The sequence below is a fragment of the Alnus glutinosa genome, chromosome 6 (genome assembly GCF_958979055.1).
Source record: "Alnus glutinosa chromosome 6, dhAlnGlut1.1, whole genome shotgun sequence".
In the NCBI taxonomy this organism is placed as follows: domain Eukaryota; kingdom Viridiplantae; phylum Streptophyta; class Magnoliopsida; order Fagales; family Betulaceae; genus Alnus; species Alnus glutinosa.
Genome location: NC_084891.1, coordinates 552,381 through 610,874, shown reverse-complemented (window position 1 = coordinate 610,874; position 58,494 = coordinate 552,381). Strand labels below are relative to the sequence as shown.

Here is a 58,494-nt window from a genome sequence, read left to right as displayed (position 1 = left end):
AAAAAAGAAGAAGAAAGAAAGAAAAAAGAAAAAGAAAGAGAGTAAACCAAAACATTTTAAAAAGACCATTAATACTTACTTAATTTTAAACATTACGTGGATCTCACTCCAATGTGTATGGGGTTGTACACTAATAAATTAGTAATACTTTTAGCATTTCCCTATAAATAAAACTGGAGTACCAAATTTTTTGTTTACTCTCACGTCAAAATTGTACTTTATTTTTATAAGTAAACATCATAATTGTACTTGTTTGAAAATTGACACCTTGAATTCGTAATTAAGCCTACAATTTTGTTTTGGTGGAGCTAAAAACTAAAAGTTCAAACCACTATTTAAAAGGTTTAAGTTTTTTTAGAACTAATCAAATTATCTCGTTGCGTGTTTACAAAATCATTCATGTAACAAGTAATTTCACATAACCTGTTACATGAATGATTTTGCAAACACGCAACAAGATAATTTGATAGGTTAAGGAACCTAGATTTTTTCAAACACAAAATTTGAGATTAATTTTTTTTCATTTATTAATAAATTCATCTCTTTAAATAGAGGAACATAACTTATGTAGAGTTCAATTTCACAGCTCGGAAAACAACTCCTATCATGACTCGACTAACTGGAGATAAACATCCATTGGAACTAAACGTCTATGAGCAATAACATATAGAGTAATGATTCTTGCACAACTCTAACTAATTGGATTTGTTTTCCAACATGTCGGCCATAAATATTCAATAATTAATCTTAAAAAAAAAAATTGTTAGAGTTGTGTAAAAGTTGTGCAAGAAACATTACTCTAACATATATATGAAGGGAAAATGTTAGATTTACAACAATAATACAACAACTGTACAACAATTCCTCACATGAGGGTGGGTCCCACATACTGGAGCCCACCCTCATGTGAAGGGTTGTTGTACAGTTGTTATATTGGTGTTGTACAAGAATCAAATCCCTATATGGAGATAGGAAAAATGATTCGTACACTCATTTCTCACAACAGCCCCACAACAAGCTGATGTGGCTGGTAATATTTTATTATTTTTTTGTTTTCTTTTCTTTTCTTTTTGTAAAAAAAATAATAAAATATGAGAAATGATCCCTATACTCATTTCTCACAACAGCCCCACAACAAGCTGACGTGGCTGGTAATATTTTATTATTTTTTTGTTTTGTTTTCATTTCTTTTTGTAAAAAAATAATAAAATATTACCAGCCACGTCAGCTTGTTGTGGGGTTGTTGTGAGAAATGAGTATAAGAATCATTTCTCATAAAATATTACCAGCCACGTCAGCTTGTTGTGGGACTGTTGTGAGAAATGAATGTATGGATCATTTCTCATGGAAATAGAGATATATTAGTTGCACAACAATTTTACATAACAATGCTGATGTGTCCAGCATTTTCATTTAAAAAAAAAAAAATTGCTTGACACATTAGCATTGTTTGTGCAATTGTTGTGTAAGAGTTGTGCAAATGACATATCTCATGGAGATAACTCCTATATAGAACAATAGAAACCTACTACTAAATAACTTATGCACCATAGTGCTACAAATAACTAAAAGACTCTTGACTTAGAATGATAACTATAATTATCCTTATTTAATTAAATTAAGATTACTCTAAGATAAGTTACAACCAAGATAACTTCAAGAGTTTCATTAAAATTGTTTTCCGTGCTGTTGAACGTAGGTTATGTTCCTCTCTTTAAAGAGATGAGTTTATTAATAAAGGAAAAGAGAAATAATCTAAAACCTTATGTTTGAAAATGTCTAAATTCCCTCAAATCATTGCGAAACAAGTGTTTGTTTATGGCCTAATGGCATTTCTGTTTTCAAGAATAGAGCTTTGAGGTTCAACCCATAATAGATGTTGGACTTAGGAGCATTTTATGAGATACTGTGAACATGAGTACTTCCATTATTGAAAAATAAAAAATAAAAAAAAATGTGGCATAATAATACATCATACATTAAGCAACATCATATCAATCTTTCTTTGTCAATTACTGATACTTAGAATCTAAGATAGCCACTTAAAACATGTCATCGTATAAGAGAAGTCCATCTTCAAGAGGACATGTGTAGTAGTGGAATTCTATATATTTATCCTTGTTGGAGAAATAATTAACACCAAAGACATGTAGGCCTAAGGTAGTATCGGGGGCCGAGCCCATCGGGTTGGCCCGGCCAGATCAGACCTAAGTACAAGACCAGTCATTATCTCCAAAAAGAAGGATATTCAAAATATATCAAGATAGACTTCTATCCCATCAAATATGGGATAAGGTACCTAATAGAATGACATTAGCTAAAGAGAGTGTCATATCCAGTTTGGACTCTACTACCCAATTTGAATTCTATGAAGATAAGACTCAAGACTATGTGATCTAGGACTCAGACTCCTAATTAGAAAGATAAGATTCAAGACTATGTGATCTAGGACTCAGACTCCTAATTAGATTATGTTCCAAGCACTCTAGCAGTTTTATAACTGTAAACTGTGAGCCTATAAATAAGACTACTACGCCAGGTATTAAAGAGGGGTACATTCTCTGAGCTTTTGAGATTACAAATATTTTCCAAAAAATTAGTTTGAACTGACTTAGGCATCGGAGTGGGGGTCCGGTCGGCACCCCATAGTCCGACGAGCCGTTTATTATTTTGCAGATTACAAGGAGAGCGAGGATTAAGGAAGGCAACGAATCACAAGGCAACACGTCACCGTACCGAAAACTGTACCAACAATCCTCTTCTTTAATCTTTAATTTAACTGTAGGAGTCTAATTGGTATTTAAGCTAATTGTAGTATAATTATGCTATGTGCTTTTATGTTATGTCGTTGTCAATTTATTTAGTAGGATTACTTTTGTGTTGTGTTACGTATTGGTTTTGTAGTTGGGTAGTATAAAATATAAATAGGGTCGCAGTAATATTATTTTGCATTGAAAATTATTAAGAAATACTTTGTGGGTTGTCTCAAGCCCCAATTAGAGTTTTGTGGTCTCTCATGTGCTAATATTTCTAACATATTTCTATTTCCGTTAATAAAAATAAATTATAAATGTGATAAATAAATGTAAGGAATAGAGTAGTCATATTTACATATCATATCATGCATATCATGCATTTAGAATCAAATACAAGTGTATGAATGATTACACTTTGCCTATAAACAAAAGAAAGAAAGAAAAGGAGACAGCGAAAGTGATGGTTTGCCAAAAGAAAATAATAATATGATTGATTACTTGTTTACAAGGATTAAGGAAAAGTATTCCAAAGCCAAGAAAATTATTTTGGGTATGAATTCAAGGAAATTAAAGCTTTATTCCGACTTGGCTTCATATATGGCAACCAAATTATTATTTTGTAAGATGAGTTTTCTTTCAACCATCCACATAATAGAAATAATCAGTGTCCTCGTTTCAAACTGGTAAAAGTTTGTAATGACCTCTAAATTGAAGTATGAATCATTCTCCGAACAACATAATTTTCTTCTGAATCAAAATCGTCTACACAATAATTGCCTAAATTTAAGAAAATTCGAACAGGTAATTGTAAAAAACCAATTATAGAACCCACCAAACCGAATAAGTCATAGATCAACCCAATTTTTTATTTAGTCAAGTTCTATAAGTGATCTTTCACAATTCCTTATCCAAATTTAAGAAAATTTGAACAAATAATTGTAAACGATCTTCATCGTTTTATTCTCCCCTCCACTTTTAGTTTGAACTACACATAAATTATGGAACCGAAATTCCGTTCAAAAGACTTCCCTATAGCATGTGGAGCCACCCAAGTCCTACATTCGAATAGGTGCCCAAACAGCTTGAGCATGTAAGACTTGAACTGACCAAGAACCTATCCGTACACATAATGCCCAAACAATCTCTCACATGAAACTGCCCAGCTCATTGTCCCATATCTAAATCCTAAATTATGGGATAGGTGTTGGGCAGACAATGATTATGTTTCTCATTAGATGACGCCATCAAAGTTTCTCAGAAACTCGTATATTACCAACTCAAGACTCAACTATCCCACAATGCCACCTTCATCTCACTTACTCCTAAATCCATCAACATTCATATAAGGCGTAAAAATTTATAAGAACTTCATAAACTTGATTTCAAATAACCACGTGTATAGAGACACCTCACATGAAGAAAACAGACCATTGAAGACAACCAAGTAGCCAGAGTCCGCATATAAGATACTATTTTATGTGACAACACATCCACAACGTGCATAAATATTGAACCAAAACAAATCAGCAATATAATAAACGGAATTCAACCAACAATATACCCGAGGTTATGATTTTCATTCCGCATAAGAACACAATACCCAACTAGGTGTTTGGTCTAGTATAGTTGATCATTACCCCGTTATAGTGGGTTATAGTGGATAGAGAATTTTACTGCCCGAATTGCAAGCAATCCAAGCACAAAATTACTGGGGAGCCAAATACCGTTATAATACCGTTGCCATCAGCATAATAAGACAAATCGTGCCCAAAATTAGGGAAAGAGTACAATATTACCATTGCAGCTGTACAATAGCTGCATACATTAGTAAATTCACAATTCGAACTACTCATTGGCACCCCTAAACTAAAGGACATGAATTCTGGTTGAAACTCCCAACCAACCCCACCACCACAACCTTTCCTCCCGTGATTATTATTATTTAAAAAAAAAAAAAAAAAAAAAAAAAGCAGAAAACACTAGCTTGAGAGCTGAAGAAAATCTTCACTGATAAGGGTCTGCAGAGCTTGCAACAGCAAAAACACCTTTCAGAACTTTATATCATCTCACAAAAGTAAACCCTGACCAATTTAGTCACAATCAAAGTAAGCACAGTGGTAATAGTTACAAAAACCTGGAGGACACTACTTGACTCTGTACAATCTCAAAAAATGAGTCTACAACTAGGGGCGAAGGTTGCATGCCAGCCCAAAATAGACCAGCAGCCCTTTGGGCAATAATGGGTTCAAGCACGTCCAGATGGTGCAAAAATAACCATGTGCAAGTCAAAAACTCTTTAATGGCAGTGAAATGTTTAGTGAACTTGTAAACTAAGGCCAGATAAATAAATACCACACTACCCACACATTGCAAGAATCAAGCAACAAGTAGTGCAAGCTAACAGATTCTCAGACATGCATGATTGTATCGACACATACACAAGAACAATCAAAATTCCCATTGTTGTTTCAGAAATTCTTCATAAAGAAAAATTTGAGGTCCCAAGGGTCTAAACTAGAACCTAGCTCAATGCCGAACCTATAGATCTGAAGGAAAAGTGGAGTTATAAAGAACTTACTATAATTTCTCACACAAGGAATCAGAAAATGCAGGTCCTCCACCAAATTTAAACAAATTATTGATGAATTGACATTTTTTTTTTTTCATCATCATCATTTAGGAAAAACAACAATTTCAAGGTAGCAAGCAAACATTCTCTGGACTTCCTCTTAGATGCAAAGCCATAAAGCTGATGATAGAACTAGAATAGACATTTTTGGTCCCCACTCAAGTCAGCTACTCAGAAGTAACCATCATAGGATAGAAAAGTTGAGCTAACGCCTCATGGAGCTGAGGTCCCAAGTTCATGGCTGAACACGAGAACAGCCCCACAGATTGGGGCATCTGAATGTGGCTGGGGGAATTGTTTCACAGGGATACCCTCATTAACAATATCCCTTCTCCCCACTCCCCCACCCAGGGATGGGGGAGTGAAAAAGAAAAGAAAACGCTAATCAATAGTAAAAGGAGAAACTGCAATAATTGGTTTTGGTTATCATGAAGATACATGACAGACAAGGCAAAAAGCAAAAGGGGATCTATTGAAACAAAAGGCAATAACAAATCATGCTCAAATTAAAAAGTATGTCAACAAAGAACCAAAAAACATCATGCACTGCTCAGAAAGCTGTTCAAGTAGAAATTTGGCGTTAAAAAAGGGCGCAGTCCAGATATAACAAGTAAAATATACAGATAAATTCCAGGTTGTTCAGACAAGTGATATTTAAATGGGAAAAAAAAAAGCATAATACCTAACTGTTTTCATTATCCAATTTTTAGAACAAAAAGGAAACAGGTCTATTTTATTTGTTCTTAATATTTGAGAATTCCCTTACATGCAAATAAATAAGCCTTTCAGAGCATGCCAACAACATAGAATAATTCTCTTTTGGTAAAGTGATAGGCATTGCAAGAAGCCAACAATACAGTACGTGAAATTCATAGACATTTTACAACTAATTATTATTCTCTTTTAGTTCTCTCCTGCCAGGAGTTGTCTAATTATGAGCAAACCCAAAACCAAATAAAAAAGGAACTTTAGAAGTATGAAAAATAACTATCAGTTAACCAAAAATTACTTCTTATAAATCACTCACTCTTTATGTGCGCTACTCATCTTCTTAATATGGGACCGGGGTGTTGCACAAAATTTTGAGTTTATTCAATAAGAGGAAAAATATCAGAATTATCCGAACATGCAAAGCTCATTATATAGGAGAAAATATGTTAGGAAAGCTGACCACACACAAACTACTTCTATTACAAACTTAGTCTTCTATACAAATGGCCAAATGCACCATGCAGTGTTTCAAATATGCAAGGCATTGCCAGTAAATGCATATATGTGACAACAAAAGCAATCAAAGCACTTGCATTTATTATTTAAAAGGGTATGCGTGTGTAATATGAAGACCCAAAAATTTAAACACAGAAGGATTACAGACGACTAAACATGATAGAACCACTCAGAAGAGTTTAGTTAATAAAATGTTCCTTCTGACGCAATCACATATAGGCTACCGACTCTTGAGTTACTAAGTACTTCGCTATCATCATGCCATCTATTAAAAAAGAAAAATTAGTAATTTTAAATCACACATCCTAAAAATCCACTGGCAATAGCTATATCCTAGTAAGAAGAGTACCTTGCTATTTTCATGTCAAACCCAAACTAAATCCACAAACATGTAAATCCCTAAAGTACCTACAGTTGTTCCTGTTTCCGTGCAGCATGCACTCACAAACAGCTGCATGACACTGGCAGCTGACTGCTAATCACAAAGTGGGAGATACATATAACATGATCCCACATTTTCTTCCATAAATCACCAAATAATGAGCACAAAAGAGATGCTTGAAAATTATTTTATCTTTCTTTTTACCATGCTAGACAGAATTGTCCATATTTGATTATGGTAGTTATTTTACCGATAAATATTGGCCAATGTCACTTCTTCCTAATCAAAGTAAACCCCAACCATGAAAAACTTAGGAGCCAATATGTGGGGGGAAATCCTACAACCCCACTTCCTTGCTCATACTCCAATTAAAATGGTCAGCAGACTCAGCTCACAGAAATCAAAGCCTCATCCATCCTATTCACAGACTTGACCGACATTCATCTTTGCCTCAAGTCATTTCTGTCTAATGACATCAAAAAAAATCATTAAAAAAGCCTTTGCTAACCGTTACATGTCTGAATTCTTGTACCTGCCACATAAGAACTGAAAGAAGACATCAAAAGGGATTGGGTACACAGAAACACAATGAATATAATGAAAAGTCATAAGCAAGATATTCTTCCACCTGCCTTAAAATAGAAAGGCATAGTTACCTTCTGCACAGAATGAAACAAGGCGTCCAAGAGACAGCTTCAACACCAAGGCATTGGGATAATTTAAAACCCTTAAAATAAAAATGGGAATTATACTCAAAACTAAAAACAAGTTAGGAGAAGCAATCAACAAAAGTTAGGAACCCAAAAAGTCAAATGAAATGTAACATAAGATGTCAGTAACGTATACTGAAAAAAGTTCAGATAACTGATAGAAAGAAAACATTAGGAAACAGACATTCTGTAGAAGGCAAGAAGCAGCCACCAAAAAAAAAAAAAACTCCTACAAGAGCAGCCATGGATTAATAATAATAATAACGATGTACTTTAAAGTGGCTTCTCCAATACAAGACTCTACGATCAGAACTTCTCCTCCAAGTCTCTGCAAATGTCATAACAGTACAGCAAGGTTAAAGATGTGAGTCCCAACTTCCAACAAAATCATGGCAAGAGGTAAGAAATCAGGTTCACAAGATCTCCATGAAACATCAGCCTGTCAAAATTTTACATCATAGCAATGAAGAAGAGTTAAGAACTGCAAAAACAATATAACAAACAAATTATGCAGTGGTAAGGTGCATGCAGTTTACTCGAGTCATACAAATCAAATCTATTAAAAGTAGGAAATTAGAAAGAAAGCGTCTCTTACCCAGAACAACATGTGGAAACTCTAACTGTAGTTCTAGATATGTGATCACATCCATCAGTGCAAGATAATGCTTACAGATTGGTTCAAATAAAGATAAGAAAAGGCATTACCAACTGTAGTACCAAAAATATGCTCTCCAATTCTTTTGTTTTGTCAGCACTATTTAGATGTTATTGGGGAGAAGGGAAGGAAGGGAGGTACCAAACAAGGATGTTAAGATTTATTTACATCCTATTTGGATGGCATAATGTGACATGGTGATAACTCACATTAACCAAACAGGAAATAAAGATGAGATCAAAATAATCTGGAAGTATTTTTTTGATAAGTAAAATAATCCGGAATGTAGCCTCACCTTCCTTTAAAAGAAAAAAAAAAAATCATATAGAGAAAAGACCTAGAGAGAGCTATGGTCTAAACATATTCTGTTTCCAAGTATCATAGGCTGCATAACTACACCATTTTATAGATCAATATGCATATAGTTTCACTCTTGGAACTCTCTTAAGATGCTGCACAATCGTTACATGGTTTGTGTTACCTTTGACCAAAAACCAATAGTCAATCAGATGGGGAATTTACAACTAGAGACACACACAACTATAAACAACAACTGTAATTTTATTTTCCAATTAAATGTGACTTTAAGTCTTACGAAGATCCTCATTTTTCTTGTCAAGGTATATATGTTTAACAAGGTTTCGCAAGTGAAAAAAATTCCCCTTGCCACAACAAATAGTTATGTGCCTTTCATACCTAGCTCCGATATGACGATCACTGGATGCTGCAGAGACCACTTGTTAATTAAAATAAAATAAGGGAGCAGAAACTAAACACCACCAATTTCAAGTGACGAAACTAAAAGATCAAACTGTTAATGACCAAATCAGGTTCAAGTTTCATCAGATGGACAGAGCAGCTATCAAGTTTAACCAACATCAAAAATCAATCAAAATGACATTAAATATGACCAAATTGAAGCAAATGGATTTGGTCTGCATACCTTTAAAATTGTTGCTGAAAAGGGACCCTACTTATTTCATCTCTGACATGAACTTCTCATACTCAGCATCTGCACCATATGTTGCCTTCTCTGCAGAAGAAACAGGAGGGGGCAATGGCGGATTTGTAGCCCAAGGCATGTTCCCAATGCTCTGTGAATGGTCACCAGTTGAGCCAGGAACAGATGCAGGAGGAGGTGGTGGCGGAACTGCACTATAATAAGTTGAATAGCCATATGAAGTTGTGGGATATGTAGGTTGTGGCATTGGAGCTAAAGAATTCCCATATATATTGGGTGGTAGAGATTGAGTAGAAGTACTATTTTCCGATTGCACTCCTGGAGGGTAACTTTGTTGTGCTTCACTTGAAGTTGTCGGCTGAGACTGAGAACCAGGGGGAACTGGCTGCATAGGTGGAGGATACTGTACACCGTAAGGTGGCATAGGTTGACCCTGGACAGGAGGATACATGGTTGAACCAGGAGGGGCAGGTGCATAAGGAGCATAGGGAGGAGGAACAGGAGGTCCCCATGGAACTGGAGTGACCCCATAACTTGGGGGTGCATTCCCATAAGGACCACCTGCAGTGAATTGCTGAGATGGATAGGCACCAACAGGCTGGCTTGAAACAGGATATGTGGGCATTGCCGAGGCTGGTGGGCCAGGAGGCACAACAGGCTGAGGAGGCCTACCAGCAACTCTTACAGCAATAGTTCGCCCCTCTAGCCGATAACCATTCATGCTCGCAATAGCATTATTGGCCATTTGAATATCTGCATACTTGACAAAACCATAACCTTTGCTCATTCCAGTAACCCGGTCCTTGATAACCTTAGCCATCACAATATCACCAAAAGGGGAAAACAAACTGATCAAACCATCATCCTCAAGAGTAGGTGGCAAGTATCCAATATACAAGTTTGTATCATCAATTTCCTTAGCAGGTTTGAGTCCAGTTGCTCCTAACCCTGCTTGTGATGCACCAGCAGCATTCCCAGCATTACTAGCCCAAGGAGGATTGCTTCCTGAATTGCTCGATCCCGAACCAAGTGCCAATGTACTGTTTTGCTTAGTGGCTGACTCAGGCACCGTCCCTCCCAACTCTGCCAAAAAATTCTGATACTCATCATCCATCTTCTTCCCAGCAGTCCCTTTCACCGGACAATCAATAGTTGGGTGCCCACCATCACCACATATCTTACATAAGACATCGCTCTTAAAAGTGGAAGTACGTGAAGGGCAGGCATACTGGCGATGCCCTGGCTCACCACACAACCTGCAGTACTCTTCATCCCTTATGGTCCCATTCAAGGCCGCCAGTTCCCTAAGCTGCTGCCTCTTATGCTCATTCAACACCTCATCCACCGGCTGCAGCAGCTTCTCCACCATCCCAGCTGCAGCTTCAAGCGCATCCTGTGTCTCCGCCTCAACCAGCACGTGCAAATCCTCATTCTCAGAAGGATCTGGCATCTTCAAATCCCTCTTCTGTTGCAACCTACCCTCCTTCACCGACCCTTTCCCCCGAATCACAATCTTGGCACCGGTCTCCCTCTCCATCCTCTTCTGGGTATTTCCTCTCGGCCCAATAATCAAACCGATGAAATTATAACCTGGGTACTCTTTCATCGGTATGTAAAGCTTCTTCTGAAGCTTCGGCGGCCGATAATCTGCCGGTGGCTTGAAAGCCGGGTTACGCTTTATAATCTGAGAGATAATCTCAGTCCTCTCTTTGTTCAATCGCTCTCGCGCGCGATACTCCCTAGTGTTAATCCTAATGCCCATATTATCGTATATCGGCTCGGGTGAAGGGGACCGAGCCCCTTCCGCTCTATCGTCTAGAGGTAAACCGGACGATAACATCCGACTAATCTCTAAAAGCCTACTATTCAGAGCTTGGATTTCGGGATCGAATTCAATACCTCCGGTGAGTTCCTTCATGAAATCGGGGAGCTGAAGTGGCAGAGACGTTGGCAGCTTCGGCTCGTCATCGGCCCACCGCGACTTCCTCTTCCGCGCTCCGCTGCCCGAATCGTCACCGTTTTGAGTGTTGTTGGCGTTGTCTGTGTTGGAGTCCGGTTGGGGGTCCCATCGGCTGCGGCGGCGGCGGCGACCGCTGGTGGTCTCCTCCTCGCCGCCGGAGCCGTCCCTGTCAGTGGTGCCGCTGTGGGTATTGGTCAGTCCGTTCTCGGAGAGCAGGGGTTTCAGGATCTCTGGCTTGTCGCCAGTGGGGGGGTCAGAGGTGGGAAAAGAGGGCGGAAAATCGGTGGTTGGGATGTGATCTAGGGTTTCTGGTGGTGGAGCAGGAGGGGGAGAAGAGGGTTGTTGCGGAGGGTTGTCTAGGGCTTCGATTTGGGGATTAGGGTATGGTTGAAGAGCGTCCATGGATTTGGTTTGATTTTTGGAAAACAAGAAGGTGTGTGCTTGAGTTTTGGTTCTTCAGTTCTGCGGATTGAAGAAAAGGTTGTGAACCTCTGGATTTTATACCTGGCGGATTCAGTATTTTACCCGAATCGTGACTTTGAAAAAAGTAGATAATTCTTTTAGAAATAAGGAAACTTCACTGGCCCTCCGGATGTCCCTAAAACTAAGCTCAATTGATAGGAATTTGATTCATACATCGTGGTCCACCCTTACGTGAGGGGTTGTTGTGTTGGTGTTGTAAATTTAACATTTTTCCAATTGATAATGTTTTTTCCAAGAGTAATGATTCACTATCACTTAAATATACAACTTTTTACTCTCTTGCTTACGTGGCAAGGTGGTCTCTTACCTTAATTTATTTTTAAAAAATAAAAAAAATTCAAGAAGTAGTGGAGGACCACTTTGCCACATAGGCAAGGTAGTGAAAAATTGTATTTTTAGGTGGCAGTGAATCATTATTCTTATTAAAAATGGTTAAACATCTTTTTGTCTCATATGATTTAATAACTTTTTTTAAAAAAAATGACTATTTTTTGTTTCATATAGTTCGTTTCATATCGTAGATAATACTTCTTTTATATCTAAAGATTGAGATAATACATCTATCCAACTTCTGTCCAAAAATTGACGAAAGTCCACATCACATGCCTTCAAAAATTGACACGTGTCCTCATACATAATTAAAAAAAATAATAATAATAATAATAAAACTAAAAAAAAAAATTAAAAAAAATGGTGACCCGAGCCACCCCCAAAGAGCAAAAATGAGTGTGGTTGAAACCACCCCAAGAGCCTTGGGGCTGTAGGGGTGTAAATGAGCTGAGCTACTTGTGAGCTTACTCGAGATCGACTCGATTAAACTCGACTCGTGCTCGAATCAATTATTAAATGAGTTGTTCGTGAACATAAAACTATGCTCGATTAATAAACGATACAAATTCGTATAACCTCGGCTCGACTCATATATCTTTATATCTTTATATATAATGATCAGTATATATTAAGTAACAATAATTAATTGATTATATGTATATTGAATTGTAAAGGTGAATAATATCAATACTTAATTTGTTCATTTAAAAAAAAAAAAAAAGAAGTTAATTTGTTATTCATGTGATCTAATGTTAATTCAGATACTTAATCGTATTATTCATGTAATATAATAAGACTATGTGATCGTATAATAATATAACATTGTGTCATATAACATATAATTACTATGTCATATGAATATAATCATATGTTTTAGGGGTAATTACTTTTTCCCCTCATCAACTACCAGCAATTGTCAACATGCCCCCATAAACTGACACCTCGACCAAAAGAGAGCATCCAACTACCAACTTTACACACTTTGTCCCCTTCCGTCAAAGAATTCCATTAACTTGGACGGAATATTCAATTTTTGGGCGTTAATTTTGGTTTAAAGACCAAAATGCCCTCCAACAGTAATTAATAAAAAAATATTAAAATTAATATGTTTAAAAAAGTTGAGGGCATTTATGTCTTTTTATGAATTAAACTGACGGAATGGGGCAAAGTGTGTAAAGTTGATAGTTGGATGCTCTCTTTTAGTCGAGGTGTCTGTTCATGTGGACATGTTGACAATGGCTGGTAATTGATGGGGGAAAAAGGTAATTACCCATATGTTTTAAGATATTTAGAAATCATTAGATTACGTGATCCAAGATATAAGATCATATGAATTGTTAAATCATATAATATAAGTTTATTATTGATAAATAGTCATAAATTATGACTCATAATGATCATATTTATCATAGGTAATCTCATAAGTTATATGATATGATATGATTCATAATTTAAAAAATATTATATACACCCACACACACAAAAATTAAGCACAAGTATTAATTATAGCCACATAATGTCATATATAAGTATAAAGCTTCATATTAATACAATAATTAAGTATTTAGATACTTAGATACAGTGGTTAAGTATGATTAACGATTCTAAGAATCTAACAATTATTAATTATACTTAGATATCAAAATTAAGTATATAAATTACATACGTAAGTACCAATTCACATCAAATAGAAGAAAAAAAGAAAACAAGAAAAGAAAAGAAGTATTAATTCACATTAATTATATGATATAATCACAATTCCGACACGTAATCATATTATTCGTATACAATGATAGCGTGGTTCATATAATCAAAAAAAAAAAAAATCGTAATACATTAGACTAAAAAAAATATATTATCATTAGATATATAGAACCATATGATTATATAATAATTATAATTGTTAATGTTATTTAACTTAATATATGTTAGTTAATATTTATATTGACTATTATTACAATTTTCCATCTTTAGATACTTAAGAATCGTTAGATCATATTTTAAAATCAAAGATCAAATGATAATACATTTTTGTATCATATGATACAGTCATTAGATTTATATTAAGTATGTAAGTATCTAGATTATGAATTGTTGTATCATAATTCATAAATATATAATTAGAAAATAAGTTTGAGTTCACATAATGATATTATTATAAGTATGTGTCAGACAATTACAAATTAAGCTATGAATATTAAACAATTAAGTATGTGCTTAAAGCAACATAATCAAACACAATTCAGTTAATTGGATCACTTTAGAAGGAAAATAAATTTAGTTTATAATTAAAAGTCCAAATTCATAAAAAAAAACCAAATACAAATTTAATGTAATAATGATTTACGAGTCGCATACACTTTCACTTTCACTTCTCAAGCCTTCCTCATCTTTTTTTTTTTTTTTTTTTGAACAAAATAGCGCGCGCTATCATTAATACTGCAAACAGCCCATAGGCTTACAACTTGAAAGTAAGGGACATGACTCCCCAACTCTCTAAGCTAGAAGAATCTGGCTTAGTAAAACAGCTGCTTAACAGAAATATAAATTTTACAAGAAGAACACTTAAGCCTCTCTGACAATAACGTTCATTATCTAAAGAAATAGGACAGATCTAGCACTTTGCCAACAAATAATCCCATAAAATTTGAACCAAAATCACAAGCAGGCTGAGACCGGAGAAACAAAAGAGAAACACCAAAAACACAGAGGCTAAAAAACCCAAAACAAATTGCCGCCAGTGGGGGAGGAGCTGACATGCCGGACGGCGGCGCGTAAAGGACACGCGCTGTCACCGGGGCCACCCAGGCAGAGAACCGACGCCAAAAAACCCGATGCCGCCGAGCACGGCCAGAAAAAGGCGGAGCGTGGCTCTCAAGCGTACCACAAAGCAGAGAGCGTCCAGGCTCGTGGGCACCACGCGCCAATCACCGACAACCGTCACGACTGGAGCTTGCAGCGGCAGGGGCGGAAGACGCCGGGGAACATGGCTGGGGGGCGCGTGGTAGTCAAAAAACGACGGAGAAGTGTAGATCTGGCTTTCAAAATCAAAGGAAAAAAGTGAAGAAACCGGCCAAAAAACTCCCCGCCGACAACACAATCACACGCCACTCCTCCAAAGAAGACATCTTGAGATGAAAGTTCCTGCCAAAACAAAAGAAATAACAAAAAAACAAGCCACCATAGTCCAAAAAGGCTAGGGGAAATCAGCCACCACTGGATCTAACCGGGTGGAATAAAAGCTCCACAACCCTAGAGGTTAGGAGAAAAACTAAACCCCATTGGACCGACCCAGGGGAACCAGAGAGAAAACACCACTGGGAGGGGGAGGCGTGAGGCCACCCCCTCCCGGTGAAAACCATGCTCACAGGGGAGGGGCTCTAATGCCTCATTGTTTCTTCAATTTCTCAACTTTCCACAACCATAACCACTGCAACTGCAAACACCTCCCTCTTCTTTATTTTCTTGGTTTTACATACTCAAATCCCTCCTCATCTCCACCACAACAACAAGATCTCTTTCCAAACCCTTCCTCCAAACCCACTCATTCCTGTGTGCTGGGTGTCACTGGTTTTTCGTCTTCTTCATTGCCGATTGTCGAGTCTAAGTGTGAAGAAGAAGAAGGAGCAGCCATCATATACGCATAGCTTGGGGAAGAACCCATCATTTTGTTTTATTTAATTTAATTTTGTTTTTTCTTAAAAATCAGGGAAAAAAATTAGTCTATTTGAGCCGAGTACTCAGTAAGGCACTCGACTCGTCTAATAGGCAATCAGACTCACACAAGATTTACCCTCTTGGTGAGCTGAGCTCGAGTCCAAATTTTTAACTTGTCACGAACTCGATCCTAAGCTCGAGCCTGAGCTTGTGAAAAATGTAAACTAGTCGAGCCCGTACGGGCACTACTCGCTCAAGCTCGGCTCATTTACAATCCTACTTAGGGTGACTTGGCCACCTTCGTTTGGCTTGGGGATGTGTTCGGCCATCCCTAAGGGGCAAACCCTAACATGATTTTTTTTTTTTCTTTCTTTTTGGGCTTGTGGAGCCACCCTTCTTCTTCTTCTTCTCTTTTTTTTTTCAAAAAGTTTTTTTTTTTGAATTTTTTATTTTTATTATGCGTAGGGATACGTGTTAATTTTTTAAGGCATGTGACGTGGACTTTCATTAATTTTTGGAAGAAGCTACCGTCTCGGTCTTTAACTATAAACGATGTATCATCTATGATACGAAATGAACCACAATAAGCAAAAAATAAAACACGTTAAACCAGAGGAGAGTCAAACGTTTTTAACCCTTATTAAAAGATTGACAATGTTCCCTTAAGGCCAAAAAATATAAAAATGATATATGTATAATAAATTCATGAGTAAACGCTCGATTTGAAATCAATCCCTCATTTTTTAAAAAGCAACTTTCACTCCTTAATTTTTTTTGTGAACCTGAGAGAGATCTCTTTGAGAGTTTTCCATTCAATTTTGCGCTATCTGTTAGTGCAACATCAACATTTTTGTTACATAACCTTAAAATAATTTTTTTTTTTTATTGGAAAAAATTACACATACCCCTTCAAACTACTACCTCATTGTTAAAGTCTCCAAAAAACTGTCAATTGTATCAATGCCACCTCTAAACTACCAGAAAATGTCAATGTCTCTCATTGATAAAATTCTACAAATTATTTTTTTTTTAAAAAAAAAACATAAAAAAATCTAAAATAAAACAAAAGAAACTATAAATAATAATAAAAAAAGATCAAACCGGTTTTTCATATTTTTTCCTAATTTTAAAAGTTTGTTGTTGTTGTTGTTTTATTTTTATTATTATTATTTTTTTCAGTTTTTTTTTTTCTTAAAAAAAAGGGTTTTATTTTTTCAGATTTCCATTTCTTTCGCTTTTTATTTTTTTACTATTCCTTAAAAAAAAGTTTTATTTTTTATTTCAAATTTATAAGAACATTTTTGTCTTATTAAAAAAATTTATGGTCATTTTGTCTTGAAGACATTGGCATTTTTTTGTAGTTTATGAAAAACATTAACACAATTGATAATTTGAAGGACATGACAATATATAAATCGAATCTCACAATTTTCCTATTGTGACTACAACAAAATCTCACAATTGTAACTAGTCATGCTTAAGATCTATTACTCTTTATGTTCAGGCACTACGCTTATTCATTGGGATCAATTTAGAGACAAAAATTAAGAAAGGTAGCAAAACACACTATACCTTTTTCTCTCTCTTCACACAACAACAACTTCATTTAGGTCTCAACCCACACTATTACCTTAGAACTTTGTGCGGTACAAGGGAATCGGGTGATGCGGTGCTGGCGAGGCTCAAGCAGAGATTTTAGGTGGCAGCCGCGGTGTCGTTGGATGGTGGGCTAATGCTGGAGAAGGCCAATAAGGCTGTGGCAAGTGGATCAGTGTGTTATGAGTGGTGGTTGACAGCGATCCATGTATGGCGACGAACTAATGCTAACAATGCTGGAGCTTCTTTGTGGTGGTTCGATGGCGAACTTGATTGTGAGTGGCCGTGCCTAGGGGTTGTTGGTTTCTCGGTGGTGCAAGACTAGAGCTGAGCGTTGCAGATTGGTGAAGGTTTGGCCGTGGATGGCGGGGCACGGTGGTCAAACTATGTGTTCCATCCATTAGGCACGTACGGTAAAGGCCGGTCAAATTTTTCTAAAATTTCTTGGAAACTCTATTGTATTGAGTTTTTTAAACTAACGATATATCTAAAACTAATAAATCAAATGTTACCATATCATACAATTACTGATCAATCCATGCCATTTTTTTTTTGGTTGCTAAAAAAATTAGTCGAGGTCGGAGTTGAGACCCGATAAGAGGACTGATCAATCCATGTCCAATGGTGAAGTTTTCCACGGCTTTCCACTCACATTTGTATACTATACTCAACACATAAGTGTTGGACTTACCAATCACCATTTGGGATTTTGGGGGCAATTGGCAAAAGGGTTAAAGTAAGGATAATTTAGGATAAAGAAACTCAAATTGATACGCAATACAATTACAACTTCAATTTTTGAATTAACAAAAATCCTTGAATTGGTGCCGAATAATAAGGACATACATATATATATATATTGTCTCAACAACTTGGAGGGTTCTTTATAAGACATACAAGTTTTTCCATACGTAAAGCTGACTTCAATATCATCATAACTTGCCATTACCATACCTTCTTAATATATGCTTCTCCGGTTTTTCCACTGCAAAAATAAATAAATAAATAAAAATGTTTAGTGTCGCTGAAATAGTATTATTTTTGGGAAAAAAAATGACATTATTTATTTAATGTCGCTTAAATAATGTTGCTTTTGAAGCTTTGCTAAACATAAGGTAGAGACTCTGTATTAGAGTCGCTTTTGTTCAAGCGACACTAACAATGAACGACACAGGCTTGAACCCCTAAATTAAACGACCCTAATTTGAATATAAAAAAAACTAGGATCCGGCGCAGGAGAGTCTTGCACTCCCACCATAAGATCAGTAGCTTCCTCCCAACAATTCCGACCATAGAGCATCATATGATCAGCACCATTATTAAAAAAAAAAAAAAAAAAAAAAAAAAAAAAAAAAAAAAAAAAAAAAAAAAAAAAACCTTGGAAGATCAGTACCTTCACAAGGCTAGCAGTGTCTTTAATGTGTAACAAGCCAGTAAATATATAGGAAGAATTTTAACATTTAGTGTCGTTTAAAGTCTCGAATGAAACTAGATTCAATTTTTTTTAATGTCGTATACTCTTCAAACGACACTAATTTAGAATCAGTATTGTTTGAACAGTAAACGTCGTTAAATATGGTCATTTATGTTCAAACGACGCTATTTAACGCCGTTTTGTACAAGCAACATTAACATAAACATCACTAAACAAATATATATATATTTTGGTAGTGTCCCTCTATATCATAAGCACCAATAGCAACTAGTTAGTGAATAAAGTTGTCTACATCGATCTTTTATGCACATTAATTATGTAGGAGGATGTTAATTTTGAGAATTTGAGCATAACTTACTGTTTGAGCTCTCTGTATAGTTAACCTTAATTCTTCCAGCACGGGGATCAGCAATGATAGAGAAAGCATCTTTCGAAAGATTAATGGTTCCGCGGCATCCTGGTGGGCAATAATCAACGATTTTAACCTCGACGGCGGTGTGCTTGCAAGGTTGTGGTGCTTGGTTAGTCGCACCAATACATTGTACAAGGTAATATCTCCCACATGCTGACCTATTTTGCCATATACTATCACTTGCTGCTGCTATCAAATTACCATCATCCTCAAATCCATTACATGCAGAGGCTGGCATGAGATATTGAAAATTAATCTTCTGGGGTTTCATTTTTATATTAGGACTCAGATTTAACTAGTAGCTAAAATGCATTCTTTATATCCTAAAACCAAACATATCATTTTGGGAGTAGATTATTTATAACTACTGATTTTTCATCACTTTTGCAAACAGATACCCAAACTTTAAAAAGTATTAATTTAGGGCACCAATATTTCAATTTCTTTCAATTTTAACTATCCGTTAAAATTTTCTGTTAAATCATTTCAAAATTCTCAAAAAAGACCCTCCCTTTTTTTTAAAGGAGAAAAAAGAAAAAAAAAAATTGCTAGGTTTTAGGTATTGATCAGAATTTAACAGAATTTGCAAAAATATACATGCCTGAATTTTTGAAAATTTTATAAATTCTTTTTAAAAAATAAACATATGGGTATTTTGGAAATTTTGATAAGATTTAACGGAAAATCTTAACGGATGGCTGAAATTAAAAAAATAAAATTAAAAGATTGATATCCTAAATTGACACTTTTTAAAGTTTTTTCATTTTGTAAAAGTGATGAAAGATTATGTGTTATTAGTGGAGTTTTTTCTTCCCTCAAAACAAAAAAGAAAAAAAAAAAGTGGAGTTTTTTCTATCATTTTAGAATTATCAAACTTTCATAACAATCAAAATATAGAACGATATTTTTCAAAAAATAAAAATAAAAAAATAGAACAATACACAATATATATATATATATATATATATATATATATATATATATATATATATATATATATATATATATATATATATATATACTTACGAACATAAGGAGTTTCGTAGAAGGTGGCAGTCCCTTGAGCAGCATTCGAAACAGAGGCAAAACATATGATGGTGCCAACAATAAGTAGAACTTGATGAATATTTGCTCCCATTCTTTTTTCTCTTCGATCGAAACGCCTAAATATATTTATCTAGTTTCATAAATCCAAAGGTATAATCCAGCCATTTTATAGAGGCATGCATCCTAACAAGTCAAAGTGTAACCTTATTAATTAGGCCTTTTTCCTAATCATCTTTTTTTACTCACCGGCCAAATGTATATAATATATATGCAACCTTATTCTCACACCAAGGGATTTTCTAACATGATCATCTTAATTAATATATTATATATACTTCCTCAATTGAACACAATTATTGAACCGTTTCTAAGATAAAGACTACCATAATTTGATATTTTATTTAATATTATTGGAAATATATATATATATATATAAACAATATCTCAAGCTAGCCTCAAAATTAGTGACTTTCATTACATAGTACCATGGCGTTTGGGTGAGGTGAAGTGGCTTTTTTAAAAAATAATTCTGCATGTGTCTCTTTGGCATGGGCTATGAGGTGCATTATGAGCTTTACTTTTGTTTTAATTAGAAGGCAAAACTTCCCTTAATTGTCCTAAACTTTTATCATTTTTACAATATTCTTTTAATATTAAAGTTCAAAAAATTCTTAATTTAGTATACTGAATTTTTTTTTTTTTCTTTTCTTACAATCTCACCCATTCCGTTAAGATTTTAGGGTTAAATAAGATAATGAAAGGATAAAATGACCTTTATATTGCTCTAAACTTTATAAAATTATAAATATTTTTTTATTGAGGATATTTTAGAAATTTTACACATTTTTATTAAGATTTAACAAAAAATTCTAAACTGAGAGGTGGGATTACAAATTTTTAATATTCAATACACTAAATTAAGAATTTTTAAACTTAAAAAAATAGATAGTAAAAGAAATAAGAGTCGAAAGGTTAAAATGAAGTTTCTGTTGATTAGAAATATTCAAAATGATTTTTTCTTTCTTTCTTTCTAAGGAGGATAAAATAAATTATAATAAACATAAACAGTACATTAGGTTCAATAGGACGTCCAATCCAACCAGTAGAAGTAAAAAGAAAAAAGAAAATGTTGAAAATGGGTGGAAGCTCGTTCCAGAAGCTTCTGGGCTCAAGAACCCAGGTTTCTCCATCGTCGGAACCAGAACGTTTTGGGAGCTAGATTGTGAAAGTTTTTCTTACATTTCTTGAGCAGAGGCTACTTCCATCAGATCTGCTTCCTCTTCTGCTTATTTCTCCTGAGCCACTGCATCAGATCGGCTTCTGTTTTTCTTCCACTACATCCGGAAATGGGTACGACTGCTAAGTCTACAGACTCTCTTGCTTTCTTCTTCAATCAGTTGCGTATGGATCCTCGTTTTTCTCATGCAAGGCTTTCTTTCCATGCTCTAAATTATTATTATCGTCGTAGCTTTAGTGCTACTTCTGCTAACACTACCAATAGTGGTAGAGATATTGTGGAAAGCCCCAATCAGTTCTTGAAATCTATGAGAGATCGATGCAGATCTCGAAGCTTAAGCAATCTTGATGATGCCTTGGGCTTGTTTGATAAAATGCTTCACATACACCCTTTGCCTTCCCTCATGGATTTTACTCAATTGTTGACTGCAATTGCAAGAATGAAGCATCAACTGTTATTACTCTCATTAAAGAAATAGAAATGTCAGGCATTGCTCCCGATGTTCATCCTCTGAGCGTTTTGATTAATTGCTTCTGCCATTTAAGCCGGGTGGATTTCGGCTTCTCTATCTTAGCAAGAATTTTGAAATTTGGTTTTCAACCGAACTCTATAATTCTTAATACTCTTGTCAAGGATTCTGTCTTCAAGGTAGAATTGTTGAAGCTATGAAGTTTGCTAACAAAATGGAGAAGATAGGCTATAAACCTAATACAGTTACTTATGGAACAATCATAAACGGTATGTGTAAAATAGGTAAGACTAATGAAGCTATTGAGTTGTTAAGAAAGATGGATGAAAGAAATCTTGAACTTAATGTAGTACTGTATAGCACAATCATTGATAGTTTATGTAACGACAGATTAGTAATTGAGGCTTTGAATTTTTTGTCTGAAATGACAAGTAAAGGAATTCAGCCAAACGTTTTCACTTACAATTCTTTAATTCAGGGCCTATGCAATTTCGACATGTGGAAGGAGGCAACTAAACTATGGAATGAGATGGTAGAAAGGAAAATCATGCCAGATGTGCGTACATTCAACATATTGGTGGACACACTTGGCAAACAAGGGACGTTGGAAGAAGCAAAAGAAGTTTTTGATGTGATGATTCGGAGAGGCATAGAGCCTAACACAATCACTTACACTTATTTAATTGACGGTTATTGTTTGCAAAATAGAATGGATGAAGCTGTCAAAACATTTAATATGATGGTTGGAAAGGGTTTGCCTTATGTTGTTAGCTATAGCATACTGATCCATGGATATTGTAAAATTAGAAGAATTGATGAGGCAATGAGTCTCTTCTGTGAAATGACTAACAATGGCATGATTCCTGATGTTGTCACTTACACCACTCTTATAGGCGGGTTTTGCCGAGTTGGGAGACTTAAGAATGCACTAGAGCTACTCCATGAGATGCAAGTTTGTGGCCGACATCCCAATCCCCTAACTTATGCTACTTTGTTTGATGGCGTGTGTAAGAATCTACACTTTCCAAAGGCAATGGCATTGTTTCAAGAGATAGAAGACAAAAAATTAGACCTTGATATTGTAATTTACAACATCTTGATTGATGGTATGTGTAATGCTGGGAAACTAATGACTGCAAGAGAACTCTTTAATACTCTTCCTACCAAAGGTTTCCGAGCTAATGTTCGGACTTACACAATAATGATCAAAGGGCTTTGCAAAGAGGGACTACTAAAAGAAGCGAGGGTGTTATTTGAGCAAATGGAGGAAAATGGTTGTTTACCTAACCATTTCACATATAACACAATCATCCAAGGCTTCTTGCAACATAATGAGATATCAGGTGTAGTGAAATATATCAAGATGATGGTTGACAAAGGTTTCTCGGCAAATGCGACCACTGTGACCATTTTGATCAACTTGTTGTGTACTAATCAGATAGATAAAACATTACAAGATTTTTTTCAAAAATCTGTGTGAAAGCTTTCTAGTTCTTCAACATGCAGGACAAAATTTCATATTCCAACCTTTACGGTCCCAATTTGTAAGGTACAAAAATAGTTGCTGCAAGTCATTAAGGTCATATTTTCCTTCATGTCTTTTGGACTACTGTTGTGTATTGCTATTCTTATTTTGTTATCTTTTCTTACAATTATCTGTAAGCCTGTGTTGTAACTAAATTTATTTTATTAATGATTTATTTAACCATTTTATTGATATAGAGTTATTGCAGAATATTGGTCATTTGGAGTTTTGGGTTCTAGATGGTTGTATGCTTAGTGGCCCACCAAGTTAAACTTTTAAGTGTTTCATCAATTAAATTAATTTATGTATATTATCGAATATTGATATCAATATTATGATCGAAACAAATGTGTCACTTTTATGATATAATGTAGTAAACACCTTATGCGTATTTGTAGCTAAGAATGTTTATGCTTTTTGGGGTCGTATGGATATTGGAGTAGGAAACTAATTTGCAATAGTATCATTCAATTAGCTCTTCAACGTGAGGAAGTTGCTGATAATTATTTACATGCTTCTTTGTCTACTGGCTCATAGATAGTTCAATTTAAATTGCAATATAGTACAATAGTGACATCACATTTTAGTAATCAAGAAATCTATTGTTTTAAAGGAATTAATTATTGACCTAATTCGGTTGCACATTTATTCTGAAATTATAATAATACTGGCAACAAATCAAATCTTATTTTTATTTAGAGATAAAAAAAAAAAAATACCATTTCCATCTCTTTAAATACACTAGGTCTTTGTCTATTATTTCAAAATTCTTAAGCTATTTGTTTTTGCAAATCCTCTGAGATGCTTTATTCGATAAATATTTTTCCCTCAAGCAACTTATACTCGAACATCATTTTTCGATAATTGCTATAAACAAGTTCAATCCTTTTAAGATGAGGATATGTACCCAAAAAAAATAAGGAAAAATATCTGTGAAAAAAAAAAAGATTTTTTATTGGCGTACAAAAGGTGAAACCGTTTACATTAATTTGTGCTTCATTTTACCCATTTTGCCTCTTGACACATGAAATTAATACATCTCTAATGATACAGTCAATTCAAGGCATAATAAACTTTTTTTTTTTTTTTTTTTTTAACAAGAAGCATGTGCTCCTTTCATTTCTAAACAAGCCAAAAAGGCATTACAAAGACAGATAAGGGGTACAAGACACCCCTACATCCATAATCAGACTAAGTCTGACAAAGCAGCTGCCTAAGCAATACACAAAAATTATATGAACACCCATTGAAGCCTCTCTTTACAATTAAGCACACCCTAAAAAGATAAGAGGACTAATCTAGCCTCCACAGCCAACAAATAAGTTCAGTAAAAATTTGTATATTACAAAGACAAACTGTGATACACATAGAAACCAGAGAATATACACACAACAAAACAACAGAGAGCCAAACACTGTCCATCATCTGATGGAAGGCAAACCGGCACCGGAGACGGCGCCTGTATTCCATCCTCCGACCACCACAACCTATGACCTGAAAAACATGGCATGTTCCACATGCACCCCAGGAAGGAAAATCCCCCCCACGTGCAGACCGCACACCAACAAGAAAGAACGGCAAGCCCACCGGATTGCGACGGTCGGAACAAAAGAAGAGAGTGATCATAGCAGGGAGGCGCGTGTCTTCAAAAAAACAATGGAGAAAAGCAGATCTGACTCACGAGAATGGAATCTACTGTAGCTCTGCCAGAAGTCCACTGGAGACACAAAGAAGACGGTCAATCTTCCAAAAGACGACTAAAAACGTGAAGGCTACCTGTCATAAACAAAGAAGACAAGAAAAACCAACAAAGGAAACAACACAAACTCCTCAACCCCAACGGGTTAGGAGACAAAACCTCCACCGGAAAACATCCGGGAGGAAAACAGACTCCCCGCCCTAATGGCAGGGAGAAGCAAGCCTACCCTCCAATGGTAGAAACCATAGAGGGGCAAAAAACCTCCTAGAGAAATAGGAGGACTAGAGACCGAGGGGAGGAAGGTGAAAGCAAGCAAACTCTTAAGAAGAGGACTCTCTCTCACTAGAAAAACGGGACTCTCTCTCACTAAAAAAAGAAAAGTCGACGAAAAAGTTGTTTACTTGTTTCAGTTAAGGCATAATAAACTTGTTTCTCAGTTCTTTCCTATTTGTTCAACATGTTTCTCTGTCTATCTCTTGATTTTTTTTCTTCTGTATATTATTCTTAGAAGTTATTAGTTCATCAGGTGGCAAAGCGATTTGCATACTATTGTAATTCCTTTCTTATATACATGGTAAGAATGTTGAAACAGAAAAACTAAATACTTTATTACTAAGATATTTCACAGATATATTAGATTAAGAGATGAAAGACAATCACATTCTGTTGACAAACGATAGAAAAGAGGAATGTCCCATATTTTTTAAATCTCCATAAGTTTTGCACTTACGGCGGGTAAATCTCAAATGATTTTCTCAATTCTAAGTGAAATTGAGATATCTATTTTATGATTCAGGTTAAATTTTATAGATCTAATCGTGTATATATATATATATGTTGTTATAAGGTGTATTAACAACATAATTGCATCCTAACACTTTTTTTTTTTGGCTGTCGTTTCTGAATACACAGAGCAACGCCATTAGAGGGTGAGATTGTGGTCCAAACCATCCTCTCCTTCACCTTTCTTGGCATTCTCTTTGTTCGTGGGAGCCGGAAAGACAAGAGGAGGCCTTTTAAACTGAACCTCTTTGGTGAAATCCTCTTGCTCGAACTTAGGAACCCAGCAACTCGATTGATGCTGATGATCTCCACCACCCATCTTCTTCATCTTCTTGTTGCTCTTCTTCTTCTCCAACTCGTTCAGTCCCTTTCTTCTGTAATAATTACGCGCCTCCCTAAAGCTTCATATCAGAGCAAAAAACTTCTCCATCTTGACCTTTTCTTCTTGTTCATGGGTAACCAACTCCAAAAGAAAAAATATGTATTTTATAGAAGATTCAAATTACAATAAGTTATACTTGTAAAGTTTTTGTAGTAAACTTGAATTGTACTCAACAATTGACTCATTTGTTTCCAACCACAGTAGATCAAGAACTTTAGATAATCTTCGATCAAACTTCCTTTGCAACCCAGAACTCCAGTGGCAGAAGGTCTGCTTTGTTTGTGTAGTTTAACTAAGTTTGGGATATATTAGAGAATGAAGGCATAGGAACAAAAGATTTATCCAAGAACACAAAATAATGGTCTCAAGGTCTATTGAAAATCGTGGCTTATGATATTTATATGCACCCTAAAAAAATTGGGTTTAAGGTGTAAGGCGGTTGAAGAAAAACCGCATATGAGGCTACAGTGTTTGAACGGTTTAATGACGGGTTCGAACTCGTGCTAGGGTTTCACAGTTTTATCGCCAGAAGCGTTTGAATGGAGTTCGTATCAAGCTATCCGCTATGTCAAAGTGCAGCACTTCCATATGTAACTTTGTTGTTTTTGATTTTGATTTTTTATTTTTGGATAATTACAAAGTCGCATTTGAGGAATGAAGTGACCAAGATATTCGACTGAAATACTGGTCTAGAAGCCATTACTCTTTTTTTGTATATTTGAAAATTATTGGTTGTATTTGTTAATATGATTTTGGGTGTTTTTGGTTTTTGGTTTGACAACGTGCTCATATGTGATAAATGTGATAACCCTTTTTTTTGTGTTTTAAAAAATATCTTATTTATTTATTTATTTTTAATATAGATGGAGTATTCTATGTTTTAGTTGTTTGTTAATGTTTTTGTTTTGAGAAGATTAAACAAAAGATCGAAAACAAAATTTTTAACAAACAAAGCCTAAATTTTCAAATTTAATAGCAAGTAATCTAACATGGTTATTTGATATTATTACTCCGTTTGGTTCGACGTAAAATGGTTTCAGGGAAGTTATTTTTCTGGAAAATATTTTTCACCGAAAGCATTTTTCTGTGTTTGGCGCGTATAAAAAATCACAAATATTTTTCATATTTTCATTCAATCATTTTAACCTATAAAAATTAATTTTTATTCAAAACATATAAATATTAATATAAAAATCATCGATGATGAGATTCGGTTCCTGACCGACAAGATTCTGACCATTTTTACCTGATTCCGGCGAAAGTGGCTGGATTCCGGCAGTTTCGCCAGAATCCGGCACAAACGGCCGGATTCAGGCCATTTGGCCGGATCCCGGCAGGCTGGCCGGAATCCGATCGGATGGCCAGATTCCGACCAGATTGGTCGCTCTAACAATCTAAGCTCTCATTTGCACGTACGGGTTTTCAAAAGTCCTCTAACAAACCAATAATTTTAAATTATTTTTTTATTTTATTTTTAATATAGATGACTAAGATGAGCTATATTTACAAAGTGAATGCAATGCTTGTGACTGCCATTTTTTTTTTGAGTGAAATTTCAAGCTTTCATTTAATGCTCTGTTTGTTTCGACGTAAAATGGTTTCCGTCGTAAAATGATTTCAAGGAAGTTATTTTTCTGGAAAATATTTTTCGCCGAAAGCATTTTTCAGTGTTTAACGCGTACGGAAAATCACATATATTTTGTATATTTTTATTCAATCATAATAACCCATAAAAATCACCGGTACCGGTAACGAGATTTCATCATTGACCGACAGGATTCGGGTCACTTTTACCGAATTCTGGCTACTATAGCTAGAATCTGAGATAAAGGCCGAAATCCGGACAGTTTTGTCGGAGTCTGGGTTGACCGGATTCCGGCGAAAGTGACCGGATTCCGGCCAAAACTGCCGGAACCATTGGAATCCGGCCAGTAGGCCGTTCTGGCCAGATCCCGACCAGTCGGCAGGGATCCGACTGTTCTGGCCGGGATTTTATGGTCAAATCCGGCCAGCCGGCCGGAATATGACCAGAATAGTCGCCGGAATCAGGGCTGACCGGATTCCGGCGAAGATGGCCGGATTCCGGCGAAGATAGCCGGATTCTATCACTGGATTCTGGTGACATTGACTGGATGTTATCGGATTTCGGTACCAGCAAAATTTCGATGATGGATGACTGCTTGAACGTGAAGGTCAACTGTATTGTTTAAAAGGAGTCGAATGCGTCTGGCGTTTTCGGAAAATGATTTACGCTTTTTATTAAGCATTTTTTGTCAAACATAAATCATTTTTCGGTTGACTATTATTTTCGCACCTACCAAACAACGGAAAATGCCGAAATCATTTTCTATAAATCATTTTACGCCGAAACAAACGGAGCATTAATCGAAAATAGATCTCTCTAGATTAGTCCTAAAGGACAAATTTCCTTCAAACTAGGTTGAAGGAATTTTTTTCAACCCAATCTATAAAATTGTTATGTCTCTTAAATAAGTGAGAAGCGCATGTTTTTTTAATAGCATGAAGAAAATTCATTAAAAAAAATATATGTTTCTCATATGTTATTAAAAAAAATATAATTCTATTAGTGTTAAGTAATAAATGCCAATTTTATATACCGAGTTGAAGAAAATTTCTTTAAATTCAGTTTGAAAGAAATTATGTGAAGCACGCCAAAATTAAAGCAAATATGTCGGTCCATTATTTGGCAAAGGCGACAGTCAAAAAATTTGGAGCAAATATGGATGGAAGAGTAGTAAAATACCTAGTTTTATTCATAATATTGGAACAGCAGTTTGTTGATTTATGCTCCGTTTCCGTTTGTTTCGGCGTAAAATGATTTCTAGAAAATGATTTCGACATTTTCCGGTGTTTGGTAAGGGCGAAAATAATAGTCAACCGGAAAATGATTTCTGTTTGACAAAAAATGCTTAATAAATTTCGGAAAATGAAAAGCGTAAATCATTTTCCGAAGGTGCCAGACGCATTCGACTCCTTTTAAACAATACAGTCAACCTTCACGTTCAAGCAGTCGTCCATCACCGAAATTTTTCTGGTACCGAAATCCGATAACATCCAGTCAATGTCGCCGGAATCCAGTGACGGGATCCGATTAGCCCAGATTCTAGCGACTATTTCTGGTCGTATTCTGGCCGGATCTGGCCAGAAAATCCCGGCCAGAACGGTCGGATCCCTGCCGACTGGCCGAGATCTGGCCAAAACGGCATACTGGCCGAATTCTAGTGGTTCCGACAGTTTTGGCCGAAATCCGGCCTACCCAGACTTCAACGAAACTGTCCGGATTCCGGCCTTTATCTCGAATTTTGGCTATAGTAGCTGAAATTCGGTAAACGTGACCTGAATTCTGTTGGTCATTGATGGAATCTCGTCACTGGTACCGGTAATTTTTATATTATTTGACATTAATATTTATATGTTTTGAATAAAAATTGATTTTTATGGGTTATTATGATTGAATAAAAATATAAAAAATATATGTGATTTTCTGTACGCGTTAAACACTGAAAAATGCTTTCGGCGAAAAATATTTTGCAGAAAAATGACTTCCTTGAAACCATTTTACGACGAAAACCATTTTACGTCGAAACAAACGGAGCATAAAACAACATTGTCATAAAAAAAAAAAAAAAAAAAAAAAAAAAAAAAAAAAAAAAAAACTTGTCATGCCAACAAAAAGTAGTTCAACTTCAACGCTGGTTTATTGATTATGGTGGCATCTCAGTGGCTCACTGTTACTAAGTCCATGTTTACATTTTTCCACAAGTAATATTAAAACTTAAAATAATAATAATAATAATAATAATAATAATAATAATAAAACTATACAATTATAAAGTGAGCCTCCGTTAATATACAGGAAACTGTACAACAATAATTACAAAACAAATTCTCACATAAGTTTATTAATAAACAGTTTCATTTAGATATTATTTACAAGAACGACATTTGATCGATTGCAGCAACCAGAGGATATTGCTGGAATCTTAGATGAATTTTTAGAGCTTCTCCATCTGGCATATAAACATTGAATGAAAAAGATGTCATACACCAACAGCTTATTTCACTAATCACAATCAACAAATTATGTGACACTGGATATATGCAAGAAAGAAAACAAAGCATGGAATCTGCTAAAAGCCAGGCATACAGGTGAACCAATGCAATTTGAAATGTTATACCTTAATATAATTTTGGCCCCTATCATTGTTGTTGTTATTACCTTATTCTTCTTCTTCTTATTATTATTATCAAAACCAATAGATCCCTAACTTTAGGAGGTTCAGATGGGATTACACATACTTCTCCAGATCCATTGGATGCTAAGGAAAAGTCATTGAGAAATACTAGACATCCCAACACTTTTTTTAGAATTTGATTCCAACTTGATGTGTCACAATCCTATGAGATTGTGGCACACTTCTCAAAATGATAGATCTCATGGGATTGTGACATATTAGGTTGGAACCAAATTCTAGAAAAAAGTGTTTAGATGTATAGCATTCCTCTAATCCAAAAGCCCTAATACTGTTCGATACCGATTTGGTTAAACCTTTAACCCTTAAGATCGTAATATTCCACCACGTTTCTGAATCTGAAGTCTACGGCGGCTCACTTTATCAACTTTGACTCGATGGTAGTCTTCTCTCTTTTGGTAGATCTACTCACCCATTAGTATTCAATGACTTAATACTATGCCCATACATAATAAAACCAAGACATTTTAATATAGCCTTTAAGTCGCCCTCTCCATGACTCGAACCCGTGACTTAGTGCATACTCCGATACCAATTGTTAAAAGCTTAACCATTTGATCTAAAAGCCTTAAAACTATTGGATACTAGTTTGGTTAAACCATTAACCCTTAGGATTGTAAATATGGTTATTGAAAGAAATATTTTTAGGCAACTTCGCTGACGTTGCCTTCTAAACTGCAAACATAATGAAATCCTGTAGCTGACTTGGGCTACCTCTTTTCAGCCATTATTTCAGTTCACAACCATAGCACGGCACGCTACTTTTGAAGAACGTATATTTTCCAATGGATGGGTGATAGGTCACGAGGAATCGCAAGCCAAATCCGAAGTTCATGGGTTAACGCTAGAAGACACTAGACACCTTTAGTCTTGTGCATGACGTGTAGACACCTTCAAATAGAGTGACATAGGTGTGATAAATGAGTGTGAAGAGTAGCATTACTCTTTAAGTAGTGATAGTTATTGTTCTTATCATGTGTTGTCAATTGTATTATGTTGTAACCACGTGCTATTGTGTATGTATTAATAGCAGTAAGAAGAAAAGGAGAGCAAAGAGATTGTTATCGTTGTTACTGGTTACTTCCACCAAAAGGGCGACTCCTAATGAAGTTTTAATCGTTCCTAAATACCAACTCTGACTGGGACCTATCAATGGGATAGTCAAAAAATATTGTGACACAGGATGGACCAGAGATTAGAGGCATCACAGAGAAGGATCTGGTCAATATAAGACACAATTGATGCCAAACAAGCAAAAGGAACAGCAGGTTTGGGACCAAAAGCTGATGCAGGGTCTTACTAAATTGACACCAATATTGGATGTTGGGACTGGTTTATTGATTAAGGTGAAGACTCAGAAATATAGCTGAACGGTGTCTGCTGGTCAAAAACTCTAGAAAGTACATCATAGATGAAGGGAAAATCAAGAAAGGGAAGATGGGGAACCTAGGCACCACTCCCAAGAGAAGATACATTACATAATGCAATAGCAAGGTCTTTCAAATACTTTCTTCATTAGCTTCAGTAAACGTCAATAATACATGATGGACCTAAGACTAAATCCAAAGACCAACCAAAACTGACCCAACACAAATAATATGAACACACAGTAAAGCTCAAAACATATTGAAACCCAACTAACCAGAAGAATATCAGAAATAAAATTAAGGCTAAAAAAACATATTAAGGAGACACAAGAAAGCATTTACCTCTCATCAGTTGCTTGTGCTGCCAACATCAAAGTCCATGGTGTTATCATATTCGATAGTTGGAATTACAGAGGCCATGAATTTCAAGAATAAGAAGAGGTACCTACATATTTAGGTGAGAGATTAAAATATATGAAGGAAAAATAGAAAGAAAAACAGGGAAGATTGAAAACCAAAACACACACAAGGTTCAAAAATTTGTTTCGGACACACTATGTTCTTCATGTACCAACAGACATTGCTATACTGTCTCTCATATATAACAATGTCAGAATATCAGTAAGCGTAAAATATTTGCTTGATTTTTCACTTATTAGTTGTTTTAGTTATGAACAATTTTTCAGAAAAAGTAATGATGGGAAACAAGACAAGAAAAAATTAATTCAGGAGTCAGGTCGTGGGTAGTTTAATCCGATCCAACCTAGCATTGAGTAGTCTCAGTTTGAGTTGGTTCAACTTGATTGCATGACTTTTGTGATTGAACTCAAAGACAGTGCCAAGATTCAGAAGTATGGATGAATCAAATCTCAATATGTCAATGCCTCATATGAGGATGGAAATTTACTTGTCAACTTCTGGCTCAACCCCATGTGAGATTAGAACATCAATAATTTTTTTCATTACGGCTCCATGTCGACATGGATGAACAGATGCATGCTTCCCAGGCAAGTGAGGATGGTCTTCGATGGTTACCTGACATTATTGAATTAATAATAACATATACCCAAATTTTTTGAAAATAAATATATCAATCACGGAAATCAAAATTAAACAAACAAGATATGTCTACAAAAGCAGATTATACAGCAGAAGAGGAAATTAGGAAAGCAATCAGTGTGAAAGTGATATTTTGGAAGGACATTGGAATCACATATGGCCAAAACCATGATAAGTAGGACATTCTATTCTAGAAATAGAACCACTACTTGGGATGATGGAGCAATAGTATGAGTATTCTAGTTGGAAGCATAAGAACAACCTCGAGACTTGAAAAACCACTTACAGCTCCAGCAATTCTGGTCAAACTACGATATAGACCTCCAGTCTATATTGTTTGGTAGACATCATGACAAGACTCCAAACATGAAGTCCAGCAGATGCTCTAAGGGGTTGATAATAGCTATATTTAACTATTATTAGCCCCTTTTAATCTTCAACAGTTGTTTCAAAAAAAAAAAAAAAAAAAGGTTTGCTACAGTAAACATCTACATATAAAGTGTTACTGTAGCATATTGAAGCAATTTTTTATTCTTTTCTTTCTCCCTTCTCTCTCCCTCTTTTCAATAAAAATAATATTTAAAGAAAGTAGATAGTTAAATAGATAATTTGTTGGAGTTTGTATTGAAAAACTAGTAGCTAAAATAGAAAACTGTGTTTTGAGTGGCTAAAATAGCCACTATTGCTGGAGATGCTCAAACAAATAATTTCATTGTCATATCTCACCGTTTTGTGTGCATGGTCTTGACTAACATCTTCAAGTACAAGTTCTGGTCGCAAAAGCATTTTTGACTGCCACAAAACAGCGGAAAGTGCTCAATGATGATGTTAAATAATCACGTGGAAAAACAGTTGATCTTACACCGATGCTTACAATTAAATGATCAATACATTGACATTTTCCTGTACATGCTTGGTTACTAGAAAAACAGTTAAATCCACTACCATCATGATAAAAACATATTTCTGTCAGCACAAGAAGATAACAAGTTCTGCGTTGGCATGTGTTGATAAGCTACAAACACCATTATACCACTAAAAGGGATTTAGGATTCAAGTGTAAGAAAACTTGGAAGTAATCAGGAAAACATGTCAAGAAAAGCTTGGAAAACATGTCATTCATACAAAAAAAAAAAAAACAGACAGAAATTTCCTACAAATTGGTTTGTAAGAAATTTCATATAACTCACGTATAAAGGTGACATGTGTCCTTAAACATGTGAGAAGCACATGTTTTTTATTAATGCTATAAAAAAACATGTGATTCTCACATGTCAAGAGACACATGTCAATCTTATATATGAGTTATATAAAATTTCCTACAAACCAGTTTGTAGGAAATTTCTGTCAAAAAAAAAAAATAAATAAATAAATAGAAGCTTGGAAATTGTGGAGAAGAGAGAGAGAGAGAGAGGAGAGAGGGATCTTGGATTTTAAATAATAAATTTTCATTTTTCTTCCCAAAAAAAAAAAAGAGGGTACATCTCAAGTACAGGGAAAGAAATTTTGGAAAAATATCTAAAAAAGGAACTTAAGCGACTGAATGCAAAGAGTTTTCAGAAGGTGATGAAAAGGACTCCTATATCCAAAAATCATATAGAAAGGGAATTGTGAAAAGGATTTGGTAACCAGTTGCAAAATCAAATATGATTTGGCATATATTGTTCATTTACATGTTAATATATGAGCTCATCTTAGCATAAGTTAAAGTAAATGAACTGCAAAGTTTTTACATCTATTTTTTTTTTTGATAAGTAAAGTATATTCAAGAGGCGCAAAGTTTTTACATCTATAGTATAGTATCATACAGGCAGACAGTTGATTAAGCACTAGGAAGTTATATCTGAAAGCCATATATATTCAACTTATGCACCCTACATGAACAAGTTTTAATGAAGATTGAAAGATTAGTTAATGAACAAATGACCAAAGTATTGTAATTTATTTCTATTTCGTACTTTTTAAGTCTGATTTCCTCATTCTTTTTATTAGATTCTAGCAACCTAGAAGATCTGAGAGCATTTGAATCTGACAATCATATTGAGATTGATTAGGCCACAAGACCGGGAGAAAACATCTTTCCTGCATATAACATGCCTATGCTACATTTATGAAAGACATGTTCATGCTCTGCAAATGCCATAATTAAATATCAAAATCAAAATCAGTGGACCAAATTTTCACTACCAATTATCAAACACATAAAAGCTACAAAGATAAATTAGGTGACAAACCTCATCATATCCAGTAAGCCATACTCGAGGTGTTTGATAATATTTATCATACCTGGAAATAAAGGAATACAAGATGTAAAAACCAGCTAGGGTTCAGATCCGTAAAGAGTAATTTCCAGCAAGGATTTTGAATCATTAAAGAAGAGAATGTTCCTGTCAATACAGAAACTTGCTTCCTATAAAAATTCTACTAAAAGATGACTAAAGATCATCAAAGTTCTGGAAAAAGTGTGACTGGTTGGAAGGGAGGTTGAAACTTGACAAAACTCTTTTAGCTTCTCAAAAATCCTGATCTCCATACGAATTTATTTACATACCAAACATGATTTTAAAAGTTTCATGCCTAAAGGAGTAACAAAGTCAATATTTAGGAGGGTGCAAAAGACCCTAGAAAAAAAAATTCAGTTGTCATCCAAAATCACATATCTCTTTTGCTGATGACCTGATGGTGTTCCGGAACTTTTTAGTATTGCACAATGTAAGAAAGTGCGGGTGGTGGATCATTGCAGTCCTTTAATGAAATATTCAGTGGAATATATCTTTTACTAGACTAGTGCATGATTGGGAGGAGGGCTTAGGTCACTTCCTTCTTTCTTTGATATGTTGGATCACGTCCAAGAAGCGGAAGTTTAAAGGTCATTTTATCATGTGTTATCCATTCCTGCTGGTTCCCCATTTCTTTGGAAGAGTATTCAAAAAGTGAAGGTCCCTTTGAGAGTGGCGTTCTTTGGGTGAATGACAGCACTCGGGAAGATCTTGACATTGGATAATCTGAGGAAGAGGAACGTCATAGTAGTGAATTGGTGTTGTATGTGCAAGAGGAGTGGGAGTCTATAGATCATCATTTTCTTCATTGTGAAGTGGCAAGAGAAATATGGGTTTCGATTTACCGTCTTTTTTTTGTAGAATAGGTCATGCCTAGAAAGGTAATTGAATTGTTGGCAAGTTGGAGAAGTTAGATGGGAAGCCAAAACATTAGAAGTTTGGAAGATGGCAACTTTGTGCTTAATATGGTGCATTTGGAGAGAACGGAATGCAAGGAGCTTTGAAGATCGTGAGATTTCGGTGGTTGAGCTAAGGAATAGAATGTTTAAATCCCTTTATACATGGACAACAACATACAATAGTCCACATATTTCTAGCTTTTCTGGTTTTTTTTTTTTTTTTGAGATGAATAATTCAGATCTTATTGAGAAAAAAAGGATTAAACCCACAAACACGAAGAATATACAATATGGACTCAACCCTATAAGATGCTACAATGTAAAAAGCTAATCAAATCAACCAAATTTGTAGAGACAAAGTTAGGAACATTAACAAGAACCCAACCCAAGAGAGAAAGGAATCGTCGTATTTTCGATGATAGTGAGACAAACGTGTTCTTTCTAAAATCTTCCTTTTTGAGATTGTGAGACAAACGTATTTTGGGCTTTTGTTCTTCTTTTTCTCCGTATTAGGGGTCTATCTTCTATACTTCCTGTGTACTTGGGTTGCACACAGCTGCACTTTCTAATGAGATTGAATTACTTATTAAAAAAAAAAAGATTTCTTCAACTAAGGCTACTAAGTAAGTACATAATGAGTTCAAAAGACTGGCTGGATTGACAACAAATGCATGTAAAAGTAAGGTGTATTTTTGCCGGAATTTCAGCTGACTAGAAAGGTCAATTTTGTCTATCCCCAAGTTTAAAGAAGGGAGACTGCCAGTAAGATGCTTGGGTGTACCTCTAATGTCAGGGAAGCTTTCTTTTCAGGATTGTAATCCAATTGATAAATTCATGGACATCTAAGTATTTTTACAAGGATATTAGAATTGCTACAATTTGTATTAGACAACATCAAAGTATACTGGACTTACATCCTTCCTAAGAAAGTAACAAAGATTAATGAGTGAAAAAATTCATTTTTATTTTATTTTATTTTTTATATCTAATAGAAATATCATTAAAAGCGTAAGGCGTCCCGGGTATACGAAAAGTATACAAGAGAAAACACCTAGCTAATAAGAGTAAAAAAAGCAAGAAATCATGAAAACTAATCACCACAGGAAAAATAACAGCAGGTGTCAAAAGATACAGAGTATTGAAGAATAAAGACTTAATCTCCTCCAATGTCCCCTCACAGTCCTCAAAACTTTTGTCGTTCATTTCCCTCTAAAGACATCACGAAAGGCACAAAGCCACCATCTTCTACACAACAGCACTTCGAGTGCTGCCGGTAGTTCACCAATAAGCATACAAGTCGATTACTCGTCTAGGCATAACCCAAGACAACCCAAATCGACTGAAGAAAACATTCCACATGGCACAAGCAACCTCATAATAAAAAAGCTTCTGGTGCCAACATATAAGATGACTAATGCCCTAGGAAACATTGAACTCCAAAGTCAAAAATGTATTAAGAAAAAAAATTATTTAAAATTTATCTTACGTGATGCTGACATCATAAGTTCGGGTGCGAATAATATTATCCTCATCAGGTTCTTGAGCCACAAGATATGTAGACTGAAGTGTTGCCTGCATTGAGTATATAGACATATAAATCACGATTATTAGAACTCTCCTAATGCATGTTCAATTCAATAGCAATAAGAGAAATACTTCTTTATGGCCATCAAGCTAATGCAAGCACCACATTAAATCCTCATTATTATCTATGTGATACACATCATTTATGGCCATCAACATTTTACGTATTCCCATGGTAAACGTCATGCAATATTTTATGTATTAATGTTTCCATAAGCAAATAACTTCAACAAGGATGTATTTTAAGTTTAAAATCTGATAAAGGCTAGAATGCCACAGCCTCTTGGCCCCTCTTCCATCACTTTGAGGAGCTTCGAGATTTTCTAAATTTTACAAACTCTAACAATTAAAAGTTGGAACATTTCAAGCAATTCTAACAGGATTTTGCAAAATAGTTAGAATGGTAACAACTTACTGGATCGGTTTCAAGAAGGTTGTCAGGTTCATCATAGTCAGCCATGTCTGGAATATCGTCTTCCTCCTCACCCCCAAAGTACGAAGGGATTGACCGAATAGGATTCTTCCTGCTGATCTCTAGGATCTCCATAGTAGGTAAGTTATCATCCTCATCGCAATTATTTTCTAAGGAAAATACAAGGCACAGATCAAAACGAGTACACTAAGTCAAAAAATTCCCAGCTCCAAATAGAAACACACCTTTTGGTTTACCGTGAGTTGCCAGCCAACCATCATTATCTTCACCATCAAGTAGCACTTCACCTCCAGCGGCTTCATATTCTTCTTCTACAGATGCAGCCCTTCGTAGACAAGGAACTGAAAAGAAGTTTATAATTCCTAAACATTTGTATGTAGAAAAAAAAAATACATTGCTTTTCATCAAAATCGTAAAGCTTAGGACGAAAGAAATTGATCAAAAGGCCCGAAACGATGCCATTTTACCATTTCTAGTAATCAAGAACTGCTTTTCCGGGGGTAAGTACGGTTTCCTCTTGCTTGACTCACCTGATTCCCTACCAAAAAATGGTTCTTCAAATTAAATTAGATTGAAATTGATAATGTGAAGTGGAAAAGAGGAGGTAAATTTGACATCACCGACCAGGACCAGGTGGGGCATTTGGCGACGAGATTATCACCGGCGACGATGAATTCGGAGACGCTGAGAACGCCTTTCTCCTTGAAGGCGGAGACGGTGCGAGGACCTCTGATTCTCTCTACCGTGCCTTTGAAGGCTTCGTGAAGCTTCTGCGATAGCATCTCTCTCCCTCCCACTTAAGGAATTATCGTATTGTATTAATGAGTTATCATGGTTTGCCTTTATTTTATCAGGACTCTCGGGGCTTGTTTGGCAAGGGAGAGAAAATTCTCCCTCTCCTCTTCGCCCTTTTTAAAAACAATTAATTTTAAAATATTTTAATTTTTTATTATATTAATATTTTTTTTATTATTTAAATAAAAAAATTAACTATAATACAAAGTTTTTCATTTTTTCATAGAAATTCTTTTTCCTTTAAATTACATCTATCACTTCTTACTACTACTTCCAACTCACACTCCTTTACCGAGCAAGGCCTCAATTTCTAAGAATTTGCTAACCATTGGAATATAAAAAGGTATGTTTGGTAAATGTTATTTATTTATTTCTTTTAATGATAATAAGAAGTGATTGATATAATATAAAATAGAAAGAAATTACTAAAAAAAAAAGTATAAAGAAGTTTTAAATTATTTGTATGAAAAATTGAAAACTTTTTTTTTGTAGTGATTATTTTTTTTTTTGAATAGTAATAAAAAGTGATTAATGTAATATAAAAATAAAATAAAAAAAGTTTGAATGTTTTGATATTGACTTTTTTTAGAAAAATAGAGTTGAAGGAAGGGATTTGACAAATAGGCTCCGATTGGTTTAGATTCGAACAGGTCTTAGACGAATAGAATTATTAGCAATCCAGATGACAAAATTATTAAGATTTATGTCCCTCATTTTGGAGCTTAAAAACAATGCAGTCTCATATTTGATTTTATTCCTTTTTATCGTTTTTTAAAAGAAATGCTATACACTCTCACTCATAACTTTTAAAATCATAATTAAATCAAAATTTAATAATCATCAATTTCAAATTCAATAGTAAATTTAAAAGCCAAATAGAGAGTATAAATTTGTGTAGTGGAAATCTTTTTGGCACCAAGGTGCGCTTGCCTTGTTACCTACATAATCTGTTTGCATAGCATTCTGTGAAAGAAAAAAATATAAAATATAAAAATATTATTGTTTCGATAGCAGTTTACTCTCAGAGAATGCACGCATAATCTGTTTAAATAGCAGTCCTCAAACAACAATAGCAAATTTTCAGATTACAGATTCATTATATTTACATCAAAAGCATGAAAATCACACATCCTGGGAGAAGGAAACTTTTATTGATCTCACAACAGCTCTCTTGATAACTAGTTCAAAACATATACTTGCATCCAGCAACCCGGCTATATCCGGAACTGGAAGACATTAAAGTTCTTTTCACACAGACTACAAGGCATTTCAAATGGATAAACCAATCAGATATTTGGAAGTAAGGACTTAAAACGCATCATGCCTTAGGGTATCAGCACAACGGATCCAGTAGTCTTCCTACTTTCAAGGTCTGCATGTGCCTGTGCTGCCTGAGACAAAGGGTAGGTGTGTTTTACTCGAACCCTCAAGGCACCTGATGCTACATTACCAAATACCTCCCCAGCAGCTTCCAGTAGCTCATCCCGAGTTGTATTGTATTGCATCAGGGAAGGCCTGGTCAAGAACAGGGATTTCACAGCAAGAGCTGACAATGGAACTGGATCTGGTATACCTGATGACTGCCCAAAACTCACCATGTACCCACGAGCCTTTAAGCATGCCAATGATCCCTGGATATGTTAACTTCCCAATAAGGAACTCCTTTCCAGGACATAATGGATGAAGCAGACCAATGTACCAATTTCAGCATATTCAAGTAAGTTTTAGGAATGTCTCATTCGAGTTTGACTATTTTATTTCGGGGAAAAATACACTTAACCCTCCCACTATCACCACTTTGGCACTTGTACCTCTAAAGTTTAAAAAGTGACACTCAAACCCCACCAACTACCTAATCGTAACACTTAACGGCCTTCAATAGTTTTTTCCATCAATTTGAATGGAACTCGCATCACATGCGCTGCACGTGACATTTTCAAATCAAATCTCCCAATAATGGCACAATTCTCGGAATTTATATTGTCTTAATACCTTTTTAAAGCCACAGCTTTTGGATAAGTCACGGAAGCTCTTGCCTGACAATAGGACCTTCATCTGTATTGAACAAGGGAGGTTTTCTGATTATTGACACAGGTCTTACAAACAAACCAAAAGTCCTTCATTTCGTCCCCTTCATTCACGGCTCATACAGTCCATAAAACCTTGGACCCAACTTGACATTCAAACATATACAATCTTCATAGCTTGTAAAAATGCCGCTTCTGTACAGTGTAAACCAGAGGGAGTCTCGAACTGTTAACAAGATTCTAGATTTATATATGCTACAAGGTCTGGCTCCAGGTCCTCATCCTACATTTTCATGAATATGTTGAAAGCCTTGGCAATTTCCCCAAATACCCCATTAGTGTTAGCCTCAAAGGCTTCGCAAGCCCATCCCAAGGTATGCAGGATGACCAAAAAAGCCAAGTCAGCCACGCTTCATGTGGTTGAACATGACTTTATGGATGGCTCTGTTTTGATGGGCAAAAAACAGAGCCAAACTGAAGCATGGCAGTTCACGAAGTTATTACCCACATTTTCCAAACGTCACAGATCAACAAATCATGAGGTTCGAGAGAAAATGAGAGAAAAGTAGAAAAGTTACTATCTCCATTTTCCAAACAGCTTGAGGAACTAACAATGCTTGGATAAGGTTTGAGTACCTGGATTCTTTTCTGCTGCCCAATTGGATTTTCAATACTTGTCAATGTCACCACTGACTCAAAAGCCTTCTCTTCCACTTCTGACAATCCTTTTGCTTGCGCATTCACAACACAAAAAGGGCTTAACTGATTGTGTCATTCATCTTGAGGACCAACGTCTTTGTTTGAAATTGTCTTTTTTTGCCGGATAATTTTGTCTTTGGTTGATTTCGGTTGCTTTAAACTACTTCGCTCACAAACCCAACAAGGTTTCCTTCCATGATCTAGTTTGTTCGAGGAGATTCGGGGTTTTGAAAGCTTTGAAACTGCCTCCTCGAGTGTTGGTGTCATGGGTAGCCTCTCATCCCTATGTGAAGTGATTACTTGACATTTCAAAGCTTTGCTGGAGCGTTGAGCAATAATACTTTGAAGGTCCCAGCGTTAGGCAAGAGCTTCCGTGACTTCAAGTCCAAAAGCCACGTGGCTTTAAGAAAAGTGTCTTTATAGAGACTTCGTAAAAAATCCATGAACAAGGGCATTTGGAGATATTTGGTTAAAAAATCTCACGTGTAGCACACGTGATGTGAGTTCCATCCAAACTGACAGAAAAAACTAATGGAGGGTGTCAAGTGTTACGATTAGATAGTTGGTGCGGTTCGAGTGTCACTTTTTAAACTTTGGAGGTACAAGTGCCAAACTGGTGATACTTTGGGGGGGTTAAGTATATTTTCCCCTTTATTTTTGAGCCTTCTCATGCTAGGTTGGTTTTATCTTAAGTTGGCAGAACTTGATTCAGTAATTATCTTACATGTTCTATAATTTTTCAAAATTTCATCTGAAATAGAAATACCTAGGTTTGGCAGGTCGGTCCTAGAATTGAGAAATCTTGGGGTTAAAATAATAGAGAGCTGATTGTTAACAGTTTGATGTGCTCAGTTGGTCCTCAAGTTGATACTCCAAACCCTTGATTGTTTTGAGTTCAACAGTAAACCAACCTAAATAAATTTGCATCCTTGGCTACTATATTGAGATAATGCAAGGAGCTAACCATGGAAACCAAATTTAAATATATCTGAAATGCATATTTGATGACACCTATGAAGCTATCTCAATTAAATTTCCACATAAAATGAGAGAGAGAGAGAGAGAGAGAAGAGACAAAAAGCAGCCAGTACCTGGAAGGTATCTTTTCCTACAGAATCGTAGACAACATCAACCCCATCGCCTGATGTAATCTCATTGACACGAGCAACAAAATCCTCTTCCTTATAGATTATAACATGGTGACACCCATCATCCTTGGCTTGAGCTGCCTTCTCTTCAGTTGAGACAGTTCCAATGACAGTGGCACCTAGGACATTAGCCCACTGGCTTAATAGAGATCCAACTCCACCAGCTGCTGCGTGAACAAGGATTGTGTGTCCAGGCTCAACCTGTATACAAAACAATTATTTCACATCTAGTACTAGATGTAATTAAGGCTCTGTTGATTGAGCTGGCATTACAGTGAGGAAAGAAAACCAATTTTAGGCATGCTATCTTAGCAAGATGCTAGATTCTGAGTGTTTTACAATTGCAACTTTGAAGAAAAAGGAACATGCATAGCGATACTTGTAAAAACCAGTTTTTCAAATGATCAAAAAGAGACACCATCTCGGATTTATTATGGTATTCAGTTCCCAATTCAAAGAAAAAAGTCAGAAAGTAGCTATAAAAGTATTTCTTGAATGATTATACATTATCTAATATATATGTTATAAGTATATGTTTACATCAGATTAATTGTACTTCATCTTACACATATAATTAAACCTGTTTTCATTAGATCGATCTTCAATTTCTAGTCAATCTTCTTATATTTCTACTCTCTGATGGTTTGGACATTTATCTCTAATTTTATTTCTCAGACTGTACAACTGAATAGGTCGGTCAACCAACTCAACTCAGACCAAAGAAGCCATGGAATGTGACATCAAGGGTTCAATCCCATACGGGTATGTGAGTTGTATTTCACTATCAAGAAAAAAAAATTGGGAAAAGCTAAACTTAAAACCCCTGACCTTTCATCACGTTTGAAAAAATGTACCAAAATTTTAAAAATGTCAATTTAGGGTTTCCATTTTTCAATTTTTTTTCAATTTCAACCCTCCGTTATAATTTTCCGTTACATCTTATCAAAATTTTCAAAATACCCGTGTTTATTTTTTATTTTTTTTAAAAATAAATTATAAAAAAATTTCAAAGAATCAGGCATGAATATTTTTGCAAGTTCCGATAAATTTTGACCAACACCTAAATCCGAGCAATTTTTTTTTTTTTCCCCTAAAAAATATATTGATATTTTGAAAATTTTGACAGGATTTAACGGAAAATTATAACGAATGATTGAAATTGAAAAACATTGAAACATGGATACCCTAAATGGCTTTTTAAAGTTTGGGTACCTTTTTTCAAAAGATCAGGGGTTATAAGTGAAGTTCTCTAAAAAAAAAAAAAAATTAGCAAAATCACAAGCTAAATTTAATGTAAATTACAACTTTCTGCAGTACAAAAGCAGCTATATAACCTACCTTGAAGCATCGGCGAAGTAGAAATTGGGCCGTCATACCCTTAAGCATAACAGATGCTGCAATGATAGGATCAATAGAGGAAGGAACAGGCACAACTTTGTTCGCAGGAAGGATCTGCTCTTCAGTATATGAGCCCATTGGGTTACCAGCATAAGCTACAAGGTCTCCAACTTGCCTGCCAGTCAGTCCAGGACCCACAGCTGTCACTACCCCAACAGCCTCCATACCTGAATTAGAATATGATATCAACAAAATGTACCCCACCTTAGGTCTTAAGGTCGCATTTACTACGAAAATCCATCTCTGTTCCCATTCTGATAAGAATTTCCGATATGTATCATAACTAATGCAAGTTCCAGAAACTGACAAATACTTCAATAGATCTTTAAGACCACATTTGTACTATAGTTGTAAAGAAACCACTGTTCAAATAAGCTATTATTCCAAGGAAATTACTTTCCTCACAATAAATGAAGCTTTTGTAAGTGTTAACTTTTTTGTGATCTCGATATGCATCATTGGCCTACTTCCTGACAAGCTTAAGCATTTATGATTAAATAGGGAATGTCAATAGCCCTTCTCTTAAGTAGCAAGAAGTTCGAATAGGATATGTTACACCCAATTTTCTGATGAGACTGACAACTCCCACAAGATGATGATTTCGAACTTACTAACTCACACGGAAAATTAGTGAGCTGCAATCCGAACTCCATTTTGAAACTTACCATATTTGGAAAAATTCAGATGATTCTGCTATCAGTAACATTTGAGAGCTGTATATTGCATATTTCCTGGAAGATGTATTTCTAAGCAGGACATAATTCCTGAAAGACAGTTTTAATCACCACCCAAATCCTTATTTTTGGAAGTCTTGCAATTACCAATCATATAAACTCTTCTTCATAAAGCATGCACCCAAAATAAAGTCATTAGAGACATCATTCTTGCTTGAAACAAAACTCTGTTTTACTGCAGAGACAACAAATGAAACCAAACCCAACCAAACCTGGGGTGAAGGGCAATGCAGCGGCCTTATAAACTCCTTTGCGAAAATACACATCAATGAAATTAAGCCCAATGGCCTTGTTTTTCACACGAATCTCCCCGTCCTTCGGCTCTCCTATTTCCACGTCCTCCCACTTCAGAACCTATTCTCATAACCAAAACAGATTCTCAGAAAAAAGAGTACACAATTATATAACTCTATAAAAAACCCAAAACCCAGAAACCAGTTTAGACATATGGGCTTGAATCTGGTTTGAGTTCAAGAGCCCTGACCTCAGGACCACCAAGCTCGTAAACCCTGATGGCTTTGACCATTTTGGAAACTGCTGACGATGACGATGACGATGACGATGACGCTGTCACCGGTGGGATTCTTCTCGTTGCACGTGCAGACGGTATAGGGTCACAGGAAGTTTCTGGAAAGGGTTTTGGATTTTGTTGGAAATGGTGGCGTGGAAGAGGGACAACTCGGGATAGTTCTCGAATATTTCAAATATGAATAATATTTGTAATCTGATCATTGATTTCAAGGCAATGAAAATATGTTTAGATATTGAATATGATTTAAATTCTTTTGAATATGTGTTTAGGTGTTGAATTTAGAATATTGGAAAAAAGTGTTTTATAATAGTATAAAGTGATTGAAAATGATTGGATTGTATGAAAAGTTGTGTATAATGATTGGTATGGTAAAAAATAATAATAAAAAATATATGATGGGTTTTAAAAAAGTGTTTTATAATAGTATTAAATGATTGAAAATGATTGGATTGTATGAAAAGTTGTGTATAATGATTGGTATGGTAAAAAATAATTAAAAAAAATATATGATAGGTTTATTCAAACTATTCAAACTTTATTCAAGTGACTCATGGGTTTTATTCAACTTGGATCCAGGTATGGGTTTTTGAATAAAAACCCGGTTCGAATATTGAATATCACTACGAACCAAACGCCATTTCATGTTTTGTAATTATATATTTTTACGGACTTTATATCTTAATGGAGATGGGATAAAGGGAAATAGTAAACTACAGTAGAAAACGTCGTCGTTTTGCATTGCTAGGTTGAAATTGAGTTGAGTATTAAACATTCAAATTTGATCCTTTTTATTTTTTTCATTAATTTTTTTAAAACATCAGTCTTCTAGTTTGAGCTTATTATCGAGCTCAATAATCTGTTCAAACTTATTATTTATTTTTTGTACAAATTTGAACTTATTCACGAATTATTGAATTAACTTATTTATTGCATACATAAAGTAAATATCGTGATTGTTTAATTTTTTTTTCTCATAAAATTTAAACTAATTATTATTTAATTAATTATTTTTAGTTTTTTTATTTCAGTTAATTAAATAAATTAACTCAAATATTAAACAATCTAATCTCAAGTCTATATGTTCATCTTATAATACTATGTGTGTGTGTATATATATATATTCAAGCTATATATATCTATTATATTAGAAAGAGAAATCATTTTTATTTTTTTGATTAATTAAGATATTCTCATTACAAAAGTTAAAATAATATTAAAAAATATTAAAAATAAAGCTATACCTGCTTAATATAAGTATTTTTTGTTGTGATTTAATTGATTTTCACTTAAATGCTTTGTTACGTGCTTGATTTCTCAATCGCATATCAGGATAAAATTGAGTAGGTTCTTAGAATGGACCTAAGTCTCTTTCAAATATAAGTTTGGACTATAATTTAGGGTTAAATACTCCTATAGTTCATAAGTTTTGAAAACTTTATTTTTGTAGTCTCTAATTTCAATTTGCATCACAGATATATCTCAATTTCGGGAAAATGACCGAATTAGTACCTTGGTTAAGTTTTTCGTCCAAAAACTAAATGCTCATCACGTGTCAATCTCTGTACCTAAGTTAAGTTTGACATGTGACATTATAAAAAAAAAAAAAAAAAAAAAAAAAAAAAAAAAATGAAATAATTAAAAATCTTGAAAAAATAATTAAAAAATAATAAAATTAAAAAAATATATATTAAAAAATTGAAAAAAAAAAAAAAAAGGTTGGCCCTTGGGGGTGGCCAAACCCTCCAAATTTTGTTTTTCCGTTTTGCCCTTGGACTCCCATAGGCCACGGAGGTGGTTCGGCCACCTCCAGACCGACTAATCTAGGGGTGATTCGGCCACCCTTAAGGGCAAAATCGATCTTGCCTTTTTTTTTTCTTTTTTCTTTTTTTTTTCTTTTTTTTTTTTTTTTCTGTTCATGGGGTGGCCGAAAGCACCCCATGGGGGTGGTCTGCCCAAGGGGGTGGCTCCCCTTGGCCAAAATGGGGGTGGTCGGCCACCCCTGAGCCACCCCCTCTTTTTTTTTTCAAATTTTTAATTAATTTTTAAAGATTTTTTATTTATTATTTTTTATATAGTGTCATGTGTCAATCTCAGAGGTTGACACGTAACGAACCGTTAGTTTTTTAACGAAAAATTTAACCAAGTTACCAATTTGGTCTTTTTTCAAAATTGAGGTATCATTTGTGATGCAATTTGAAACCCAGGGACTAAAAAATAAAGTTGTGAAAACTCAGGGACTAAAAATGTATTTAATCCTATAATTTATTTGAATAAATTTATTAATATTTAACTGTCTTTAAATTAATTTTTTCAATACGATAAATGACACCTAAGCTAATTGACGATTAAACTTACTTATTCAAGTCTTAGAATGACAAAACTAGATGAAAACACTCAAATTAACCCTTATTAATTAAAAACCTATTATTCTAACTCAATTATTAAACCTATCATACCCTAAATTCATCAATAACATTCCCTTCCCCATTTGAATGGACCTTAACCATACATACTGTTGAGGTGGCCATCCGTAGCCCAATTCAATTCTATAATCATTTACTCAAATTAAGAAACCAATGATTTTCTTAATTTATATATAGCTCCATACGATCCTAGTTGCTCTATATAAATGGTGTGGACGTGAATCGTTCGTAAAATGATAAATTTGGGTAAATTCTTCGAGGTAACTTAAAGGTGTGTTTGGATTCAGAATATAATCCTTATTCTATTCGGATTATTTTTAAAACCTGTCTACCAGCAAAAAAAACTCGAATTTCACTCGAATTTAGTCTCAATTCAAAATTGACATTCTGATTTCAGTGATTTGATGACTGGGACCCACGTGCAGGATAAGTTGTCTCAAAAAAAATGCTTGGATCCCACATTTAATTAATAAAATAATTAAAAATTAAATTAAATTAAATTTTTTTTTAAAAAAAAAAAAAAGCAAAGAGGTGGCCAATGCGGTCACCCCCGGTTGGCAACCACCCTTTTGCTTTTTTTAATTTTAATTTCAATTATTTTTTTTTAAATAAGAAAAAAAGTTTTCTTTATTTATTTTTTAATTAAACAGTCAATATTTAAATCAATATATAATAAATTATTATTATTTAAATCATTATTCCACACAACTTTTTACAATACCATAAAATTCTAATCATCTCCTACCAATAAAAAATAATATTTTTCAATCTAAAAAATTCAACACCCAAACACACCATAAGCCTCTTTCAAACGTAAATTTGGAATATAATTTTTTGAATACCTTTATTAAAATTCAAGGGTCTTTATATATATGACACCTAATTGATGATAAAACTTAATTAAATATTAGGATTAAATACAATTCACCCCCTGAAGTTGTCAGCCATTTTCAATTTGGCTACCAAAGTTTAAAAAATTTTCAATTCAGACATTCCATCTGGTTTGACGGTCAAACCAGATGGAATTTTGACCACGTGCGTGTCACGTGACTTTTTTAGGCAAATTTGTCCGTTTTACCCTCACTCCAAATTTTGACCAGGTGCCGGCAGTTGCCGCATGCCACCTCCAGGGGCTGGGGGTGGCTTCCCAACCAGCAGCCACCCCTTAGTATTTTCTTTCCTTTTTTATTTTTTTTTAAGAAACAAATCTTTTTCTTTTATTTATTTTTGTTAGATTTTATAATTTTTTATTTTTAATAGACACGTGTCCGCTTCCTATCGGGTGTAATGTGGCACCCCTAAAGGCAAAACGACGTCGTTTTGGAGTGAGTAAAACGGACAAATTTGTTTAAAAAAAGTCACGTGATACGCATGTGGTCAAAATTCCGTCTGGTTTGATGGTCAAACCAGACAAAATGCTTGAATTGAATTTTTTTGAAATTTTGAGGGGCACATTGCAAATTTTTAAACTTAGGTAGCCAAATTAAAAATGTCTGACAACTTCGAGGGGAGGGGTGAATTGTATTTAACCCTAAATCTTATATATAATGACAAAAGTAATATGAAAACACTCAAACTACTATAATCCGTATGAATTGAAATCCTATTCTAAATCCATATGTAACATGATTACATTTAACAAAGGTAGCATGCGCTAATGACCCCTTTCAGTTTTGTGATTCACTTTATTTTTTATTTTTTATTTTTATTTTTTCTTTAAATCGGGATCCCATGAAATTTTTACCCAAATTGAGTGTGCGCCTCTTGGATAGGTGAAAGAAAAAGAATATAAAATATTAAAATATTATTGTTTCGATAGCAGTTTACTCTGAGAGAACCCACGCATAATCTGTTTGCATAGCAGTCCTCAAACAACATTAGCAAATTTTCAGATTACAGATTCATTACATTTACATCAAAAGCATGAAAATTACACATCCTGGGAGAAGGAAACTTTTATTGATCTCACAACAGCTCTCTTGATAACTAGTTCAAAACATATACTTGCATCCAGCAACCCGGCTATATCCGGAACTGGAAGACATTCAAGTTCTTTTCACACAGACTACAAGGGATTTCAAATGGATAAACCAATCAGATATTTGGAAGTAAGGACTTAAAACGCATCATGCCTTAGGGTATCAGCACAACGGATCCAGTAGTCTTCCTACTTTCAAGGTCTGCATGTGCCTGTGCTGCCTGAGACAAAGGGTAGGTGTGTTTTACTCGAACCCTCAAGGCACCTGATGCTACATTACCAAATACCTCCCCAGCAGCTTGCAGTAGCTCATCCCGAGTTGTATTGTATTGCATCAGGGAAGGCCTGGTCAAGAACAGGGATTTCACAGCAAGAGCTGACAATGGAACAGGATCTGGTATACCTGATGACTGCCCAAAACTCACCATGTACCCACGAGCCTTTAAGCATGCCAATGATCCCTGGATATGTTAACTTCCCAATAAGGAACTCCTTTCCAGGACATAATGGATGAAGCAGACCAATGTACCAATTTCAGCATATTCAAGTAAGTTTTAGGAATGTCTCATTCGAGTTTGACTATTTTATTTCGGGGAAAAATACACTTAACCCTCCCACTATCACCACTTTGGCACTTGTACCTCTAAAGTTTAAAAAGTGACACTCAAACCCCACCAACTACCTAATCGTAACACTTAACGGCCTTCAATAGTTTTTTCCATCAATTTGAATGGAACTCGCATCACATGCGCTGCACGTGACATTTTCAAACCAAATCTCCCAATAATGGCACAATTCTTGGAATTTATATTGTCTTAATATCTTTTTAAAGCCACAGCTTTTGGATAAGTCACGGAAGCTCTTGCCTGACAATAGGACCTTCATCTGTATTGAACAAGGGAGGTTTTCTGATTATTGACACAGGTCTTACAAACAAACCAAAAGTCCTTCATTTCGTCCCCTTCATTCACGGCTCATACAGTCCATAAAACCTTGGACCCAACTTGACATTCAAACATATACAATCTTCATAGCTTGTAAAAATGCCGCTTCTGTACAGTGTAAACCAGAGGGAGTCTCGAACTGTTAACAAGATTCTAGATTTATATATGCTACAAGGTCTGGCTCCAGGTCCTCATCCTACATTTTCATGAATATGTTGAAAGCCTTGGCAATTTCCCCAAATACCCCATTAGTGTTAGCCTCAAAGGCTTCGCAAGCCCATCCCAAGGTATGCAGGATGACCAAAAAAGCCAAGTCAGCCACGCTTCATGTGGTTGAACATGACTTTATGGATGGCTCTGTTTTGATGGGCAAAAAACAGAGCCAAATTGAAGCATGGCAGTTCACGAAGTTATTACCCACATTTTCCAAACGTCACAGATCAACAAATCATGAGGTTCGAGAGAAAATGAGAGAAAAGTAGAAAAGTTACTATCTCCATTTTCCAAACAGCTTGAGGAACTAACAATGCTTGGATAAGGTTTGAGTACCTGGATTCTTTTCTGCTGCCCAATTGGATTTTCAATACTTGTCAATGTCACCACTGACTCAAAAGCCTTCTCTTCCACTTCTGACAATCCTTTTGCTTGCGCATTCACAACACAAAAAGGGCTTAACTGATTGTGTCATTCATCTTGAGGACCAACGTCTTTGTTTGAAATTGCCTTTTTTTGCCGGATAAGTTTGTCTTTGGTTGATTTTGGTTGCTTTAAACTACTTCGCTCACAAACCCAACAAGGTTTCCTTACATGATCTAGTTTGTTCGAGGAGATTCGGGGTTTTGAAAGCTTTGAAACTGCCTCCTCGAGTGTTGGTGTCATGGGTAGCCTCTCATCCCTATGTGAAGTGATTACTTGACATTTCAAAGCTTTGCTGGAGCGTTGAGCAATAATACTTTGAAGGTCCCAGCGTCAGGCAAGAGCTTCCGTGACTTCAAGTCCAAAAGCCACGTGGCTTTAAGAAAAGTGTCTTTATAGAGACTTCATAAAAATCCATGAACAATGGCATTTGGAGATATTTGGTTAAAAAATCTCACGTGTAGCACACGTGATGTGAGTTCCATCCAAACTGACAGAAAAAACTAATGGAGGGTGTCAAGTGTTACGATTAGATAGTTGGTGCGGTTCGAGTGTCACTTTTTAAACTTTGGAGGTACAAGTGCCAAACTGGTGATACTTTGGGGGGGTTAAGTGCATTTTCCCCTTTATTTTTGAGCCTTCTCATGCTCGGTTGGTTTTATCTTAAGTTGGCAGAACTTGATTCAGTAATTATCTTACATGTTCTATAATTTTTCAAAATTTCATCTGAAATAGAAATACCTAGGTTTGGCAGGTCAGTCCTAGAATTGAGAAATCTTGGGGTTAAAATAATAGAGAGCTGATTGTTAACAGTTTGATGTGCTCAGTTGGTCCTCAAGTTGATACTCCAAACCCTTGATTGTTTTGAGTTCAACAGTAAACCAACCTAAATAAATTTGCATCCTTGGCTACTATATTGAGATAATGCAAGGAGCTAACCATGGAAACCAAATTTAAATATATCTGAAATGCATATTTGATGACACCTATGAAGCTATCTCAACTAAATTTCCACATAAAATGAGAGAGAGAGAGAGAGAGAGAGAGAGAGAAGAGACAAAAAGCAGCCAGTACCTGGAAGGTATCTTTTCCTACAGAATCGTAGACAACATCAACCCCATCGCCTGATGTAATCTCATTGACACGAGCAACAAAATCCTCTTCCTTATAGATTATAACATGGTGACACCCATCATCCTTGGCTTGAGCTGCCTTCTCTTCAGTTGAGACAGTTCCAATGACAGTGGCACCTAGGACATTAGCCCACTGGCTTAATAGAGATCCAACTCCACCAGCTGCTGCGTGAACAAGGATTGTGTGTCCAGGCTCAACCTGTATACAAAACAATTATTTCACATCTAGTACTAGATGTAATTAAGGCTCTGTTGATTGAGCTGGCATTACAGTGAGGAAAGAAAACCAATTTTAGGCATGCTATCTTAGCAAGATGCTAGATTCTGAGTGTTTTACAATTGCAACTTTGAAGAAAAAGGAACATGCATAGCGATACTTGTAAAAACCAGTTTTTCAAATGATCAAAAAAGAGACACCATCTCGGTTTTATTATGGTATTCAGTTCCCAATTCAAAGAAAAAAGTCAGAAAGTAGCTATAAAAGTATTTCTTGAATGATCATACATTATCTAATACATATGTTATAAGTATATGTTTACATCAGATTAATTGTACTTCATCTTACACATATAATTAAACCTGTTTTCATTAGATCGATCTTCAATTTCTAGTCAATCTTCTTATATTTCTACTCTCTGATGGTTTGGACATTTATCTCTTATTTTATTTCTCAGACTGTACAACTGAATAGGTCGGTCAACCAACTCAACTCAGACCAAAGAAGCCATGGAATGTGACATCAAGGGTTCAATCCCATACGGGTATGTGAGTTGTATTTCACTATCAAGAAAAAAAAATTGGGAAAAGCTAAACTTAAAACCCCTGACCTTTCATCACGTTTGAAAAAATGTACCAAAATTTTAAAAATGTCAATTTAGGGTTTCCATTTTTCAATTTTTTTCAATTTCAACCCTCCGTTATAATTTTCCGTCACATCTTATCAAAATTTTCAAAATACACGTGTTTATTTTTTATTTTTTAAAAAAATAAATTATAAAAAAATTTCAAAGAATCAGGCATGAATATTTTTGCAAGTTCCGATAAATTTTGACCAACACCTAAATCCGAGCAATTTTTTTTTTTTTTTTTCCCTAAAAAATATATTGATATTTTGGAAATTTTGACAGGATTTAACGAAAAATTATAACGAATGATTGAAATTGAAAAACATTGAAACATGGATACCCTAAATGGCTTTTTAAAGTTTGGGTACCTTTTTTCAAAAGATCAGGGGTTATAAGTGAAGTTCTCTAAAAAAAAAAAAAAAAATTAGCAAAATCACAAGCTAAATTTAATGTAAATTACAACTTTCTGCGGTACAAAAGCAGCTATATAACCTACCTTGAAGCATCGGCGAAGTAGAAATTGGGCCGTCATACCCTTAAGCATAACAGATGCTGCAATGATAGGATCAATAGAGGAAGGAACAGGCACAACTTTGTTCGCAGGAAGGATCTGCTCTTCAGTATATGAGCCCATTGGGTTACCAGCATAAGCTACAAGGTCTCCAACTTGCCTGCCAGTCAGTCCAGGACCCACAGCTGTCACTACCCCAACAGCCTCCATACCTGAATTAGAATATGATATCAACAAAATGTACCCCACCTTAGGTCTTAAGGTCGCATTTACTACGAAAATCCATCTGTTCCCATTCTGATAAGAATTTCCGATATGTATCATAACTAATGCAAGTTCCAGAAACTGACAAATACTTCAATAGATCTTTAAGACCACATTTGTACTATAGTTGTAAAGAAACCACTGTTCAAATAAGCTATTATTCCAAGGAAATTACTTTCCTCACAATAAATGAAGCTTTTGTAAGTGTTAACTTTTTTGTGATCTCGATATGCATCATTGGCCTACTTCCTGACAAGCTTAAGCATTTATGATTAAATAGGGAATGTCAATAGCCCTTCTCTTAAGTAGCAAGAAGTTCGAATAGGATATGTTACACCCAATTTTCTGATGAGACTGACAACTCCCACAAGATGATGATTTCGAACTTACTAACTCACACGGAAAATTAGTGAGCTGCAATCCGAACTCCATTTTGAAACTTACCATATTTGGAAAAATTCAGATGATTCTGCTATCAGTAACATTTGAGAGCTGTATATTGCATATTTCCTGGAAGATGTATTTCTAAGCAGGACATAATTCCTGAAAGACAGTTTTAATCATCACCCAAATCCTTATTTTTGGAAGTCTTGCAATTACCAATCATATAAACTCTTCTTCATAAAGCATGCACCCAAAATAAAGTCATTAGAGACATCATTCTTGCTTGAAACAAAACTCTGTTTTACTGCAGAGACAACAAATGAAACCAAACCAAACCAAACCTGGGGTGAAGGGCAATGCAGCGGCCTTATAAACTCCTTTGCGAAAATACACATCAATGAAATTAAGCCCAATGGCCTTGTTTTTCACACGAATCTCCCCGTCCTTCGGCTCTCCTATTTCCACGTCCTCCCACTTCAGAACCTATTCTCATAACCAAAACAGATTCTCAGAAAAAAGGGTACACAATTACATAACTCAATAAAAAACCCAAAACCCAGAAACCAGTTTAGACATATGGGCTTGAATCTGGTTTGAGTTCAAGAGTCCTGACCTCAGGACCACCAAGCTCGTAAACCCTGATGGCTTTGACCATTTTGGGAACTGCTGACGATGACGATGACGATGACGCTCTCACCGGTGGGATTCTTCTCGTTGCACGTGCAGACGGTATAGGGTAACAGGAAGTTTCTGGAAAGGGTTTTGGATTTTGATGGAAATGGTGGCGTGGAAGAGGGACAACTCGGGATCGTAAGAGTAAGCGATGCTGAAATGCTACTCTTAATAATCCCATTTCATGTTTTGTAATTATATATTTTTACGGACTTTATATCTTAATGGAGATGGGATAAAGGGAAATAGTAAACTACAGTAGAAAACGTCGTCGTTTTGCATTACTAGGTTGAAATTGAGTTGAATATTAAACATTCAAGTTTGATCCTTTTTATTTTTTTCATTAATTTTTTTAAAACATCAGTCTTCTAGTTTAAGCTTATTACTGAGCTGAATAATCTGTTCAAACTTATTATTTATTTTTCGTACTTATTCATGAATTATTGAATTAACTTATTTATTGCATGCATAAAATAAATGTCGTGATTATTTAATTTTTTTTCTCATAAAATTCAAACTAATTATTAGTTAATTAATTATTTTTGGTTTTTTTTTCAGTTAATTAAATAAATTAACTCAAATCTTAAACAATCTAATCTCGAGTCTATATGTTTATCTTATAATACTATGTGTGTGTGTATATATATATTCAAGCTATATTTATTATATTAGAAAGATAAATCTTTTTTATTTTTTTGAATAATTAAGATATTCTCATTACAAATGTTAAAATAATATAAAAAATAGTAAAAATAAAGTTATGCTTGCTTAATATAAGTATTTTTTGTTGGAGAAATGATCCCTACATTCATTTCTCACAACAGCCCCATAACAAGCTGACGTGGTTGGTAATATTTTATTATTTTTTTACAAAAAGAAAACAAAAAAAAACAAAAAAATAATAAAATATTACCAGCCACGTCAGCTTGTTGTGGGGCTGTTGTGAGAAATGAATGTATGGATCATTTCTCTTTTTGTTGTGATTTAATTGATTTTCACTTAAATGCTTTGTTACGTGCTTGATTTCTCAATCGCATATCAGGATAAAATTGAGTAGGTTCTTAGAATGGACCTAAGTCTCTTTCAAATATAAGTTTGGACTATAATTTAGGGTTAAATACTCCTATAGTTCATAAGTTTTAAAAACTTTATTTTTTTAGTATTTAGTTTCAATTTACATCACAGATATATCTCAATTTTGGGAAAATGACCAAATTAGTACCTCGGTTAAGTTTTTCGTCCAAAAACTAAAGGCTTGCCACGTGTCAATCTCTGTACCTCATTTAATTTTGACACGTGGCATTATATAAAAAAAATTAAAAATCTTGAAAAAATAATAAAATTAAAAATATATATATTAAAAAAGTGAAAAAAAAAGGTTGGCCCTTGGGCCACTCCCAAGGGCCAAACCCTCCAAATTTTATTTTTCCGTTTTGCCCTTGGACTCCCATAGGCCATAGAGGTGGTTCGGCCACCCCCAGACCGGCTAATCTAGGGGTGGTTCGGCCACCCTTAAGGGCAAAATCGATCTTGCCTTTTTTTTTTTTTCTTTTTTTTTTTTTTTTTCTTTTTTTTTTTTTTTTTCTGTCTATGGGGTGGCCGAAAGCACCCCATGGGGGTGGTCCGCCCAAGGGGGTGGCTCCCCTTGGCCAAAATGGGGGTGGCCGGCCACCCCTGAGCCACCCCCTTTTTTTTCAATTTTTTTTTAAAATTTTTTAATTAATTTTTAAAGATTTATTATTTATTATTTTTTATAAAGTGTCATGTGTCAACCTCAGAGGTTGACACGTAACGGACCATTAGTTTTTTAACGAAAAATTTAACCGAGGTATTAATTCGGTCTTTTTTCAAAATTGAGGTATCATTTGTGATGAAATTTAAAACTCAGGGACTAAAAAATAAAGTTGTGAAAACTCAGGGACTAAAAATGTATTTAACCCTATAATTTATTTGAATAAATTTATTAATATTTAACAATCTTTAAATTAATTTTTTCAATACGATAAATGACACCTAACCTAATTGATGATTAAACTTACTTATTCAAGTCTTAGAATGACAAAACTAGATGAAAACACTCAAATTAACCCTTATTAATTAAAAACCTATTATTCTAACTCAATTATTAAACCTATCATACTCTAAATTCATCAATAACATTCCCTCCCCCATTTGAATGGACCTTAACCATATATACTGTTGAGGTGGCCATCCGTAGCCCAATTCAATTCTATAATCATTTGCTCAAATTAAGAAACCAATGATTTTCTTAATTTATATATAGCTCCATACGATCCTGGTTGCTCTATATAAATGGTGTGGACGTGAATCCTTCGTAAAATGATAAATTTGGGTAAATTGTTCGAGGGAACTTAAAGGTGTGTTTGGATTCAGAATAGAATTCTTATTCTATTCGGATTATTTTTAAAACCTGTTTACCAGCAAAAAAAAAAACTCGAATTTAGTCTCAATTCAAAATTGATACTCTGATTTCAGTGATTTGATGACTGGGACCCACGTGCAGAACAAGTTGTCTCCAAAAATGGTTGGATCCCACATTTAATTAATAAAATAATTAAAATTAAAATTAATTTTTTTTTTAAAAGAAAAAGCAAAGGGGTGGCCAATGCGGTCAACCCCAGATGGTAGCCACCCTTTTACTTTTCTTAATTTTAATTTTAATTATGTTTTTTTTTTAAATAAGAAAAAAAGTTTTATTTATTTATTTTTTAATTAAACAGTCAGTATTTAAATCAATATATAATAAATCATTATTATTTAAATCATTATTCTACACAACTTTTCACAATACCAAAAAATTCCAATCATCTCCTACCAATAAAAAATAATATTTTTCAATCTAAAAAATTCAACATCCAAACACACCATAAGCCTCTTTCAAACGTAAATTTGGAATATAATTTTCTGAATACCTTTATTAAAATTCAAAGGTCTTTATATAAATGACACTTAATTGATGATAGAACTTAATTAAATATTAGGGTTAAATACAATTCACCCCCTGAAGTTGTCAACCATTTTCAATTTGGCTACCAAAGTTTAAAAAATTTTCAATTTAGACATTCCATTTGGTTTGACCGTCAAACCAGATGGAATTTTGACCACGTGCGTATCACGTGA

At 34.9% G+C, this 58,494-nt stretch overlaps 6 protein-coding genes across 9 annotated transcripts; 1 reads left to right on the top strand and 5 right to left on the bottom strand.

Moving 5' to 3' along the window:
- Window positions 1–7,769: 7,769 nt before the first annotated feature.
- LOC133870234 (splicing factor-like protein 1) lies at window positions 7,770–11,853 on the bottom strand. The gene is made up of 2 exons (XM_062307320.1): window positions 9,303–11,853; window positions 7,770–8,143 (listed from the first exon to the last, which is right to left on the bottom strand). Exon 1 carries the CDS (start codon window positions 11,680–11,682, stop codon window positions 9,334–9,336), a length of 2,349 nt encoding a protein of 782 aa, XP_062163304.1. The 5' UTR covers window positions 11,683–11,853; the 3' UTR covers window positions 7,770–8,143; window positions 9,303–9,333.
- Window positions 11,854–18,083: 6,230 nt separating this feature from the next.
- LOC133871311 (EG45-like domain containing protein) lies at window positions 18,084–20,392 on the bottom strand. The gene is made up of 3 exons (XM_062308730.1): window positions 20,220–20,392; window positions 19,140–19,424; window positions 18,084–18,331 (listed from the first exon to the last, which is right to left on the bottom strand). Exons 1-3 carry the CDS (start codon window positions 20,329–20,331, stop codon window positions 18,279–18,281), a joined length of 450 nt encoding a protein of 149 aa, XP_062164714.1. The 5' UTR covers window positions 20,332–20,392; the 3' UTR covers window positions 18,084–18,278.
- A 939-nt stretch (window positions 20,393–21,331) lies between these two features.
- LOC133871320 (putative pentatricopeptide repeat-containing protein At1g12700, mitochondrial) lies at window positions 21,332–23,612 on the top strand. Of its 4 annotated transcripts, none has more exons than XM_062308739.1 (2): window positions 21,332–21,590; window positions 22,840–23,612. In XM_062308739.1, exons 1-2 carry the CDS (start codon window positions 21,587–21,589, stop codon window positions 23,424–23,426), a joined length of 591 nt encoding a protein of 196 aa, XP_062164723.1. In that variant the 5' UTR covers window positions 21,332–21,586; the 3' UTR covers window positions 23,427–23,612. The 4 variants fall into 4 exon arrangements, with proteins under 4 accessions (XP_062164723.1, XP_062164722.1, XP_062164721.1 ...); XM_062308738.1 differs by having other exon boundaries at window positions 22,425–23,612; XM_062308737.1 differs by having other exon boundaries at window positions 21,332–22,215; window positions 22,425–23,612.
- Window positions 23,613–30,183: 6,571 nt separating this feature from the next.
- Window positions 30,184–39,058, bottom strand: LOC133870932 (autophagy-related protein 3-like). The gene is made up of 10 exons (XM_062308219.1): window positions 38,855–39,058; window positions 38,698–38,768; window positions 38,455–38,571; window positions 38,213–38,379; window positions 37,700–37,785; window positions 35,270–35,321; window positions 33,762–33,827; window positions 32,884–33,011; window positions 32,319–32,421; window positions 30,184–30,366 (listed from the first exon to the last, which is right to left on the bottom strand). The coding sequence occupies exons 1-9, from the start codon at window positions 39,010–39,012 to the stop codon at window positions 32,325–32,327; spliced, it is 942 nt and encodes a 313-aa protein (XP_062164203.1). The 5' UTR covers window positions 39,013–39,058; the 3' UTR covers window positions 30,184–30,366; window positions 32,319–32,324.
- Window positions 39,059–40,067: 1,009 nt separating this feature from the next.
- Window positions 40,068–45,715, bottom strand: LOC133870781 (uncharacterized). Its single transcript, XM_062307999.1, has 5 exons — window positions 45,516–45,715; window positions 45,244–45,385; window positions 44,238–44,464; window positions 42,843–43,100; window positions 40,068–40,656 (listed from the first exon to the last, which is right to left on the bottom strand). Exons 1-5 carry the CDS (start codon window positions 45,555–45,557, stop codon window positions 40,351–40,353), a joined length of 975 nt encoding a protein of 324 aa, XP_062163983.1. The 5' UTR covers window positions 45,558–45,715; the 3' UTR covers window positions 40,068–40,350.
- A 4,049-nt stretch (window positions 45,716–49,764) lies between these two features.
- On the bottom strand, window positions 49,765–55,549 carry LOC133870683 (uncharacterized). Its single transcript, XM_062307860.1, has 5 exons — window positions 55,295–55,549; window positions 55,023–55,164; window positions 54,019–54,245; window positions 52,619–52,876; window positions 49,765–50,425 (listed from the first exon to the last, which is right to left on the bottom strand). Exons 1-5 carry the CDS (start codon window positions 55,532–55,534, stop codon window positions 50,120–50,122), a joined length of 1,173 nt encoding a protein of 390 aa, XP_062163844.1. The 5' UTR covers window positions 55,535–55,549; the 3' UTR covers window positions 49,765–50,119.
- Window positions 55,550–58,494: the final 2,945 nt, after the last annotated feature.

Bases quoted from the DNA above. Each gene is read 5' to 3' on its own strand.
- LOC133870234 (XM_062307320.1), bottom strand. From the start codon at position 11,682: ATGGACGCTCTTCAACCATACCCTAATCCCCAAATCGAAGCCCTAGAC.
- LOC133871320 (XM_062308736.1), top strand. From the start codon at position 22,143: ATGAAGTTTGCTAACAAAATGGAGAAGATAGGCTATAAACCTAATACA.
- LOC133870932 (XM_062308219.1), bottom strand. From the start codon at position 39,012: ATGCTATCGCAGAAGCTTCACGAAGCCTTCAAAGGCACGGTAGAGAGA. The intron at 38,572-38,697 runs GTAAAATGGCAT...ACTTCTTTTCAG, and splicing joins GTTCTTGATTACTAGAAATG to TTCCTTGTCTACGAAGGGCT. The intron at 38,380-38,454 runs GTGTGTTTCTAT...TATTTTCCTTAG, and splicing joins AACTCACGGTAAACCAAAAG to AAAATAATTGCGATGAGGAT.
- LOC133871311 (XM_062308730.1), bottom strand. From the start codon at position 20,331: ATGGGAGCAAATATTCATCAAGTTCTACTTATTGTTGGCACCATCATA. The intron at 19,425-20,219 runs GTAAGTATATAT...ATCTCATGCCAG, and splicing joins CTACGAAACTCCTTATGTTC to CCTCTGCATGTAATGGATTT. The intron at 18,332-19,139 runs GTAAGTTATGCT...TTATTTTTGCAG, and splicing joins CTATACAGAGAGCTCAAACA to TGGAAAAACCGGAGAAGCAT.
- LOC133870683 (XM_062307860.1), bottom strand. From the start codon at position 55,534: ATGGGATTATTAAGAGTAGCATTTCAGCATCGCTTACTCTTACGATCC. The intron at 55,165-55,294 runs GTCAGGACTCTT...TTATGAGAATAG, and splicing joins ACGAGCTTGGTGGTCCTGAG to GTTCTGAAGTGGGAGGACGT. The intron at 54,246-55,022 runs GTTTGGTTTGGT...ATTCTAATTCAG, and splicing joins TGCATTGCCCTTCACCCCAG to GTATGGAGGCTGTTGGGGTA.
- LOC133870781 (XM_062307999.1), bottom strand. From the start codon at position 45,557: ATGGTCAAAGCCATCAGGGTTTACGAGCTTGGTGGTCCTGAG. The intron at 44,465-45,243 runs GTTTGGTTGGGT...ATTCTAATTCAG, and splicing joins TGCATTGCCCTTCACCCCAG to GTATGGAGGCTGTTGGGGTA. The intron at 43,101-44,237 runs GTAGGTTATATA...TTTTGTATACAG, and splicing joins TACTTCGCCGATGCTTCAAG to GTTGAGCCTGGACACACAAT.